Here is a 72089-nt window from a genome sequence, read left to right as displayed (position 1 = left end):
GGTCTGTGTCAAGAGTATCAGGGGGAGCTAGTTAACCAATATTTACTAGTTCCCACTCTAGACCCAGCCTTACTATAAGGACTTTCAGATACAGACTAAATGAAGGGGCCTCTCAGACCATAGCCGGTTACTTTCACCTTCCAAAGCTTACACTGAGCCAAGAGTGCTTCTAGAGAAATTCTCAGAGCAGAGACATGGATACCACTACAGTGTATAATTGTGGATTTGCCTGGGCTTTCAGTACAGCTCAAACATCATGTCCCTCTGGCTACTTTCCTCCTTGCTACAGTACAGAGATGTCAAATCTTCTTGCTCCCCAAGTCTGTTCTGTACCCTCTGCCTGCAGGTGACACTGATCTGAACTGTTTTTTGCATTTCCTAAACCAAGGCTCCAAATGTGGCCTTGCCTTCCTCTGCCCACACACTCTGCTCTTCCCTGGAAATTACAACATTCCTCTCTGCTTAGTCTGTCTACAGTCTGTATAGCCCACATTCTTTTTTTGCTTTGCTCTTGGGGGCAGGGGTGAGACAGGGTCTCAGGTAGCCCTGGTTGGCTTTAAGCTCCTGTGGTATTCTGAGTAAGAATGACCTTCATAGGCTTATATGTTTGAATACGTGACCTTCAGTTGGTGGAACTGTTGTAGAAGAATTGTAGTAGTAGGTGTATCATTGGGAAGGGGGCACCCTAATACTTTGAAACCAGCTCTTCGTGTCTGCAGAATACATAGCTAGTACCCTCTGACTTTCAGGTTTCCATTGGGAAGTCGGGTGTAATTCTGTTAGGTCTGCCTTTATATCTTTAATTGACCTGTTTCCTTTGTAGCTCTTAATATTCTTTCTTTACTCTGTATGTTTTGCATTTTGATTATTATATGGTGAGGGGACAATCCAGTCTATTTGGTGCTCTGTAAGTTTCTTGTACCTTCTTAGGGATATCCTTCTTTAGGTTGAGAAAATTTTTGTCTATGATTTTGTTGAATATATTTTCTGTGCCTTTGAGTTGGAGTTCTTCACCTTCTTTTATACCTATTATTCTTAGGTTTGGTCTTTTCATGGTGTCCCAGAAGACTCTGAGTGCTACTCTGGCTATGTTAACTTAAACTTTAAAGCATTGTTTCACATTTGTAGTTTATTAGAGAACAGGTTATAATCTTAGTTTAAATTTCTGAGCACTTAGAGAATTGTGTACAACCATTGAATCTTTATTCTCATTTTAATTTCTAATCTTACTTAATTAAGAGAATCAAGATTATATTAGTTCTGATTTCAATAATTTCTTAAATTTTGAGATATTTCCCCTTATTTTTTGTTCAACCTTCATAGTTATTCTATGGATATTGGAAATAATGTGCTTGTATCTTTTTTTAAAAAATTGGGTATAAGAGCTGGGAATGCACCAGAGCTGGCAGAGGGTTTGCCTAGCATATACCTAATACGGTGAATATAATGGTAACACTATAATGTCAGCACTCAAGAGGTGGAGGCAGGAAGATCAGAAATTGAAAGTTATCCTTGACTACATAGGGTTAGAGAACTGACTTACAAATAGATAGATAATAGATAAATGGAAGTCTATAAGAACAAATTTACCAATTGTATTGTTCAAAATTTTACATTATTCTTAAATTTAACTTTGTATTATTTGAATTCTCCATTTTCTTTTCTTCTTTAGAAATTTTACTTTTCATTTTACGTAACAATTCCAGTTGCCCCTCCCACACCCCTTCTCCCACCTCCCTACCTTCCTCCATCCAAACCTCTCCCATCCTGTCCACTCCTCAGAGGGGATAAGGACTCTGTTGGGGAGTCAACAAAGTCTGGCATACCAAGTTAAGGCAGGTCCAAGCCCCCACTTCCTGCATCAAGGCTGAGAAAGGTATCCCACCATAGGGAATGGGTTCCAAAAAGATAGTTCATGCACCTAGGATATGTCCTCATTCCATTGCCAGGACCCCCCAAACAGATCAAGCCACATAACTGTCATCCTCATTCAGAGGGCCTAGTTTGGTCCCATGAAGGTTAGCCAGCTGAAAGTCCAGAGTCCATGAGCTCCCACTAACTTGAGTCAGCTATTGCTGTGGTTTTCCCCACAATTTTGATATCCACTTTGTGCATATGATCCCTCCCCACCCCTTCAACTGAAGTCTAGGAGCTTGACTGTGGATCATTGTGTGGAGGCCCAAAAATATGAGCCTATTTCCACCTTGTCTGACAGTCAGAGAGTTTGGAGGTTGCTCAAAATACTTGACAAGTATAGCTGCACGTTCCAACTCAGGATGTGATTATCTGGTTCTTTTGACATTAAGATAGTTCATACAAGTAGATCCTTGCATCCTGACAGATGGTCAGGATATGCGAGCATACTTCTGTTCCTTATTTTGTAATTATGAGATCACCTGAGGAGTGGCTGCCTTAAGGATGTGTGGTTTAGGGTAGCGTCACTACCTAAACAACAGAATGCAAATGATTTTGATGTCTCAAAGTGTTAAAGTGATTTGCTATTTGAATTGCCTTTTGTATCATGCTAATAAAGTCTTGTGTTACGTTCTCCTCCCTTTTGTATCGGGTATAAAAGCATATGGGAAAAATAAACACAGGTGATTTCAGTATTCACTGGAATGCCCTCCCTGTACTTCCTATGGTTTCTGTTTTTATTATTTTCATGTGTCTTCATATTCTTTACTTATATTTCTAATTTCCAACACCCCCACCCTGGTAAGAAGTGTTTTTGTTGAGGTTGATCCATGACATATGGCGCCCAATGTGGGACAGTCCCTGACAAATGGCCCCCAACGTGGGGCAAAAGGTGAACCCCAAAATGCACTGAAGTGTGGCCAGGTGTATGAAGGAATAAGTGAGGAACCCCTCAAGAAAATTGCACCCACAGGTGGAGAGGTAATTAATGAGCACCTGGAAATAAATAGTAGATAATAAAAAGGAATGAGAAAGGCAGGGCAAAAAAATTGGGAGTAAAACTGTAAATATTTGTAAGTATGGGACAAGGAAATAATATTCGACTATCTGTACAGTCGCTTAGATGTATTTTGATAGTTAGAGGAGCTGAAGTAGAGCAAAATCAAATGATGGAGGAAGGTCATTGGTTAAAAAATAAAGAAACTGCTTGGCCCTCATAGGTTAGAACATAGGTGGGTGGAGTAAACAGAACAGAATGCTGGGAGGAAGAGGAAGTGAGCTCAGACACCATGCTCCCCTCTCCCGGGCAGATGCAGGGCAGCTCCTCTCAGAGGCAGATGCAATGAAGCAAGATGCCAGGTCGGACATGCTGAATCTTTCCCAGTAAGACTGATGCTACACAGATTATTAGAGATGGGTTGATCGGGATATGAGAATTAGCCAGTGAGGGCTAAAGCTAATGGGTCAAGCAGTGTTTAAAAGAATACAGTTTGTGTGTTGTTATTTTGGGGCATAAGCTAGCCAGGCGGCCCAGGAGCTGGGGCAGCAGGAACACAGCCCACAGCTCCCCACTACAGAATGGCGCCCACGTGGATAACTGCATCCACAGAAAGCCTGAGAAAGCTTGGGAAAGAACAGAGTAAAGCATGTTTTCTTGGTAGCAGTAATTTCTCGGGTCTGCTCTGCTTGCTAGAGGCAAGCAAGTGCTCTCATCTAAGAGAGGCTTCCTGACTCAGCTTTAGCTGCAAAATCCTGCAGCTCATTAAGAGGTCCTGCCACGAAACACTTAAATGGTATTGATAAAAGCTGACTGCATGCTTGTTTGTTTTCAGCCGTAGCAGGAAAAAGGTTGAGCTGTTTTAAAATGCTGGCATTCTGGTCCATCCTGCCAGGGCAAACTCTGACTCTGAGGCAGGAGATCAGCTACAGAGAGAGCATTTGAGTGTTGTAGTTTGTTTGCTGGCAAGGACCTTGAAATGCCACAGAGTTGTGGTGATAAACATGGCTACAGCTGGTACCTCAGCCATGAGGCTGAAAAGCTAAGGAATGGGCTGGATCCAGCCATCAAAGCCACAGCTTTAAACCTACCCATATTGCTCAGTAATTTCAAGGCTCGTGTGGTCAGAAAAAGAGAGATATACAGTAAAAGAAAGATTCAAAATCAAAGAAAATGTTTAAATGATTTATAGTGTACTTAAAAATATATGCAGGCTAAATGTTAAAGTTCTTAAAAGAAAAAAAACAAAAATAAGGAAGAAAGAAAGTAGTTGGGTGTGGTAGTACACACCTTTAATCCCAACACTTTGGAGGCAGAGGGAGATTGACCTCTGTAACTTCAAGGTATGGTAGCACGCGCCTTTAATCCCAATGCCTGGGAGGCAGAGACAGGCGGATCTCTGAGAGTTCAAGGACAGCCTGGTCTAAAGAGTTATTCCAGGACGAAGATATACAGAAAATATAAAATAAAAGTAAAAAATAAACGAAATAGAGGTTAAAATAAAGTGCACAAAGACGGAAAATACACAAAGAATTTTGATACTGTATGCTATTATGCTCTGTTTGAATTGTTTGAATGCTGAGGAAGGAGCAACAGCTGCTAAAAGATATTTGTTTATAAATGTTGCTGAACTAATCCAAGATAGATATTTTCAAAATACCTTGACTTCAGAATTTGGATCTAAGGATATGATACTTTGGAAAAGAGATTCTTCTTTTGTTTTCACAGAGAATGAGACTCTATAGATTGCTTCTTCGATCCCAATATGGTATGATGGACCACGTCCTCCTGAAGGGTTGCTGTGAACACCTTCAAAAAATTACTTTGCTCAACTGCCGACTGAGAGGAACCTAGCACACAGGTTATACCATGAAAGACCTGATTAACAGCACCCCCATTCAGCAGGAAGCAGTTTGGAGAGAAAAAACTGCGCCCATGTTCCCAAATAATGTTTATAAACGTTCTTTTACATTTAAAGGGGGATATGATATAGATATGGATAATTTACATTGGTATAAGTTTTGCTTTGTTGATATAAATTTAAGGTCAATTTTGTTATATGTATATGTATTTCTGATCTTGATTAAGGTATTGTGATTGTGTAGTTCATTTAAAAATGTAACGTATATAGATTGTTAATAGATAATTATCAATCATAGTTAAGCTTGTAGTCATGTTAGTTAAGATTTTCTAGATGTGCATAGATATATTTTAGATAGGCATTCTTCATATCTTTCAAAGATTATAGAATATGGCATTTTAAATGTTTTAATAATTTAGGGTTTTTCATAACAATGAGACACGTCTGCTCCTGGCAGCACCAATCTACTTCAAACAGAAGATGGGCATCGAAGAGGATCCTTATGGAGTTTGATAGCCATTTGGGCAAGAAACTGCTCTTGCCTGGACTATTGCATAAACTGTCCCATAGAGAGAGGACTACTGAACTTGCCTAAAGGTGAGATGATCTTTCGGGGTTCCTGATTCATGAAAGAGTCTGCGAGATATTCTGCAGGACACAGCAGATAGTGACTGAACTGCCTTTGAAATTTCCTGCTTCATGGAAATGTCTGCTGGAAACTATGGGCCTGTAGGCTGAAGATGGATGCCCCAATGGTACAGAGGAACTTTGGGTGACTGTCCAGGCAGTGAGATGTCTCTGTGATTTCTAGAGTTTTGTAAGTTGCTTACGTCTCATTTACTTAGGTAATATTGTATCTTTCTGGAGTCTTTGATGGAGTTGAAGAATGGTTAGTTATAGTTATAGTTTTCCTTAGTTATGATAAAGATAAAATAGATGTAAATATTGTAATTTTTACTTGATAACTGTTTTGTTATATGTAATTTTGCTATGTTAAAGTTAAAGCCTTCCTTTTTTCTTTGTTTAAACAGAAAAAGGGGAAATGATGGAGGAAGGTCATTGGTTAAAAAATAAAGAAACTGCTTGGCCCTCATAGGTTAGAACATTGGTGGGTGGAATAAACAGAACAGAATGCTGGGAGGAAGAGGAAGTGAGCTCAGATGCAGGGCAGCTCCTCTCAGAGGCAGACGCAATGAAGCAAGATGCCAGGTCGGACATGCTGAATCTTTCCCAGTAAGACTGATGCTACACAGATTATTAGAGATGGGATGGTCGGGATATGAGAATTAGCCAGTAAGGGCTAGAGCTAATGGGCCAAGCAGTGTTTAAAAGAAAACAGTTTGTGTGTTGTTATTTTGGGGCATAAGCTAGCCAGGCGGCCCAGGAGCTGGGGCGGCAGGAACACAGCCCGCAGCTCCCCACTACAGAGATTTTTAGAGTTTGTGGATATTATGCTCCCACCCCCTACACTGGCGGCAGGTGCCTTCAGGCTGCACTAGACTCAGAGAGGCCACAGTGAGGCCTCACCTTCACCCAAGCAGTGGGCAGTGCTTTGGTCACCTAGCCACAGGCTCTGCTGCTACTGAGGGTGGGAAGAATGAAGGGAATGCAGTCTTTGGCCTGGCAATGTCCTGGGTTACCACTGAGATCGTGGCGGTCCACACATACATGCTGTATCCAGCTGAGTCTGGCTCACACTGTGCATTGGAGCCAGGAAAGGCAGACAGGAAAGTTTAAAGGGCTATACCTCCCACAGCCAGTGCACAGAGTTGGTCAGTGGAAATGCCTAGAGTCTATTTGGCCCATTAGCCAAGGAACCTATAATGGATAAATCTATGACTTTTAACAGGAAAGAAGATTCAGAAATTCTCCAGTTTTGTGATTACAAGATGTAAAATAAAAAAGCAAGGATAGTAAAAATCGGCATGGCTATACCCACCTAAGTTTGTGGTCTCACACAGCAGTCTCAGAGCCTCTACAATGACAGACACTTGAGAGCCCGTAAATTTGTCAGCTTCTTCTAACACCGGCCTCTGTTGGGACTACTAAATGTAAAAAGCAAGACCTGTGACCAGGCAGAGCAGGCAATGAGAGACTGGCACCTACTAGTCTCAAGTACTGGTGGAACACTGCCAAGCAAAGAGCATGGCTTGTGCCCAGCAGTGCAGCCCAGCCTCAGCTGTCAGTCCAGATCCTAGATTCCTGAGCCTGACGGCCAAACTGCTAAAAAGTATCCTCGGGAACTGCCCTTCAGGTCAGTCAAGTGTCTGTGAAAATGTAAATAAGAAAGTTAAGCCTGTCAGCTAGGCAGACTTGCAACTTGGATTAGAAAGATAGCTTACAAATTTTTAATACAATATCCAATGGTGAAAACCTTATTTAAAATACCCTACAGGAGACCTTGAGCCACTAAGCAAAATTCTCAAAGGGAGCTATGATCTAAGTTCCAGTGGACAGCTTACAGAAGCTGCCAGACAGGTATTCGTCCAGGTAGAGTATGCTAAACAGAAGCAGCAAGTACATTATATTAATTAGAATCAGCCTTAGCGAGCAATTATATTACCTACAAAGCTTACTCCCACAGCAGTGTTATTGCAAAATGGCCCATTTATGGCTACACCTTCCCATTTCACCAGTTAAGTTATTAAACCTTTATTTTGAAGCAGTAGCTTGCTTAGCACAGAAGAGCAGGATGGAATCTTGGAGATACACTAGCAGAGAACCAGCTATAATCGATGATCCTTATACTAAGCAACAAATTGAAATAGTTATTTCAAAATAGTGATTATTGGGCAATTGTGTTTGCTCAATTTAAAGGTCAAATTAATAATCTTTTTCCAGATGATCCTTTGCTGCAATCTGTGCAACTACATCTCTTTATTTTCCCTAAAGTTGTAGCAAAAGATCCCTTAAAGGATGCTATATTAATTTTTACAGAGGTTCTTCTAGTGGGGGAGCTGCATATGTGGTTAATGGTGAATGACATGTAGTACAAACAGAACTGGCTTCAGCTCAAATAGTTGAGCTGTGAGCTGTGGCTACAGTGTTTCAACTTTTTGCAAATAAGGTGTTTATGTACTGACAGCCCTCCCATTAGAAGAACCACCTGGCCTCTATGTCTAACTAGTGTGGCTACTGGGATTAAAGGAGTGTATTACCACTGCCTGGTCTGTAAGCCTGACCAGTGTGACTGTTTTACTCTCTGATCTTCAGGCAAGCTTTATTTATTAAAATACAAATGAAATATCACTACAATTTTTATATGTTCATAAGATCAGTTTGCCAGTATTTTTGCATCTATGTTCATCTTTCTTAGCAATGTCTTTGTGTGGTTTGGGTATTAGGGTAGCTGTAGCCTTGTAAAAGGAATTTGGCAATGTTCCTTCTGTTTCTATTGTGTGGAACAATTTGAGTATTGATATTACGTCTTCTCTTAAATTCTGGTAGAATTCTGTGGTGAAACCATCTGGCCCTGGGCTTTTTTTGGTTGGGAGACTTTTGATGACCTATTTCCTTAGGGGCTATAGGTCTATTTAAAATGTTTATCTGGTCTTGATTTAACTTTGGTAAGTGGAACCTATCCAGAAAATTGTCCATTTCTTTTAAATTTTTCAGTCTTGGGAGTTCAGGTTTGGGTATGGTGTACATTCATTTTCATCGAAATCTAGGAAGTATTTAATTTGTTTTTATTTCTTCCTTGACCCAGGGGAGGTTCAGTGGAGCATGGTTCAGTTTCCATGAGTTTGTAGACTTTCTGCAATTAGTGTTGCTGTTAAATTCTAACTTTAAACCATGGTGATCTGATAAGAGACAGGGACTTAATCCATTTTTTTAATCTATTGAGGTTTGCTTTGTTACTGAGTATGTCAATTTTAGGGAAGGTTCCTTGAGGTGCTGAGAAGAAGGTATATTCTCTTGTGTTTAGGTGGAATGTTCTATATATGTCTGTTAAGTCCGTTTAAATCATAACATCTGTTAGTTTCCTTATTTCTCCATTAATTTTCTGTCTAACAAACCTGTCCATTCGTAAGAGTGGGGTGTTAAAGTCTCCCATTATTAGTGTGTGAGGTTTGATGTGTGATTTAAACTTTAGTAATGTTTTTTTTTGCAAATGAGGGTGTCCTTGTATTTGGGGCATAGATATTCAGAATTGAGACTTCATCTTGATGGATTTTTTTTCCTGTGATGAATATGAAATGTCCTCCATTTATTTAATAAATTAAATTATTTAATTAATAAATTGATTAATTTTAGTTTGAAGTCTATTTTGTTAGATATTAGGATAGCTACACAAGCTTGTTTCTTAGGTTCATTTGATTGGAAAATCTCTTCCCAACCATACACTCTGAGGAGATAACTTTCTTTGAGGCTGAGGTGTGTTTCTTGTACGTACCAGAATGATGGGTCTTGTTTTCCTACCCATTCTGTTAGCCTGGTCACTGGGGTTGTTGTGGGTCACAGAAGGGCATGAGATATGCCCACAGGGGTTAGGGCCTAGACAGCAGCTGTCCAGGAGCTCAGACACCCGCCTCTTCCTCTTGAATTCTCTGTTTTTTTTTTTTTTCTTTTCTTTTTTCTTTTTTTTTTTTTGGTTTTTTTGAGACAGGGTTTCTCTGTAGCTTTGGTGCCTGTCCCGGAACTAGCTCTTGTATATTCTTAAGTGCCATTCACTTGCTCTGTCAACCTTGGTAGCTCTCTGTAAAAGTCTCCCATACATGTTTACAGAACTGTACATTTCTTTTTGTGTTAATAACATTTTCAGCTTCATATTTTAGATGTTATACTTTAAGTGAAAGTTGTTTTAACTATTTTGTTTCATTTTTAATTTATTTCATTTTTATTTTATGTATATGTGTGTTTTACCTGTATGTATGTTCTGCACTTGTGTGTATGGTGCCCTTGATAGCCAGAAGAGGTAATTGGATCCCCTGGAACTGGTATTATAGACAGTTGTAAGCTGTCATGTGGGCACTGGGATTGGAACCTGGGTCTTCTGGAAGAGCAGCCAGTGCTTTTAACTGCTGAACCATCTTTCTGGCACCTCTTGTGTGGCTGAAAGTGCCACCCCAGCCCCTGGCACCCATCCTTGGAGCAGGAATGGAACAGAAAGCTCCATTTCAAGCTCTCTCTCTCCTAGGAGTTGCCTTGGTCCAAATTCCACCTCCTGGAAAGCCCACCAAGTGCTGAGCCCTCCACAGGGAGCGTCAGGACCACTCCTACAGACTATTTAGGCTGCCACCCAGAAAAGGAACATGTGGTCTCAGGTTTGGTGTGGTCTCCCCTCTCTCTTCCTCTCGCCATGCTCCTGGACCACCCGGGAGTGCTGCATTAAGTGTGGGCATCTTTATTCAGTTTTATTTGGTCTGATTGCAATTATTTGCATCAGTGGAGAGGCTCATCTTAAGAATTATTCCTAACTCTTCTCTTTATCCTTTTTCAAAGATTGCTTCTTTCATCAATATTATAGTCAATGATTTATCATTTTGAATCTTATCACAAGTGAAATTTATGTCATATTTGCTTTCTTTCTATTAGCATTTATCCTGGGTATCTTCCAAAACTTCACTTGAATTGATCTGAGTCATTTTGATTCAGGTATGTCTAGCATAAAAGGCATTCTTTTGTAAAACTCGCTTTCTAAGATGGACCCTTATTCATTCATATTATTGGCTCACATCCTGGCATTTTCCTTTCGTGATTTTCACTTACAATTCTTTCTTGTTGGCCTTTTGATTTCTTCTGAAGATTCAAAAAAAAATCCTAAAAGTTTCGGAGCAAAAGATTAGACTACTTTAGAGAGTCAGAATGCCAGGGAGCTTCACCTGGCTGCAGAGGACATTGGAAGACAGCAGCACAGGAAAGTCTTGTTAAATGATAATTCAGCATTCAGCCAAGCTTGTGAAGGAAAAAGAAAACATTTGAAACATTCCTTCATTTTAAGGGTGTAGGGCTTCCTGAAACCCAGTCTGAAGCTGGAGACCCAACCTGAAGATTGGGAGGAAGCATCCATCGGAAGAAAGAGAAGTTTCCTGTCCATGAAGAACTGATAGGAAAACAGCAGAGCCATGGGAAAAAGTCAGAGTTCCCTGCCCATGGGGAACTGTTTTGTGCTTTTCTGGCAGATGGTCAAGAATTTCAACACAACTGATAGAACTGAAATGGCTGGTATGGAGATGATAATCTCCTTTTGTGAGAGATTGCAAGAGTGTTAAAACAGCAAATGAACCATGCTTAAGGCCAAGATGTGTGTGATCTTGAGTTTACCTCTCTCCTCCTTTGGAACCCTCAAAAATGCACCTTCTTGAATACCTAAAGACCTTTCATTTACTTAAGGAAACTCTTTAAAAGAAGCACGTAAGCAAGCTCATATTTCCTTACGTGCTTTTGAAACTTGGCTTAACCCTTTCAATATGGTTGCAAATTACGTCCTTTGAGACATCCAATTACCACAAGAGCACATATCTAATTGAAGAACTCCACTTCATCTCATTAGAAGTCTCTGAAACTCTTCCAGTATGGCACATAGCTGAGACACAAGCTAGAGAATCAGAAGTTCAGCGTCAATCCCAGCTACAGACTTACTACACATCCCTTAATACACAGTGTTCTGCAGTACTAAGCATAAGCTGTCTTTGAAGTTGTTTGTATGATTAAGGTAGATTTTCTTGTTCACATCCCAAGTCATGGTTTTCCACTTTCTGTTCTCTGTCTGCTCAAACACGGTTTTTTTTCTGTTATGCTTCATTATTTCCATACATTTTTCTAAGTGTTTGAGTTGGGAACCTAGAAAATCTGCTTAATGAGACTGAACAATTTAATCTAAAGTATTATATTGTTTTGTACGAGTGGACCCTGTGTTTTTACTCTGTTCCCCCCATTTTTCCTGGACTCTCTCTGTTGCATGCATTTTCCTGGAATTTTGTGTTTGGGGAACTGACAGCACAGAGGATCCAGCACAGAATCAAAACACCTTTTGATCTAGTTCCTAAAATGTTCATAAATACATTGCTAGATATTTCATTCTTATTGATTTTTTTTTCTTTCTCTGAGCCCCTTTATACTTACTGACTGAGACACTGAATAAATACTGCCTTTCACTTCCGTGGGTCTCCTCGGACAGTAAAACAATCACAGGCTTATTATTTATTCAGCATTTGATGTGTGTCAAGTGCCACGGTAGGTGTGATGGGGATGCTGTGTCGCAGGGGAACATCTAGAAGGAAAGGGAATCCATCCATTGTTGAACTGCAGGCCAGAGCAAGCAGTGTGAGTGAAACACACAAGTGGTACAGTCACAGCTGAAAGTAGCTGAAGCTTGAGCTGGCAGACCCGAGACTGCTTCCCTGAAGATGCTCCTTAGTGAAGGAGCAGGAATTAACCAGAAAACATCAAGGTGAAGCAAGGGGCAAATAGGGAAAACTTACTTGTGTCAATGCCCTAAATAAGAGAAGAACCTGGCGTGTTCCAGGAATTGAAGGAAAACCAAAGTGTCCTTGCATGATCTGTATCGCTTAGTGAAGGGGAAACAGGATTTGCTTCTGATCAATAGAATAAGGGGCCATGGTGATGGCACAGCCGGTGAAGGTCCTTGCTGCCCAGCCTTTTGACCCAAGCTTAGTCCTCAGGACCCACGTGTGGAAGGAGAGAGTCAATGCTCTCAAATTACTAGAGGACCCCAAGTACATGAGCACATGTGCGCAGACACACACACACACACAAATAGTTGGGAAAAATTCTATATGGCAACGAGGACATGCATTCTCTTATATTACATTGATGGCTACCAATTTTGACAGAAATGCCTTTGCTGGCTTTGAGGAAGCAAGCAGCGTACTGGGAAGTTCAGGAAAGTAAGAGTAGTGCTGTCATAGATATCAAATATTTGTCCTTCCTAGTAGAGGCTCCATCCACATAATGGAAATGTTGAGGCCATGGACCTTGAAGAGATGTAGTCTAGTAGGAAGTTACTACTGCTTCCTCCTTTAAGTGTGGCTTCTTTTCTAATTAATTTGAATAATTTCACTGTGAAAAAGCCGAAGATTCTCCACAGATTTAATGGTTCTGGCACACAACTTGAATATTGTTGACATGGGAAATTGTTGGCCTATTCTAGATTATCTGCTTTCAGACTGAAAACAGTATGAACATGATCATTGCACAAAAACACTGAAGACACAGTTAACAAATTTGTTGGTTCAGTAGGGACTTGCCCAACACTTGTGTAGAGAAGATAGGGGTCAAATGTCACTTAAAGCAACGCCTCCCATTTAATTGCTTTACAACTTGTGTGACCCACAGAAATAGCATCTCTGGAATTCATCAGGGTTTATCTGGTGTGTGCAGAGGAGGCGTCTTTGATTCTAGAAGGCCAACGGGGCTAACCTTGACAGAAACTTATCTGGAGTACAGAAAACCGATTTCTCGGATTTGGCTTCACAAAGATATCTTTGTAGGACATCTCGTGTGGTAAGGTTTATTCTGCACCTGTGAAGCAAATTTGGGATCTATAGACTAGTTGTGGATGAAACCTGCTATGCAGATATCAGTATCTCATCGTCAAGTTTGGGCTTACTTCACACTCTTATTTTACTATGTCTTCTGTTAGAAAGACTAAATCAGCTGATTGTCTATTTAGAGATTCTCAATCCTCCATAGCCAGACCAATTTTGAGGGACCCGATAGAATCATTTCTGGATTTGATATGCTGAGGACTGGCCATAAGACCATAAAATGTTCTTGAGCTATCTTCACATAAGGAACAATAGAGCAGGTTTTTTTCTTTGGCTTCTGTCTTTGTTTCCCATATGTATTATTTTTTTCTCTCTTCTTCTTCCTCCTTTTTCTCCTCCTCCTCCATCTCTTTTCTGGGCAGGGTCTTATATATCCCAGGCTGCCCTGGAACTCTATAGGTAGCCAAACATGGCCTTGAATTCCTGATCCTCCTGCTTCTGGCTCCCAAATTCTGGGGTTACAGGCATGCAGCACTATGTACGACTTGTGTAGTGCTGGGATTATATTTCAGGGTTTTATACATGCTGGGCAAGTACCCTACCAACTAACCTACATCCTTACCCTATTTTCAGCATAGAAAAACACAGTCATATATGTCCTATTTAACTTGATATTTACTTAAGTGTTTTGTCATTTTCAAATTTTTTTTTATTTCTGTGCATAATTCTTCGATAAATGGACAATAGCAAAAGAAGAAAGTTACATGAGACAAATTTTCCCAAATAGTCATTCATCTGAAAGAAGTTCATTGGTCTGTCCCCCAAAGCTTGACTTGTATAGACTTGGAACTTGTATAGGTCCCAAGGCATCCTGTGATTTCAGAAACATGGAGTTGTGGGTTGGGATGGAAAGGAACTACCATGTTGTTGGCAACAGACAGAAAAGAGCTTGAGAAATCAAATGTTAGAAATGCTACTAAAAAAACAAATGACCATGCAATTTATGAAATGAACCTGAAGATTTATTACTAATTATCAATATAGACATCAGGCAGAGAATGACAAAATCCAGATAATAATCCAAAACTCAGTAAGCCAGGACGCAATCTCACTACTGTCTAATAGAAACTTTAAACTTACGTTGCACAAATCAAACTCCTGATTAACTCCTCAATACTTTCCCAAGGGAAGCACCCAATATTTAAAGCCATAGCCTGAAAGTCATTACCTCCCTCCAGACACCCTTCACACATTTCCCGTTCCTCCACCACACACATCTTCCCTCTCAACGTGCCCTTCCGAATATCTCTAACACCCTTCACGCATTTCCCGTTCCTCCACCACACACATCTTCTCTATCAACGTGCCGTTCCGATTATCTCTGGCACCGATTTCACTGTTTCCAAATGTGCCACCTTGCCCAGGCCACATCATTTCCCACACAGACTGCAGTGACCACTGAACTGTTTCCTGTGTTTGTTCTTTTACATCCATATTCTGTTCTGCACACACCACATTAATGCAAAGTTGAGAAGCAACTTTTAAAACTTGTATAGTGGTTTGCATGAGAAACGCCCCCAAAGGCTTAGCCAAATGTTCCCAGTTGGTGGCATTGTTTGGGAAGGCCGTGAAACCTTTAGGAGGTGGAGCCTTGCTGGAGGAATCAATGTTTATATTCTATCCTGCTTCTTATTTAGTCTCTGCTTCATGCTTGCTGCTAAAGATGTGATCTCTCAGCTTCCTGCTCTGACCACCAGGCCAGCTGCTTATGGGCCAGCTAACCTGCCGTGATGGCTTCTGAGCCCTCTTAAAGTTGTAAAACAAAATAAATTTTTTCCTCCATAAATTGCTGTTGGTCATGGGGCTTTATCACAGAAAATTAACTAATATAGCATTTGTTTTAGGGCACAGCACCAAAGTCACATGTCATAAATGACAAATCAAGAAGACAGATAGAACATGGATTACTGAACCATGTCATCATCCCAGCAAGGCTTACCCTGAGAGAATGGAGTTAATTTAAATTTTGTTTTAGCCATTGTATCAAGGGATTTGTGGCAGCCAAAATGTTGAACCCAAAGACACACTTTATGGGAGATGATATGCTCTGGTGAGAAGACTACTCCATCTTTCTTGGCCTTCTCTGAAGGATCTCGTGGGCATGACCAGAGGGGGGTGTAGCCTGTGTCCCCTAAGCTGCTAGGAACAGCAAAGTGAACAGTGTTTCCAAACCTCTGCAGGGTCACGGACCGTCTGTAGGAAGGAAATTGTTTCTAAAGTAATATGTATGTTTTCTCCATGTGAGAATCTGTTCCTTGAAACTATAGATCTACCATATCATTTTGTACAGCTCCAATGAGTTCTTAAGCATACAAGCCATACTGGTCAGCTTTGACCACTGTAACAAAATATCTGAGATAATAAACTTTTAAAGTAGAATGCTTTATCTTGGCTCATAGTTCTAAAAATTTCAACACAAAATTTCAATAAGTCTATGGCTTGTGGGTGGGTCAGTGGTGAGGCAGGAAACCATGATAGGAGTGTATGAGAGGAAGCACTCCTGGCTAGAAGAGAGGACAGGGTTCTTCAAGGTCATGTCCCAATGTCCTAAAGACCTCTACCAGCCTTATCTCTTAAAGGTTATGCCATCTCCTAACCACAGACTGGGTACTAAGTCTTTAACTCACAGTTCACTGGGGACACTTATCTAACCCATGGCAGTATGTTAAGTACTAGTATAACTGAATGCAGACCTTTCTGAGATGCAGCCTTCCCTGTGAGCCCAGCTCAAGCATGGGTCTCCCTTATCATCAGTGAAAACTATTAATATTTTAATCAGTTACTGTCTGTATATTTAGTATTAAACTTCTTGCTTTGTTTACATGTCTGCTAGTATTTTAGTAAATGAAATTAAGTGCATAATGAATTCTTCCAGGTGGTGGCAATAAAAACTTGTTAAACTTGTTGAGCAGAAGCTCTAATGATTAAAAACTTAACTATTCAGGTATACAGGCAGAGTGGCTCATGCCCATAATCATAGCACTCAAAAGACTAAGGCAGAGGCAGGCAGATCTCTATGAGTTCCAGGCCAGCCTGGCCTACAAAGTAAGTTCTAGAACAGCCAAGGCTATTACACACACACACACACAAAAAAAAAAAAAAAAAAAAAAACTTGTCAACATCTCCCCATTGAAATAAATGAATATAAAAGAAGTTCACTCTAAGAGGTTATTTGGAATACAAGAGGCAACAAGAGGTAATAAGAAGATAAAGTGAAGGAGAAGAAGATTAACCTGGGACTAAATCAATCTCTCTCTCTCTCTCTCTCTCTCTCTCTCCCTCTCTCTCTCTCTCTCCCTCTCTCTCTCTCTCTCCCTCTCTCTCTCTCTCTCTCTCTCTGCCTAGAGTAACAAGAAAATGGAAAATGTTTGGAGTGTGTTGAAATTCTCTATGGCTTCTAAGGAAGGCTTGTTTCCTTCACTGCATATTCAATGTAAGTGCTCCAATTCATCTCTTGCTGTTCCTGGGGCAGGAGTTAGGTGTTTTTGTCAACCCCTGTCTGTAACACTACAATCTCTGTGGTACAAGGAAAAGAGAGATGGAAAACCACACTCTAGTTCATAATGTTCCTCCCACACATTGTCTTGGGCCACTCACAGGATCAAAACTAAGCTCAGCAAAGTGGGAATGTAGAAGAGGGGATGTGCATATGGATGAGCACAGGAATAAAAAGGGACTTCAGATCTGAGTGAACAGCACCATGTGCCACAGGGTCACCTTGGTTGGTTTAGTAAGTATTTACTAACCCCTCAACATGTGTCTAGCACTACACTTCTTCCTGGGAACAGATATGTACATAAGGTATACCTCTGCTCCTATAGTTATTATTGGCTAGGGAGTTCCTACCTGATGGCCTAAGTTTTACCTAAACCATAGGCAACTGCATCATCTTCTTAGACAAGGGGGGCAGTTTGTACATAAGGATTTGAGCAGAAGGGCAAATGCGTTAAATAACAGTTAAGCAAAATGGAAAAAGAAGCTGAAGGGGGAATACGAGGGTTCCAGATGACATAATGTGTCTGCTATGGACAGCTAGCTCATAATTATGTCATGTTCTCTATCAGTGCATTGTAAATGGAAGTTTTTGTCCCACAAGCTGCTCCCAAATAACCACACAGAGGCTTAATATTAATTATAAATGCTCAGCCAATAGCTCAGGCTTATTACTAGCTAACTCTTGCATTTTCAATTAACCCTTATCTTTATCTACATTTTGCCACCTGGCTTGGTACCTTTTCTCAGTAGAGCATGCCCACTTTGCTTCTCTCTGCATCTGCTCTCTAGTCTGGAGTTCACCCTTCTCCTTCGCAGCATTCTCAGTTTGGCTCTCCCTCCTAACCTTATTCTGTTCAGCTATTTAGTAAACCAACCACAGTGATACATATTCACACAGTGTACAGGAATATTACATAATGCATAATAACCTGGCTACTTCAAAATACTCTACAGTAAATTTCTAAAGATTGGAGGGCTTTGAGCCAAACTAGACAGAGGCAATACCAGTAATAGAGTCCAAGCTAGGTGGTACTGTGAATTGAATGTAAATGTGCTCATAAGTTTATATGATTTGATTCCCAGCTGCTGGGACTATTTTGGGAGGTCCTGGAAACTATGAAATGTGGCCACTAGCAAGTTTTTTTTAATACCTACCCTGTACCTTGTCCCCAACCCTTTCCTATGGGGAGATAATCTTTCCTTATCATGCCCTTTAACCATGATAAAGGCCAAGAAACATGGAACAGAGCAAATGACCATGGACTGAAAACTCTCAAACAATGAGTCAAGATGATTCATTCCTCAAGTTGCTTGAGGTATTTACTATATGATATATTTGCAACAATGAATGACTAACACCAAAAAATTTTGATGATAGAGAAATAGGATCATTGCTGTTGTCATCGGAAACTTTAGGGAATCCCACGTTGGACATGTTACTGGGGAATCTGGGACTCCATTTTGTGGATTCTTAGTCTTCTTAATAAAAACAAGAATCAAAAGGGAAGTTTGAAGAGAACTTACTAGAGTTTGAGAGAAAACCCACAGTGTGGGAAAGCTGTAAATCTTGGCAGTTGGAGGAAACAGAGAAAAGAGAGAGAGCCGTGCCCTTGTAAGCAGCCACATAGTGAAAGGGCAGGGCAGCTTCACAGAAAAGTGAGAAGGCCCATGGGCATCAAGAAAAGCAAGCCCATGTGTTAGAAAAAGAGAAAAAAAAAAAAAGGTTCAGCTTTTCTGAGTAACCCAGAAAAAACAGGCAGGCTTATAGTCGGACTTCCTTTGTACTACCAGTTCCCAAATAATGGTACAAGACTTCTTATTAGTGATGAGAGCTTGGCCTTAGCTTAGACTTGTTCCCAGATAGCTTTTATAATTTAAATCAGCCCGCTTCTATTAATCTATTTTCTGCCATGTGGCTCATGACCTCTCTCCCTACTGCACATCCAACTCTGAATCTGGCTGGTAAATCTCTCCTGCCACAGATTCTTCCCAAGTTTCTCTCTCTCTCTCTCTCTCTCTCTCTCTCTCTCTCTCTCTGTCTCTCTCTGTCTCTGTCTCTCTCCTCTGTCTCTCTCTCTCTGTCTCTCTCTGTCTCTGTCTCTCTCCTCTGTCTCTCTCTCTCTCTCTCTCTCCTTAAGCCCCGCCTATCCTTTCCTGTCTTGCTATTGGCCATTCAACTCTTTATTAAACCAATCACAAGGTGCCTTAGGCAGAGACAAATCTTCACCGTATACAAAAAGATTATCCCAAAACACAGGCTTGTCAGAGCTGCTTGGTGGTGACTCTGTCAACCATTGCATAGGGGGCAGGGTATCTGGGGAGGATAATTATTCCTCCCATCTTCTTAACCTGATTTTAGGTGGATCAGTGTTGTAATAGGCCACCTGGCAGCTCAGACCAGAAATAATCACACAGAATCTGTTTTATTTAAATCACTGCTTGGCCCATCACCTCTAGTTTCTTATTGGCTATATAATTTAATCCATCTCCATTAATGTGTGTATCACCATGAGGTCGTGGCCTACCAGCAAAGTTTCAGCACGTCTGTCTCCAGTGGCAGCTCCATGTCTGTCTGCATACTGCTATGTCCCACCATTATAATAGACTAAACCTCTGAACTGTAAGCCACCCTAATTAAATGTTTTCCTTTGTAAGAGTTTCCTAACAACCACACGGTGGTTCACAATCATCTATAATGGGATCTGATGTCCTCTTCTGGCCTGCGGGCATACATGAAGGTCGAGCATGTATACATAAATAAATAAACCTTAATTTAAAAAAAAACCAGGATTTATTAATGGATCTTTATGCTAGTCAAGTATAAAACACAAAATTAAAGATGAACTTTCTTCAAAGGGCGGTGGTGGCCATGCCTTTACTCCCAGCACTTGGGAGGCAGAGGCAGGGGGATTTCTGATAGCTATTCCCCTATCCTGGCAAGTGGTATTTTTTGTCGAGGCTGGTCCCAACAAACTAGTGTACAGAGACGGGGGTAAGTGTGGTACAAACCACGGACTTAACGATCTAAAGCCAGACTACTGCAGGCTATGGTTTCACTGGTGGGAAGTGCTCCATCTGGAAGAGCAGAGAGCATGGGAACCAGCTAAATGAACATCACCCAAGCTTCAACTGTTCCTCAAGAGTTGTCTCTGGAAAGCAGGGTTGTGTCCACCTGCAATTTTATATTGATCTTGCAATCAAATGCTGCGTTAGCTAGGGACGGTGAATTGCCTCCAATTCTGTCTCCCTCTCCTGACAATCCCAATTGCTTGGTAGCTGCTAAGGTAAAGAGGTCATGATAATAGACACTCTGCTTTTGAAGCCCTCAGTGCTTCGAGTACAATGTGATGTCTGCACTGAGTGCTGATGCTTTCCTCTTGGGTCGATCATATTCGGATTAGTTCTTTGTCTTGATTGCTGCTCGCTAACAGAAATGTCCACTCCTGTGGTACCGGGATATTATAAACATTGAAGTATATCCTTTACCTAATGATGGTAAAATAGCATCCACTGCCTAATCATACAAACAAGATAAAAACAATGAGACATGAAAATGAAAACATAAAAACCCAGGACAGGAGAGGCTGAGGCTGAAGTCAGAATTGTTCCAAGGAGGAAGGTCATCTTTGTTCAGTTTCGGACATCAAAGTTATTTATAAATCACAAAATTAATGTAGAGTCCACTGAATCTGCTTCCCTTAACTTCAGTCTGTGCACCCACTAACCTTCTCTCTTTCCCATATTTTTGCCTTTTTCTAGAATTTCATATAGAATTTGTACAAGATGTAATCTTTCACATTTAAGTTTCTTCAAGAATATTCTTCATGTGTCAAATACAGGCTAGAGAAAGTCAAAGATAAGATGTCTCACATCTGAGTGCCCTTCATTGGAATTCATCCTAGTAAAAACAGCTAAACAAAATCGGAGTCTATTGGTTACAATTTTCTAATATGCCTTAAAATAATTATTAAAATTAACAATGCCTCTTTGAATACCATTAATGTTCATCTCCTACAGTATCAGTGGTAAGCACATCTCATTTATGAAAATACTTAATTAAAAAAATCCTCTAATAACCCTAACAGCTTTATTTTCAGCCATTGGTTTGGACTATTGACGCTTAAGTAGCTATCAGGAAAATTTATAAGTAACGATGATGACTGAACCCCATACAACATTGTAACATGTGTTTGTTTACCATTCCATTAAAGGTGAACCTAAAAATTTTCACTTTGCTATATATGTTCCCATTGTCTTGGTTACTTTTCTATTGTCCTGACAAAACACCATGACCAAGGCAATGTAGCTTGGTACCTGTTATCAGCAAGGCATTCTCATCTTGCTTCCTCTGTGTCTGGATGATGACCGCAGACTGACCTTTCCTCTTCCCAGAATTCTGCTGTTCTGGTTGCCCCGCCTCTATTTCCTGCCTGGCTACTGGCCAATCAGCATTATATTAAAATCCAAGTGACAGGGTGCAGCCCATTGTCCCATAGCACCATTGTGGTTAACTGATGAATCTGGAGGGGATGGAGAGAGAGGAGGGTGCCATTGTCAGGATTTGGAGATGGGAGAGTTCTACAGCTACTTCTCCACGGTTTGTTGTTTTGATTTTTGTTTGTTTGTTTAACGAGGTGAAATCACATTAGTTTGCAGTATCTGAAGCAACCTTAAAATACGAAAGTGTTTCAGAGGTTGCCTGAAGAACAGGAGGGGCTCAGAATCATTCATTTTGATCACAGCAAAACCCGATGCCGGATCTGCTGTGCTTGACTGTATGCTGAAGGAATGACCGAGACTTTGGAAAAGCAGAAGGGACCTATTTGAATCTGGGTATTTATTATCTGTGCTGTAATAATCCATGAGAAACAGTCTGTCAGATTTCTTACATTGCTACTAAATAAAGGTGCTAACTAAATACTTCTTTCAAGTTATCCTTCATATATATTATTTCAAAATGAACTTGGTTTTGTATTTGGTGATAAGTTCATATCACAGTTCCAAACCCTAATTAATTCAAAGTCGGTCTGGTCTAAACACTCAGTTGTACAAGAGTATGCTGAATTCCACCTCTGGCAAGGTGGTGTTCTATCGGTAACCTGTTTCTGTGTTAGTCAGCTTTCATCACTTCCACAAAGCACCCGAGGAAATCTTTGAAAGTAGATTCAGTTCACAGTTGCTTGGCCCTGTTGCTTTGTACTTGTGGTGGCATGGTGCATCCCACAGAAGAGAAAAAGAAGGGAATGAGACCTTCCAAACCTCCGATCTCCCCAGTTACAGAAGTGCCTCCAACCAGACCCCAACTCTTAAAGTTGTTCCGCTCCTTACTACCACTCAGATGCTGGCAAACAGGTCTTCGAGGGACATTTAAGATCAAAACCCTAACAACTTCATTGCCATCTTTTCCTCTAAAGATTGTCCTGGGATTGAGCCCACAATACTCTGCAGACATTCTTGAATTTAACCAGCAATGTCAGTAACATACAATGTTAGCGTTCTTACATTTTGGGCTTTTTATTTTATATAAGAAAATGCAAAGATTGCAAGTACAGATTTTGCTTTTAAAAAACACTACCATAAACAAAGGCTACTTTGTAATCAGAATCCTAATTATTTTTCTGCATGAAACAGCCTAGAACAGCTGGATTCCAGGAAGCTACTAACTTGATGGTGTCTATATGGGCCCGTGCCGGGTTTAGGTTTTACTGAGTTTTACTTGTTTTCTACTAAAACAAACTAAAAATCACACCCAGATCTTAGAATTCTTAAATGCTATTAAACATGCAAAGGGAATTTTAGTTTTATACAAAAAGAAAATTGCAACTACGTACATGAAAACTGAGCAAGCGGATGGTTTCATGGAAGTTGGATGACGTCAGCAAACGTCATTTCCCTTATATGGGAGGTTGCAAGCTGTTTTTCCCAGGATTTAACGATTAAAAAAAAAAATCAGCTATCAAAGATTTGGCCGGTTGCCTTTTATTTCCCAACAATATTAGATTCAATTTGGTCCTATTGTCGGAGAGGGCTGAATTTAACATTCTCCTTTAGACCTTTAGACGCAGGAAAAGTCAAACCGCCTTCAAAGGGTCAAAGAGCCCAGCTACAGCTCTACAGAGCGGGGAGAAAAGCGAGTCCAGGCAACCATGCGAATCCAGACCGCACGCAGCCTCTCGGATTGTAAAGGATCAGGACAGACGAGAGGGATGGGACCAAAGGCTCCATCCATCCTCCAAGCGGGAGACAAAGGTAATTCAGCGCGTGCGGGGACCGGGTGGCGTGACTCCAACCAGACTCCCGGGACGAGCCGGGGAACTGGGCAGGAGCAGAGCACGGTCCAGGGCGGGGCGGGGCAGAACGGAGGTTCCCGGCAGGAGGGGCGTGGCTGGGAACGCCATGGCCCCGCCCCCGCAGCAGGCCACGCCCCTGGAGTCCCAGGTCACGCGCTGGGCTGACCCACGACCTCGGGCCTGGGGGGGGCGGGCCGCGGCGGCCGAGCGCGTGCCTCACGTCCTCTGCGGCCCCGCCCCCCGCGCTGCGCACGCGCGGCCGCGCCCCGCCCCTCGTCCCCCGGGGTGGGCGGGGCCCGGGAGCCCAGCCGGGGAAGCCGCGGGAGCGCTGGGCTTGGGGGAGCGCGCGAGCCGCCGCCGCCGCCGCGTCACGGTCCCGCCCGCCCTCCGGGCCCCTCCCCGCGCTCGCTCCGTTCCCGGCTCTCCCGCCCCCCTTCCCCTCCCCCCAGGGCGAGCGAGCGGTGACTTAAGCAACGGAGCGCAGCGAAGCCCATTTTTTTTTTTTCCTCCTCGCTCTCAGCCGCGCCGGGCAGCTCGTGGCGCGCTCGGCGCCTCCGCTCCGGCCCGAGATGAATGCTGCGGCAGAAGCCGAGTTCAACATCCTGCTGGCCACCGACTCGTACAAGGTGGAGCTGCGGCGTGGGCCTCGGGGCTGGGGGGCTGACGGGTGCTCGGGCGGCGGGATGGGGCAGGTGGAGGAGCCGCCGCAGCGCGGTGGCTGGAGGATGGAGGCGCGGGCCGGAGGCGGGGCCTGCGCCGCGGCGGGGGCGCGGCCGGAGGCTCGGCGGGATGGGTGCACGCTGCGGCTGCGGCTGCCGGCGGCCTGGGCGCCCCGGCGGGGTGGACTGGATGGGACCGCCCGACGGACGATCGGGCTGGTTAGGTAACAGCCCCGGGCCGGGCAGGTACGTCCCTTCCCGGGGGAGCGCTGGGAGAGGTCCTGGCGGCGAGCCCCGCACCCAGCCAGCGTGGAGGACAAACCCGGCTCGGGGAACCGCGTCTGATTCAGCCTTCCACTCCGCTGGGCTGCATTTCAAACTCTAGGGATCGTTCACGCGCCTGGCCGCTGGTTGCAGAGGCCAGTGTACTCTGGCTCTTCGGGGTCACTACGGGATTTCTGTGAAAAGGAAAGTGAAAGACCGGGAGGTAGAGGAACTGGAGTTTTAACCCTGGAGGACTTGTGGGGGAGGGAAATGGCCCAATGCTTGACGGTGCCTTTTGAATTGACTCTTGCAATATTTCCACTTGAAATGCACCTTAGCAAAGGGAGGAGTAAGGAGGAAATGCCCCACGATTACGTGAGCTTAAGCTAAATTTTGTTAGCCAAGACGCTTAAGGGTAAAATATCAGACTAGGATCCCCACTAAAACAAAATAAATTTTAGCTTTCAAGTTTAGTATTTACTCAAGCATCGTGATGGTTTTGAGTTGTACTGATTAGACGTAGTATTCTTGTGGCTTTGTGTTGGTTCTTTGCTTTTTAATTTTTAACCCTGTAATCTGAGTGTTTCAGAGAGTTCCATTTTGCTTACATTCTAGTTTGTCTGTTTCTTTGTAATCTATTTAAATAGATACAAGATTTATCAACAGGTGGTCTTTCAGTTGGAATTTTTATTTTATTTTGGTTTTTCGTGACAGATTTCTCAGTGAAGCCCCTGACTGTCCTGGAACTCACTTAGTAGACCAGGCTGGCCTGAACTCAGAGATCTGCCTGCCTCTGCCTTCTGAGTGCTGGGATTAAAAGCATGTGCTACCATGCCCCACTTCCGATGGAAAGATCGTTCCCGTTTCTACTGTGGTTCTTAAGACTCTGAAGACTCTATTTGACTTAGTTTGGGAGAGGTACTTTGGGCATCCTTAATGATTTTAGGAAAGGCTCACTCGTGATTTTGTAAAATTTAAGGAAATAGCCCAAAATAATTTTCAGGTATTTTACCTAGTTCTGGATGAAATGACTGAATCTAATGGGAAGTATAAACAGATAGTGTGAATTTTTAAAGGGCCAGGCTTGGGAGAACATATCTTTATTTTAATCCCAACACTCAGAAGCCCCATAGGCAGGCTTCTTGAGTTCCAGGTTAGCCTGCTTACCCAGTGAACAGTTAAAGTCTAGAGCTACATAGTGTCTCAAAAAGAGCAGTGTATAAATACCAGTGATGCAACCCTGCTTAGCAGCAGCTTTGGGTGATGTTTTGGAGCTGCTTTTACTTAATGAAAAATCTAAAAGCTTTCTAACTTGCTAGCAAGTCATGCTTATCTGCATGATTACAGTTTGTGTATAATTTTTATTTCTGCCCATTCTTATTGGGCGTTCCCCCCCCCCTTTTTTTTCCTTTTTATCTTAGGTAGAGAGGTAGCAAAAAATACTTGAGATTACAGGTAATGAGAATTCTTTGATTTGGAGATCACAAGTTCTTGTCAGTTCTTAAAAATTCTCAACTGTTTAGAGGAGAGTGGCTGAATGTTGATGAAGAGATTTTTTCTAAAACTAAAAGGAACATCATTTCCTAAGCCACACAAAGTAGATAAGGTGGTGGCCAAGCTTATAGCAACATGTGGGATCCATTTTCAGGGTGTCTTTAGGAAAGCACAGAACACTCGGGGCCGGTGGAGGAGGGTTTGGAGCATACTTCCATTTCTGTGATCTCGTGTTTCATCGTGTGCAATAAGGAGCTGAGAACACAGGCGGATGCAGCCCTTTCTTACATCTTTAATCGTTTGTGTTTTCAGAGTAGCTTAAGGCACGATTAGCCACCCAGCTTCGGTGACATTTACTGACCCAGCTCGGGAAGATGGATGTGAGCCCATGCAGTCAGTGCACTGGCCAGGTTGCATCCGGGGCTCTCCTGTTAGGGAGGCATGCCTTTTCTTTTTTAGCGTACTGCCGGGATGGTCAGTTTCCAAACAGCCAGGAAGCAGTTAAAAGATGCCTTTCTTCTGTCCCACACAGAAATTCCACAAAACTGTACATATTTTGTTTGTGAGCGCCTACAGCAGAGAACAGTTTTAACATTTTTCAACATTTTATCTCCAGCAGATTAGCAGAAGACATTGTCATTTGTGCTGTGACTGGAAAAGACGGGATACACAAAAGTAGTCCTTCAGTGACGTTCAGGTCCCGGCTACCCCCTCGGGGGCCTTCTCGGCCAGCTGTCTAGAACTCAGCACTTTATCAATCACACATCAACACATAGTGGAGGCACAGCGGGCAGCAGCAGCATCTTACAGTCCTGGGTGGAGAAGGGTTATCTTTACTGGCTCTTCAGAGAACTGCTTAACTTCCTAGTAGCAATGAAGCAGTCAGTTCTTGTGTTCTTCAATGGTGAGGAACACAGGAAGTTGAGCATTGCAGGAGAGGTTTGGAGAATGAGCATCATATGACGAAGTCAGGTCTGCCTGGAACTTGCAGTATTTCCCTCTCACTGACTCCCTACCTTTGGTACTTGCCTCTCGAGTGCTTCCGAGAGAGCACTAATGGATCAGGAACTTGGACCCATGGACCCAGAGCTTGTCAAGGAGGAGGGGTTCTATATTCTTTTTCTGGTGTATCCTTAAAGACATGTATGTGTCAGTCATAAGTGACATAGCTCTGTAATCTTAGCACTGAGAAAGAAGAGGTGGGAGGCCAGCCTGGGCTACATAGTAAGTCTGGACCAGCCTGGACTACATGAGACCTTGTCTCGAAGACGGTGACATTTGTATGTATGTTTTCAAGTAAGCTTTATAAATTGTGGGGGAAATTTGAGCAATAGAAATAAAACAGTACGGCTGGCAACCACAGATAAAGAAAGATGCTTGCTACCAAGCCTGGTGGTTTACATTAGCTGGGCATCCACGTGGTGGAAAGAGAGAACCCAACGCCTGCAAGTATTTATGGAGTAGTTTAGGCTCCAGGACTAAATAGCAACAAGTTATATTCTGTGGCAGCAAATTCCTGAAAAGCAGAACTGATTAAATTTTTTGCTGTAGTGAGGCAGAGGTCAGGATGTTTGGGGCTAGTGGGTCCTTCTCTTGTGCTATAGGTATCGCACAGATAGAGTCACTTGTACACATGTGACTGAAAAAGTAGGCAGGTCCCAGTTGCCTTTGGCAATGTGATACCAGTTTGGGTGGCAAGATCTTGAGAAGCCATCAGACCAACCTAATCTAGAGAAAATTATACCTGATTTCCCGCAGGAGGATTCTGCTTACCTTAAATACACCTCCATCCCCAGCCCCACTGTCATAGTAGGTCAAGGGTGGGTCCTTGAAAGTGGAATGTATCAATGCAGTTGTTTGACTAACATCCTCATAAAACATGGGGCTAGAGTCTTCCTGTTCTAGGCACTGGAAGTTACTGTCTAGCACCTAATCATTTTAGAAGCCTGTAAGAACTTTCTCATGTATGTGGATATGTTGTCTCCATGTGTGTCTCTACCACATATGTGCCAGGTGCCTTTGGATCCCTGGGAACTGGAGTTACAGACAGTTTTGTGCACTGCCGTGTGGGTGCCAGGAACCAAACTCCAGTGCTCGTAACCCCTGAGCGTCTCTGTTTTCCAGGAAGGCGAATGAATGAAGTTCTGTTAAAACCTGTTCATGGGCTCCTGTGAACCTCACAGGGCTCTCTTAGCCAAGGAGAGCCCTGCCAGTCCAGAGATCAATTGTCTAGGAATGTGAAGAATTGTGTATCATTTTTTCTTGCAGTAGAAATCAAAGTGCAGAAATTAACAGGATTCAAGAACTTCCTTTTCATACACTTAATTCTGAGCATATGAAACTTACTAGTGTTGCTTGACGCTGCACACTGAATTCTTGCTTTTACCTACTCATTCCTCCCATAGTCTTCATTGATTCAGTAAGTGGAACCCTTTCTTTGAGGAGGAGCTGAGATAGGGTTTGCTGCGTACCTGTGGTTGGCCTGGTATTCTCTAGGTAGCCCAGGCTGGCCTTTGGTTCAAGGCAGTCTTCCTACCTTGCCTGAGTGCTGGGATCACAGGTGTGCGCCACTCACTATCCCTGGCTTAAATGGTGCCATTGATAATCCAGGGTGCTGAAGCCGGACTCCAGGAGGTATCTGTAACGTCTCATTCTTCTGCATCCAGTTCTAATTCTCCTTTACCTCCACAGTGCTAGGTAGGTGTCTGTCTGCTCATCTGGCTTAGTTGTGTTCAGAAGCTGCTTCCTTCCTGGCTCTGCTCTGAGCACCCTGTAATGCACGTTCCTATTGTGCCAGATTGTTTATTATTTTGTGTATGTGGCACACCCTTCCACCTAAGGTTGTGAGAAAGGCCTAGAAGTTGTAGCTCGGGGTTAGAACATCTACTTACTATTTGTTGATGATGTTTTGATGATGTTCCCAGCATCAAAAAAAAAAAATTGCAAATCAGGTTATATTTACCCCAACTTAAAACCTAATGGCTTCCCATTGCACTTAACACACGGTGAGCTCCTCTCAGTACCTGTGCCTACGTATGATTCTACCTGTTCCAGCCTTGCCGGGTCCAAGGACCAACTACATTGGCCATTATTCCGTTCCGTCTTCCTGTCTTTTCATTTGACTCCGTTCACATGTCGCCGCCCAGCCAAATCTCCCCAGTTCCTTTTAAAGACACTTGCCCGCTTCTTTCTGTCCATCTTAATCTGCCATTACTTTGTCTGAGTATGTTTTTCTCTTAACCTTCTCGTTAGCCCGACAAGAAGTGGGGCCACATCAGCCTATTCTACTCCTCCCCTCACCATCTGAAGCAGTACGCCTGGCACATGGCACAGACAGGTTATGTGTCTGTGAGTCAGCTGACTGGGGTTATGTCATAGCCCATGTGAAGGGCCAGTGGCCACTGGAGCAGAAAATAAACTGGTAAAGCTGGAGTTCGTGCCTGTGGACTGTTTCCTTAGAGTAACGTTTACTAAGAAACTCTGCTTTTAAAAATAGTACCCTTGCCTGGCTGGCGCATGCCTTTGATCCCAGCACTTGGGAGGCAGAGACAGGCGGATCTCTGTGAGTTCGAGGCCAGCCTGGTCTACAAGAGCTAGTTCCAGGACAAGCTCCAAAAGCTACAGAGAAACTTTGTCTCGAAAAAATTAATTAATTAAGAAATAGTGCCCTTGACCACTCTGTATATTCTAAATCTGAACACTGGTGTATTAGTCTACAAACAACATATTGGGTGTGCTGTCTTCCATGGTTAATTACCTGCAAATTTGAATTTGTATAGACAGTTTAAATTATTTACCTGTATTCTCTAAAATAATTTTAAAATTTCTCTTAAAATTGTAGAATATGGTTCATTTCTAATTCAGCAGCCTGTGAGACTTCATGTTTTAAATTGTATCTTTTTTAACATAGGAACCGTCCCTGTTAGTAGTATTTTATGTATATGTAGGCAAAAGTGGGTTTTAAAGCACCATTTTAGAAATACATCCTAAACAAAAGCTTCAATAGTTAAATGCCTGTGGTGTGTTTTTATGTATGCGGCGTGTGTATGTGTGTGTGTGTGTGTGTGTGTATGTATGTGTTTGCATGCTTCTGGGCTTTCTGTTCGTAAGGTATTGTCTGTAGGCCACATTAATGTCTGATATCTTCCTACGTTGTAAGTCTGATGCTATTGTTTTTACATATATCTTGGATGTATTTTAAGTTCGGGTTATCTTTTTTTTCCTAGCAAGCTTAACTATTACTGAAATATCATTTATAAATATACCTAACTTCAGTGCTTTTTTTTTTTCTTTTTTTTTCTTTTTTTGCATTGTGGTGGATTAATAGCTTTAATTACTGTAGGTTCTGTATTAGCTTTCTCCCTTGTTTTTTTTTGTTGTTGTTGTTTTGTTTTTTTGTGGCTTTCCTTAAACTGACAGTGATGAGTCAGTCCCTGGGCTCCGACCTTTAAAGTCCAGGGTGTCTGCGTTTCGCTCAGGATGCCCTGTGCCTTTTATTTTAGAGGGTTTGTTTTTGTTGTTGTTTTTATCTGTGCCTAAGAAGAAGCTGCAGCCCTCTGCAGGACTCAGGCCCTCAAAGCCCATGTTACTCTAGAGGTTTACACACACACACGTTTGCCTTTGTGCAGCAGAAGGGGAGCTCCAAGCCTGCTTTGCTGGGAACGACACACAGAGAATGGTCGTTCAGAAGTGGCAGTGGACATGCATTTATTTTAGAATGCTAATGCTAAGCTACAAAGATTCTGTAGATAAAGCCAAGTTCTCTGAGATCGACGTTCTCCAGCCAGCCAAAGAAACACTGGCTTCCCTAAACTTGAAATCAGGAGACATGGTGTGGACCCTGACACCCATGACACTGGGCCCACCATGGCTGTCGTTTACCCTGTACCTTACATTTGAACGTTTTTCTATTCTTAACACTGTGCAGACACACACTACTCATAGTCATTTATTTATAAATAAATTTGTAGATTTTAAAATAAATGCCTTATTTATACAGTCGCCTTAGAGTGACAAATACACTCAAACACTACAGTAAAACCGAAGCTCTAGTGGATGCTGAACGTTCCTCAGGCTGAATTTAAAAACATAAAAATTTCATGTTTTTAAACTCATATGTAAGATCTAGTAGGAACGTACTATTCAGTCAGGAGGCAGTTTGAGAAGTAACGAAACGGGAGGTTCCGTTTGTTTTTAAATGTCTCACTGCATTTTGTGCCTGTGTGTAGGGACGTGTACATGGTGCTCCTGTGGAGGTCAGAGAGTGACCTGGAGGAATCTGTCCTCGCCTACCACGTGTGTCCCAGGGTTGATCTCAGGTCAACCATCCCAGCACCTAAAACAGGCTTTCTGTTTGCTGTTTTCACTTGCTGCTGCTGTGCTTTCATCCAGGTTTCTGTAGACACCATGGCAGCCGAGCTCACCCTCATAGTTACTTAAAGAAGTGGGTTCTGAGAAGACGTTGACTGGCCACGCTTGGCACATTAGATAGCTGTGGAATAGGCTGAGCATTCCTGATCCAAAATTAGGACTTCTTGAGCGTGGGTGTCACCGGGGCAAAATTCCAAAACCCGGTCACAGTCAGAATCTGGGCCAGAATTCTAGATGGCCCAGTCAGTAAAGTGTCCGCTGCACAGGCCCGAGGACCTGAGCTTGATCTGTAGCGCCTGGCGTGAAAAGCAGCCATGTTGGCACGTGCTTACAGTGCAGTGCTGCAAAGGGGACCCCAGGCCTGCTGGCCAGCTGGTCTAGCCAAACTGGTGCCCTCTAGGTTTGATGAGAGATCCTGTCTCAAAAATAAAACGGATATGACAAAGGCAGAACTGAAATCCACCTCTGGCCTCCATATGTGTGCATGCACATACACACAGACCACACAAACACACACAAAAGGAGAAAGACCTGAAATCCACCTCTGGCTTCCATACACATGCATGCACATACACACAGACCACACAAACATACAAAAAAAAAGGTGAAAGTATTTCTCTCAGGTAGACAGGTCCTAGCCCCAAAATACAAATACAGCCACGTACTCTAGAACCCCATATCTGAAGTACCACCAGTCTCAAACCTTTCACAAAGGAAAAACAAGTACGTACACAGCCTGCCTGAATTGCTTCCTTGGTTTGTTCGATAAGGTGTGTATCTCAGACTGAAAAGGACTGCACCCCAAGATCAAGTGAGATCCTCTCAACCCTATGGCTTTGAACATACTTAGGTCTAATCTCTTGGGTCACTTTTGTTTTGATGGTAAGATAAGGAATTATTAGCAGGATCATAGTCTCTTCTTCTGTGTGGCCAGGGTGGGTAGGTTGATCAATAGCAAGTAAGAAACGGTCTGATTGGAGATAAATTGAAGACTTGTCTGTTGTACTTTAATCTACTCTTAGTGTTTCCTAATGAAGGTGTCTTTCTTTCTGTAGGTTACTCACTATAAACAATACCCTCCCAACACAAGCAAAGTTTATTCCTACTTTGAATGCCGTGAAAAGAAGATAGAAAACTCCAAAGTAAGGAAGGTGAAATACGAGGAAACAGTATTTTATGGGTTGCAGTACATTCTTAATAAGTACTTAAAAGGTATTGCTTTTCCTAGTACATTTAAAACACGGCTTTCATGTGACTTCCTATTTTTTTCTGTATTATGTTCTGTTCTTTGAAGTAACTTTTCGAGTAATCTAATTTTGATATTCCATTATATTTGATTACCACTTTAGGAGTTGTTTTCTTTTGTTTGAGACACAGCCTTACTTTGTAGCCTAGGCTGGCCTTAAACACAGGGAGTTGCTAAGGCTGTCTTCAAAATCATGGCAATTCTGCCCCAGCCTCCCAAGTGTTTATAATTGTTGAGCTACTACTATGCTGCCTTTTACAAAAATTATGACCTGTTTCTGTGAATGCACTAAGACTTAGAATTTGGTATTTGCATTAGATGTTTTAAGTTAGAGAAAGGTTTTCTGAAACTGATGATTTTCCAAAGAAAGTTTAGGACAGTAATGTTCAGAAGCCATTCTCATTTACTGATAGACTGAGCTGTTGACCCAGGGCAAGAGGTTTATTTTTAATCTGGAAAATCATTTTGAATTATGGTAGATTTAACTAGAATATTTTTATATTGCTTTAGATATATCTTACAGTTTTATTTTTCAAAACTATTTACAATAGTGGGTTTAATTTTAAAATGCATTTTAAACACGAAAGTCCTCCCGGTAATTTTCAGGGGTGGTTTGGCTGTTTGCTGAGATCATTTATAGTATATTTTGTAATGAAGTTTCTATGCAGGAAACCAGTTCCAAAGACCTTACACTTCTTAAAATTTTTAATTTTTAAAGCAAAAACAATTTCAGTTGAGTACAGGTTAAGCTTAATTTTACGCAAATGATAGCTATTTTAAGGTCAGATAGAGCAGACTTGCTGCATTACTGAAAACCCAGCTAGGTGTAAAGGTCCTGCTATATGGAAGGAGAGTGCACAGGGTATCTTAAATACAAGTTAATACTGGTTTCTAAAAATAGAGAATATTTTTTATGTCTATAAATTTGTAAGTTATAGGTGTGTGTTTGTGTGCCGAGTGGCTGTTAGAGTAGGGCTTCTTAAACCATTGCCATTGGCAATCCCTTCTTGAGGGATTTTTTTGCACAATTCTGAGTATGTAAGTATATAATAATAAATATGCAAACATTTGCTGATTTAAAAAAAAATAACTTTATAGTACTTGCAGCATTTGTTGACTTTACATGGTGATGCTGTGTACAGTTCAAAGTGCACGTGTGTGTGTTCAGACCCAGATGGATGAAGTTGCATGATCCAACACAGGTGAACACTGCCAAAAAAAAAAAAAAAAAAACCTTGAATTGATTACATGTTTGGTTTTGAATTAACTTGTGGCTCTTGTAGATTCACAAGTTTTTACTCTTGCCAAATTTTTATAAAGCCACTCCACTACCATTCAGTTATATATCCTTATCAGTAGTTTACAAAACTGCTCTAGGCCGCATTCTAAATAGCTGTGTATCATCCTGTAAGCAGGTTCCGCACCCTTATCCTCATTTTACAGAGAAGAAGAGATTTAAAGACTATCTAAAGAGCACTGCCATTAGGTTTTGTTTGTTTTGATGGTGTGCAAGTGATTTTCTATTCTCAAGCTGCTTGCTTGTTTTAGTTTTTGAAGACAGAGCCTCACCATGTAATTCAGGCTGCTTTTGCTTCCCGAGTCCTTGATTTATGAGTATGAGCCGCTGTGTTTGGCTGCTCCTGTGCTTGTAAAATAATGAACAATTATGGTTAGGGTGAGCTCTTGGAAGTACAGGTTTCCTTTCTGAATCTGCTCTTGACGGGTGAATCTCGTTCATCCTCTCTGCTTTCCAATTATAAGGGGTGAGAGAGCTGACGGCATTGCTGTGGTGACTCAGCAAGTTACAGAATGTAAACAAGACCTGTGTGTCCTTCCAGGTAAGGTAGTGACCAAAGAGAAAATCCAGGAGGCCAAAGAAGTGTACAAAGAACATTTCCAAGATGATGTCTTTAATGAAAGGGGATGGAACTACATTCTTGAGGTACAAATGGCTGTCACTTCTTACCTGTTTTGGTTTTTGTATAAATCAAAATTTCTTGCCATGGAATTTGAATAGAAAATTCAACTATAAAGCTTTTTGTTGATGATCTAAATATAATAGTTATTTATTTAAGATATTCTTACAAAAACTAGATAACATTTGCTTTTCCTCTGTAGTGTCAATCACTAACCAGCAGCAGTCAAACAGCAGGTCACCGAGTGCCATTTACACAGCTGACATCAGCATTTCAGTGTTGATGGAAATAATTTGTTGTTACACTGCATACAGTAAGATTTTAGAAAAAAACTAAGACCCAAGAATATGTTTGAAAACCTTTTACTAAGGTGACAGAATCTAAAATAAACTAACAGAGTTTATAGTGGTCCTGAGCAACATGCTATTAAGTGACTTAGAATTTAACTCACTTTTTGAGAGGTAATTTAATACATTTCTGGAAAATATACCTTAAAATGGAGAGATACCAATAATTTTTAAAGGATAGAGTTACTTGGCAGTTTCATAAGTTATTTCTAACTTCAAGTTGAAAGTAGATGCTATGAATTTATCACAACATAATTCTGGGATCATCCTCTCAGCAAGTAGAATAGTATGGTGCAGCTCCTTGAGTGAGTTCAGCCTTGCTTTTCACTCTACTATCATGTACTGAGCATACAAATTCCCTAGCAGTTCCAGCATCTGGGAACCAAGTGTTCAAACACATGAGGTTATCAGGGCAGTGACTTAGACTTAGGCATTGAATGTCGGGGTCTTCATGGCTTTAAATGTCTACTTGCCAGGAAAAAGATAAGTCTTACTTAAAATTTCTCTGTGGTGATCTCCTTTTCTCTGTGTGTTCTTTCACACTAGCATTTAATCGTTCTTTCTTTTTCATGTATGAAAATGACCTGTGTGGAACAAGTTGTAAGATAGTTTTAGAGTATGGTAGAATGAAATTTCTCTTTTTCTGAACAAGTCAGGGAAATGCTGTTTTGATCAGTGTTGATCAAAGTGGTAGGTGTTCGTAGCAGTAACAGCATGAACTTAGGAGCTGGATTGGTGCCTAAGTTACTCATTCTGACTCACTTTAGAAGCTGCGGGATACTCTGACTAACTAGATTATTGCTAATGATTTAACGACATCTATACTTTCTGCAGTGGTAAAAATTTAGCTTCCATAAAATGTAAAAAAAAAAAAAAACACAAAAACTGGCATAACAGACAACTGTTGAGTGAGTGAATATTGTTGCTGTTGCCTCCTGCCAGAAATATGATGGTCATCTCCCAATTGAAGTAAAGGCTGTTCCTGAGGGCTCTGTCATCCCCAGAGGGAACGTGCTGTTCACCGTGGAGAACACAGACCCTGAGTGCTACTGGCTCACCAACTGGATTGAGGTGAGTGGGTTTGGCTTTTATTCAGAATCTTGTTTATGTGGTGATTGAGCATAAAGACCACTGGGTGCTCTAAGCTTGCTGTCACTGGTAAGGCTGTGTGATCTGCACTGACTCCTGTCTCAGCTTCCTCATCAGTGAGTGATATTTGAACTCAGTGTCTTTACTGTCCTTCTGATGAAATGTGATCTTACGAGAGCCTATAAATCAAGTGACTGAGCTCAGTTGACATCGGTCTTATAATTCCTTTTGTTTCTTTTGTCACTGCTGGGACCAGAATCCAGGGCATAGTGCACACTGGACAACCCTTCCACGAAATTACACCTCCAGCCCTTTTTTCAAGAAAATTCTTGAGGCGAGGTCTCACCGAGTTGTCCAGACAGGTCTGGAAGTGGCTGTCCTCCTACCTTGGCCTCCCAAACAGCTGCTGCCCCAGGCCAGCTGACCCATTGGCAGTCTCCGTGTATACTGGCTTAGAGAAAACTTAGAAAAGTTGCCCAAGTCCGTTTTAATCATGCAGACTTCTGGTAGACATTCTGTTCCAGTTCATTCACTGATCTTTCAATGAATTTTTCAGCTTCTAATCTAAAAACAGACATTCTATGTTCTTACTGTTTGATTTCTAAATCTAAAAGAAGGGCACATATGTAGTAGGTATTTTGGGTTTTCTTACATGTATCTCTGAGTGGCTCCATGTTGTCACAGTGCCAGTAGTTTTGATGATGATGATGTAATCTCAAGCTTCCTGGTGGAAGCTGCACTGGTCATCGGTGGAAGAAGGGACCGAGTCTCTGGGTGCTGTTTACGTGGCTAACGTCAGCATTTCAGTAGTGACGAAAATAATTTATTATTACACTGCATAAAGTAAGATTTTGGAAAAATAAGACTCAAGAATATGTTTGAAAACCTTTTACTAAGGCGACAGAATTTAAAATGCTGTTAGACTTTTGAGTGCAATCAACTAAGAGGAGGCTTAAAACAGGCCCAGGAAAAAAGGTACAGTCGGCTAAAATGTAAATTTTAATTGGTCTGTACTGTATTGTAAAACTTGGAATTATCTGTGAACTTGAATTAAATGACAACAAATCTTAGTTTTGGATTGGCAGATTTTGATTTTGGAAGGATAATATAAAAGCACAACAGTAAAGGGTGTGGAGGGTTTTGTTTTGGTGGTGCTAGAGATGGAACCCAGGGCACAGGGCCTTGTACGAGCTAAACATGCACTTGTTGACTGAGCTATATCCTCCTCCTTGTAGCAGATGGTTCTTAACCACACTGTCTGTCAGTTAGTACATTCAGACAGTGTTTTCTCTTCAAAGCCTCAAGCAGGAAGCACACTGGTCACTTTTAGTTTACGACTGAGTGGTCCATCAGTGAGTCTAGGTTCATCATGTGACTAGGTGGGTGTCCCCAAGGTGAGTAAAGAGTCGTGAAATAGGAAGTCCATAATCTGACTGCTACTGTGTTTTGGTAAAAGAGAGAGAGCCATAGAGACACTATTGATCACAGGATAGTCCAGAATCAAGGGATGAGGACTATAGAGCTTCCAATGAGGAGAGGCGCTTTGAGCACCATATTGATTCAGCCACAGGAACCTAAAGCCACAGAAGTTTGCCTTTTAGATGAGTTGTCTGAGATCCAGTCATCTCTTTCCATTGGTTTCATTTACTGATCACTTAGCTTCTGTTTGGTAAGTTTATAAAATTTTACTTTATAAAATTTATATCAGAAATGAACTCCCTTTTTGGTCCAGCTCAGATACCACTACCAGTTTTGTAATGCTGTCTTAGCTTTTTCTACAGTAGATTTGAAGCTGTTTCTGGTAATATACTATCAGGCTTAGAAAATAAATGGAAATTTATCACCCTAGAATAAAATAGTAAGTTCAAGACAAATAACTTGTGTGATTCCAGGGGTATGCAGCAGCCTGAATTTGAAGTTTTCCAGCAGCCCAGAAAAAAGTGAAACTGAAGAGTAGCTCTTATAGAATAAGAACCTAGCTAGCAGTTCTAACACGTCCCACATGAACACTTGCCATGGCTTCCTTCTGACAGGCTTTGTAAAGACTAAGGGTGTCAAGCATGGTTCTCTAACATCACAGCACTGCTAGGACCGAGTCGTTTTAAAGGACTGAGACCTGACTGCTTTATTAAAGGGGTGCTTCTTAGACTCTGTACGTCAGTCACGGGCCCGTCGGGTGCTGGCCCACACAAGTCAAGGAATCACGAATACGTTGAGGAACTTAGGACGGTGTGACCTTGCTCGGCGTTGAGTGTTAATCTGCCCGTCCATGGCAGATTGCAATTTGAATCAAAACTTTTCTTTGGAGTTACTTGAGGCTTAGAGTGCTCACTTCTCTCTGCTGCTCCAGCAGTCGAGCAGTGGCTGCGTCTGCAGCGATGGTGCTTTTCCTGGGAGCTGATGGCTTCCTAAGGCCAGAAGTAAGCCGTGATTTCCCCAGAAGGAACCCAGTATTTTATATTAATAATGTGGTTAATTTTGTTGTTACAGACTATTCTCGTTCAGTCCTGGTATCCAATTACAGTGGCCACAAATTCAAGAGAGCAGAAGAAAATACTGGCCAAATACTTGTTAGAAACTTCTGGTAACTTAGATGGTCTGGAATACAAGTTACATGATTTTGGTTACAGAGGAGTCTCTTCACAAGAGGTAAGAAACCAAAACGGGTCTCAGGGAATTCAGTGTGAGTTGTCAGTACTGTATTAGCTACTCCTGTTGCTGCGAGAAAACATGATTTCCGGAAGCAGTAGATGTCAGAAAGTTTATGAGAGCTCATGGTGGGGGGGCAGAGGTGCAACAGGAGGAACCCGAACCCAAGAGCTCACAGTTTCGAATACAAGCGTGAAGCAGAGTGAGAAAACTGGAAGTGTCATGGGGCTTTCAGCTCTTGAAGCCTCGCAAAACAGCACCACCCACTGGCGACCAGGTGTTCAGATATCTGAGCCTATGTGTAGGGAGCATTCTCATCCAAACCAAAATGAGAGGCCACTGCCAGCTTCTCAGAATGTCACTGGGAATGAACTTGCTTTAAGTAGGCCATTTCTTGCAACTCCGGAGGCTTAGTCAACAGGTAACTAACTACTGTGTGTCGTCTCAGTACATGGAACATACCTCTGAATACATGGTCCAGTTCTTCCCACATTAGGTGGAGGGGAGACAGACAGGCGCAGTGAACACTGTGCATAGCACAAGCATGGAGTAGAGAAATTGCGGTGGGAAGTGGGATGAGGCCATTGGGTGTTAGCTCCTGTTTTGAATTTTCGTTTGTGGTTCATCTTCAGACTGCTGGCATAGGGGCTTCTGCTCATTTGGTCAACTTCAAAGGAACAGATACAGTGGCGGGAATCGCTCTGATTAAAAAATACTACGGAACAAAAGATCCTGTGCCAGGCTATTCTGTTCCAGCAGCAGAGCACAGGTAAAATTGAGTCTGTTCTTGTGTTGAATATTTGAACACTTGCCTTGCATGCACAAGGCCCCTGGTTCTATCTCTGGTCCTGTAAACTAATTGCTTTCTAATGCTTGGTTTGAATTTGTTATGTGTGACTCAGCAACACCTAACTTGACAACAGAACCAGACACTAAATAAACTTCCATGGAATAAACAGAACAAAATGAGTACTCACTTTTATAAAGAGAGGATCCGGCAGGGCTGGGATTTTGAACCACTCTAGTAAACAGATTGAAGCGCATTTAAGGAATGATTTTTATATTTGCTACATTGTATATGCAGATAGATTGTTCTTTATTAGCTGAAATCTGGAAACACTGTAAGTACTAATTTCCCCACTTTTCTGTGTGATCTCCCTTACCTTTGCCCAGGAAATTGTCATCTGGACCAGTGTTTTCAATTCTAGATTAGTAAGCCATTTTAATGGGGAGGAAGGTGTCACGATTCTCTTGTGTTTATTTACTTACTCTTAGTGTTATCTCAAAGAACACTAGGAAATTATAACCCAGGTTGCAGCCCCTCTGGTTCTAGAGTTCCCCGTACTGAAGGTAAACAGTGTAACCTGGCAGTGGTGGTGCACGCCTTTAATCCCAGCACTTGGGAGGCTGAGGCAGGTGGATCTCTGAGTTCAAGGCCAGCCTTGTCTACAGAGGGAGGGAATTCCAGGACAGCTGGGGCTGTTACAAAGAGAAACTGTGTCTCAAAAAACAAAAAGAAAAGAAAGTGAACAATGTGTAGTAAGTATATGTCAAACTTTGCTTCTGGTTCTTAACCTCATTTAATACAGTCATTGGAGAATGCCTAAAGTTCTGTGTGTCTCAGTGTAGAGTAAGCTGAGCTTTGTCATCTGGTGCGCATTAACTCGCCACCGTTGGATCAGCCAGGCAGTCAGAACAGTGCACAGCCGACCCCTCAAGATAAAATAGTCACGAGGAACTGTCTGCTCTGCTAAGAACTTTTATTTAAAGAGGCACAATTAAGGTGTTCACAGTAGTCTCAAACGAGGAAGGTTCATATCCATTGACAGGATCAGAAAAGCTTTTATAGAGACAATATGTGAGACCTTGACTTCTTAAGGAAATAATCAAATTTGATTGAGCATTTTTGACTAGTACTTTTTCATATTTTACTATCTGCCAAACATTATGATAACATGTGTACGTGCTTTAGGGGAGTAAAAACTAAAATAGATGTGTGAAGAGTAGATTGAAACCATGGATGAAGGTTGCACACCATGCTGGCTTGTTTGATTTTTAACAGCACCTCATGCAGTCCAAGCTGGCTTTGAACTTACATAATTTGAGATTCTGATTCTCCTGCCTCCATTTCCCAAGTGCTGTGATTATTTATTCAGCTGTAACTTACTGTTAATTAGGCATTTTCAAAAAGAACCAAGTGCTTACACTGCTGGGAAAATGGGAGTATGTATTCACCCTTTCCAGTATCCTGCCATGAAGGTAGGAGGCGGTGTGTGCTCGCTGACTTTGATTAGGTTGAAGGAGGCTGAAACAAACCAGTTTATAATTGGTTAACTGTTGATCCGAGAGCTAAGTGACAGTAACTACTAAGATGAGTATTGTTAACTTGTAGTGCTGGAAGCAAACAGGGCAGGGGTGGTTTAGCGCAGATCCTGCATTTGCCTTCCGACAATCACTTATTAACTGGACCCCTTCTCTGTGACACAGATGGGCTGTGGTACAGTGAAGACGGTGGTTAATGACGCCTCAGAAACTGGTCTCATGTCTGCTTGAGTTAACCTGCATTTTTCACTTGTTTTCTAGTACCATAACAGCATGGGGGAAAGACCATGAGAAAGATGCTTTTGAACACATAGTAACACAGTTCTCATCAGTGCCTGTGTCTGTGGTCAGCGACAGCTATGACATTTATAACGCTTGTGAGAAAATATGGGGTGAAGACCTCAGACATTTGATAGTATCGAGAAGTACAGAGGCGCCACTCATCATTAGACCTGATTCCGGAAACCCGCTGGACACTGTACTGAAGGTAAGTCGTGATGTGCGTTGTTGAGATGCCTGTGCACCAGCTGCTTCACTGAGTTGTAATTCAGACAGACAGCAGTAGATTTGCCCGAGGTCACATTATTGCAGTGAAAGGACATAGAGATTAGTGGTGTGGGAGGCCCTTCTGTATATGTGTTGCTTTTATTGGTTGATGAATAAAGCTGTTTCAGCCAATGTCTTAGCACAGTAAAGCCAGGGGGGAAATTCGAACAGAGATGTGGAAAGGGTAAGTGGAGTTGAGGAGATGCTGTGTAGCTGCTGAAGGAGACAGATGCCAGAACTTTACCTGGTAAGCCACAACCTTGTGGTGATACACAGAATAAAGAAATGGGTTGATTTAAGATGTAAGCACTAGCTAGGGATACGCATAAGCCATTGACCAAGCAGTGTTGTGATTAATATAGTTTCTGTGTGATTATTCGGCTCTGGGCGTCCAGGAAACAGACAGAGTCTCCACCTACAAGTTAGTTTATTTACATATCGTCAAGTAGACAATTGAGGGCCGGTAATACTTCCTTATGTGCCCTCAGAATTAATCTTAATCTGGCTTGTGTATTAATCAACGTCTCTGTGGTTTATTTGTGGTTTATTATATTAGAAATCGTTGTTACAACCTGTTGTTAGTACAGAGGTATCTGTTTGTGGTAATGAAGAACACAAGTAATTCAGAGCTGCTCTTCAGGTCGTGCTCGACTAGAACGAGGACTGTCTCTGAGCAGAGCTGCCTGTTAGTGTTGGGGGCTTGATTCGCCTGTCTTAAAAGTGTCCATCCCAGCAGGAGTTGATTGGTGCCTTCTACAGAGAACTCCTGTTGGTGCTTGACTCCAAAAAGTTTCCTTTAATCTCATCAAAAAAAAAAAACATAAACCCACTGGTGGTGGCTCTGACCATCTCTGTTGTAAGGAGAAAATGACCCTCCAAGGTTGAGAAACATGGAAACAGTACAGGCCTTCTGTCTGGAGCCTTCCTGTACAACTGTTCTCGACTAGTGAGCAGATGGCTTCTCTCTCTCTCGTAGGAAGTGGGAGCATAGATTAATGAAGCCTTTTTTAATTCTGTAAACAGCTAGTCTCAATGTCTTAGCCTGAAGTGTTTCACTTTGGACAACTAAACAGCTTTTTTATTTCCATCGTGGTGGTTATAATAAGAAAGCCATTACGTGGAACTTTCATTAGGATCTCTAATTAGCAGTTTATGTCAGGAAAGGCAGGGATTGTGTGGAAGGGGTGTAGCCGATAGGTCTTCTCCGGCCCTGACCAAGCTTTCCTGATCAACTTCAAATCTGTGTTTAAGGGTTTGCGCTGCGATAAAATGCTGAATGACAGCCATGGCTTGGAGTAGCTCACATATCACGCAGGCCAGCTTTCCTAGAGCGAAGAACTGTGGACAAACTGCACATTTTATGCGCTTTGTGTCCGTCTTATTCTAAGCTCTGTGGCTCAGCATCAGACAAATGTAAAGCAAACAGCCGTTGGCCACAAGCAGAGTGAGTCCAAATCAGAGGCATAACTAGGGGTTTGTTGTGCTATACCTTACATGCTTCCTTTATATTTTCCTTTATATGTTTCAGTATTACAGATTTTCTTGCTTGAATCTGTATAATTTGAAAGATGTAAAGAAAAACCTGTGTTGCGCTAATTTAATGATACAAATTGACGAAATAGGAAAGCTCACACCTTTTTCTAATGTGGTTAAAAGTCATTGCAACCAAATTTTATAAAGGTTTATATGTGGTTTAAGATTGTTTAAGTCATTGAATTTTTATATTCTCAAAATTGTGTAATAAAGAAAAATAATTCCTAGCTTGGGAAGCCTCCCTCCCTCTCTTAGTTACTTGTGTTCTGTTTTCTCATGCAGGTCTTAGATATTTTAGGTAAGAAGTTTCCTGTCACTGAGAACTCAAAGGGCTACAAGCTGCTGCCACCGTACCTGAGAGTCATTCAGGGAGATGGCGTGGATATCAACACCTTGCAAGAGGTAGTGTGCTCCACTTGAATGATCTTGACATAGCTTTTTTGATTCATAAGTAGCCCATTCAAATTTAAATGCAATTGTGAACTTATTTTGAATATTTAAGATGGTAAACACCTTTGGTGTTTAGAAATAATAGTAGCTTAAAATACAGAAATGGCAACCAACACATACTTCTCCAGGCCTCAGTAGCCACCTTCTGCTTTGATCTGAAGAGAAACAGAATACAGGCTTTTATTTGATGAGCCCAGAATATGTATAAGAGTTGTCAACATGACACAATCTGGGGTCACTTGGGAACAGAGTCTCAGTGAAGGGTTATCTAGATCAGGGTGGGGGGGCTAATGGTTCTAGACCCCCACACTCTGCTGCCTTTCTCGGTGCCCCCCACCTCTCTGGAAATGGCACTGTCCACAGTGGCTGAGTCTTCCTGCATCCATTCACAATTAAGAAAATGCCCCTCATCCATGACCACTGCCAGTCTGATCTGAGCAGTTCTTCTGCAGCAGTCCCCTCTCCCTGTGTCTCTAGACCTATGTCAGGCTGGCAGCTGAAGCTGACCATATGTGACAAGTCGTTCTTTGGACACTCGGTACAGGGAGAATATCTTACACTGGTTCTAAAAGCAAAGCAGTTTGGGGACATATGTGAAACCCATCTTACCCAGAGGACAGCACTTGATTTTTCATGTTAGAAGTTAGTCACCTGTGGTTTTAGAAATAGGAAAAGGAATTATTAATAGCTTCCTCTATATATGTTAACTAGTGTTCCTAACTTTGGCAGTGGGGACTTCATCTAACAGAAAGAGGACTTCTTTGCAGTCTAACAGATTTCCAAAGTTTTTATTCTCAAGTTGTCCTTTCTTAAAATCTTATGTCCGGGCCAGGGTAGCTTTTCCTTCCTGTCAGCTGCCCCACACCCTTGTCTTGAAGCCCTCTGTCTGCATCTCTCATGTTTCTTCTGTGAATCACAGCTTTGATCAGAAGCTTGCTAGAAGACACTGGTTGATGTAAATGTTAAGAACAAATTACTCTTTGACCCACATAAACACATAATACGTGAAAAGCACTTGTTCACTGTAGCACAATTCGTGTCGGTGATAGTAACAGATAATTAAAGCCTAAGGGCTCCTCGGTTAACTTAAATACCTCTGCACGAAATACGAAAACAGATTATGCGGTAAGAGTGATAGTTTGTCCGTTTACTTCCACCTTGATTTTTCCCTTCTGGTTGTTTGTGAGCGACTTTGGCATGTTGCGGAGTGGAGAGCACTGAGCTGACAGGCCATGATGTGAAACTGTCCTGGGAAGTGACCACCACGGGAGGCAAGAAGGTAGCTTGGTTCAACACAACTAAGTAGCCAGTGTTGACTTAGACTTCAAGACTCTGGCCCCAAGCACTTTATTTTAGGTGTATTTAAACACAGCACAATTTGGAGAAATTTTTTTTCTGATAAGAATCTCCTGTATGTACAGTAAAGCTTAAGATACTTTATTTATAAAGAACCTGTGACATCTTCCCGAAAGATGGGGTCTGTAGATTAACTACATGTGACATCTTCCATAAAGACGGGTTCTGTATCTCCGTTTGAAGAGACAATCCTATATGTCTAATTCCTGGTTCCCTGGTCCTCATGTGTGAGCACAAGAATCTCCATGCCTTTCTCAGGCACAATAATAGGCACAACCAAGATTTATATAAAACCTAAAGGAATCACTTTGAAGTAAACTGTGGTCTTTACCTCAATTCTTCCCATTGCAAAACATATTTTGGTTTAAAAAGAATAAATACACACAGAGACAAAGAGATGGGTAGAATTTTAAGTTTTAAAATGATTGCATTACTCAGGGTTGGATTATTATCACATGGTGGTGTTTGGGGTTTGTTTCTTTTTACAGTGTTGAAAATCAAAAGATCCATTTGAGACTTGGTATGCAGGGAGAACATGTAAATGATTCGTTTTAAAGCCATAACTGGCCTCTGCCTTAATCACTATGAAAATTCTTTTTAAATTGGACTTTTAAACAGAACATGGCTTTTCATGAAATTTAGAAAATGGTTAATAAATTTCACTTCCTGTTTCATTATGAAAGTGATTGGATTTGTTTGTAAATTAGAGGTACATAGTTGGTAAATAAGCCCCACGCAGAGAAACACAGATGCACTGATACCACGGCTTCACTGTAGTTTTAAATCTTGCATCCCTTGGAAGAAGTGTGTGCCATGCAGGTCTCTCCAGCTGGCTTGTAGATAATCATTCCTTCGCAGGACCCAGTCATAAATCATAACATCTACAGTGTCGTGCATAATTTTGTGCGTGCACTGGCACACGAGGCAGTTGAAGTGAGTCAGCAGTGTTGTTAGGTACAAGCGGATATTATGGGCTCCTATCCATAACCACTGACCTGTGCCTTACATACAGTAACTGTTACATGTCCTGACGCCGTGCACTCTGATGTCTAGTCGTCTGGGGCAAGCGTTGCAGCTTTTGTTGCCGGCATTGGGCAGTAGCTTTGAGGTGACTGGGAGGGCTCAGGAAGCCTTAGGTGTATATAGCCAGTTCTCTTGCTCCTTCACTCTCGGCCTGACTGCACTGACTACTGTACACTGAAACTCTGCAAGTGAACCCTCCTTCCACACGTGGGTCTGTAGAAGCTAGTGTGTAGTGTTACCTGCCGAGGCTTCTCTAAGTACTGACTGGTACAGACAACTGTGGGGGTCTCACAGTGTCGCCCTTGGAAGGTAACTTCCATTGTCTTCCAGATCATTTGTTTGCTTGTTTTATCTTCTAGATCGTAGAGGGAATGAAACAAAAAAAGTGGAGCATTGAAAATGTCTCCTTTGGTTCTGGCGGAGCTCTGCTGCAGAAGTTAACAAGAGACCTCTTGAACTGCTCCTTCAAGTGCAGCTATGTTGTGACCAACGGCCTTGGGGTGCGTCCTTCTGCTTTCCTCCTGTTGATCAAGTCCATAGTAATCACTGTCAAGATCCTATTATAAGGGTGGGGTTTGAGCTTCTGATTTTAATACCGGAATCGTTCAGTAACCATAGTATAGCTGGGATACCCATAGAGACAGCCTACCCGAGCTAGTGGGAGCTCATGAACTCTGGACTGACAGCTGGGGAGCCTGCATGGGACAGAACTAGGCCCTCGGTTTTGGGTGACAGCTCTGTAGGTTGGTGTGGTGGGAGACCTTGCTCAACCTGATATGGGGGTGGGGGCTTCGCCCTGCCTCAACTTGATATGCCAGGCTTTGTTGACTCCCCATGAGCGGCCTCACCTTCTCTGAGGAGTGGGTGGAGTGGGTAGATAGTGGAGGGGGGGAGCTGTTGTTGGTATGTAAAATGAATTAAAATTTAAAATAAATTTTTAAAAGAAAATATAAACAGGTGAAAACCCTGAAGAAAGCCCGTGTACCGTCTTCCACCTTTCTTTGGAGAATCCTCTCCCATGCCACTGCCATCCATCCGTTAGTCTTTGCCTCCCACCTTTCTGGATCTGTATTTGTGTGTCTGTTACATCGCGCTGTCCTCAGTCTATAAGTCTTTCGTTGTTACTGTTCTGAGTCAGGGTCTTGCAGTGTGGCCCTGACGAGACTCGAATCTGTAGCAGTTGTCTGTGCTCCTAAGGGCTGGGCCTACAGGCATGTGCCACCATGCCCAGCAGGTTCTCCAGCTGCTGCCTCTTTGTGTGAGGGTCAGGCCAGCATCCCCTCCCCGCCCTGATTGTATCTCCTGCCTCTTAACTGCAGTAAAGGAAGTAACAAAAGGGAAAGGTTGTGGCACAGCATGTCTTTATCTTAAATACTCTAGTTCTCTATACAGTGTATAAAGATGTGTTTATCGTCTGTAATATAAGGGCCACATGGTAAATTTCTCCAAATCGTTCTGTAAAAGATAGTCAGGATTTGGGTTTCTTATACCATGACTATTTTGAAGGAAAACAGGCTAGTTAATGGGTCAGTTGTGGAATGATGTTAGTTATACTTGTAATTCTATAGATAAGTAAATAAAATAAAAACTAGTTCTAGCCAGGGATCCCGCCAACCTGCAGGTGAGAGCTCTGGCAGCGAAGGGGATACGTGTTTTTAGAGCCGTTTGGTGGGTGATGGTTCATCGTTTCTATTTCAATTTCAGATTAATGTCTTTAAGGACCCAGTTGCTGACCCCAACAAAAGGTCAAAAAAGGGCCGATTATCTTTACACAGGACACCAGCAGGGAACTTCGTCACGCTTGAAGAAGGGAAAGGAGACCTTGAGGAATATGGCCATGTGAGTACCTATTGACTAGAGTTTTTAATGGTAGTGAACTGGCTTTTCAAAGGGAAAGAGGAGTCTTTGTGTTATACTTTCACAGTTTTGTGACGTTGAAATAATTTTTTTCACATAGTGGCCAACGTGATAGACGTTGATAGCTTTTTCAGACGTTTTTATATTTGGTCTTAATCCTACTGTTAGCTATCAGTGAATGGTTTTTAAAGCAGCATAGCAAATAGGACTTTTTAAATGTTGTTCTTTGACTTCACGTGACTGTGTTAAAGTAAAATATAACTTTATAATGGACTAGTTCCAAACCTGTTTGAAGGGAATTGTTTCCTTAGAACTTAGTAACCATTTCAGGTGGTTTTCTCTGGTCTTATTCAGTTCTCATGGAATTATGAGCTTAAAACAAACAAAAAAGAAAAGCAAATTGTCTTAGTAACATAGAGAGTGGGCTGATTCATATTATCTAACTAGCAAGGAAGAGCCATCACTGAGTTTTCTGATTCTAGTAACCAAACTGGAAAGAACGTATAGCACGTTATCTGTGGTCTTCGGCATAAGTACACGGTAGTGTACTCAATGTGGAAAGATTGCCGATCTGTGAGCCACTAGATGGAGGGGGCTGCAGTTTGCGTGTTTATGTTCTTCAGACGTGAGCTCCCAGCTGGTGCTGTGAGGACAATGCAAATATGACCGCCTACAACAGTATTTCCTAGTCTGTTAAGGTTTGGGGCTGGAATAAAATAATCCATCTTTATATGAAAATGATGTGAACTTGTAGATCAGGTTTAAATCTTTTTATGGAGCCCACCAGCAATTCTTTGAGTAGATTTCACATAACAACTGGAGCTACCAGGGTTCTGCTGAATTGGGTCATCTCAAGTGAAGCAAAGTCATTGAGACTAAGTAAGAAGAAGCACGGATTTGAGAAGTACCCGAGCATCTGTCCAGTCAGTATTATAGTGGTGACCTCTGTGGTCGTGGAGGCTTTTCAACACCAGCACTCCCTGGTGGTTTATATGGAAACTCACAAAAGAAAGTGCTGCGTAGAGGTGCAGTTTAGAGCACATAAAATGCCAGTGAATGTCATGTGTACTGTAAGGAAGAAAGTTGAGTTTCAATGGATTTTTATATAGAAACTAATTCAGTCCTCATCTTCTGTTGATGTTTATCCATGACTTTGCAGTTACAATCTTTGTGTCTCGGTCACCATAAATAAGAACAAAAAGTTTCTATTTTTCTATGTTTCTGTCTTGGCTTTGGTTTTTAGATTTTATCCTTTTTTTAAGGCCAAAATTTAATGGCTAACAAATTTATTAAACGTCTAGATTGACTGGTCTAAGCAGAATTGAGGAAGAATTTAGCAGGGACAGTGGTAGTTTTTCCAAGCAAACGTGTCTTCTGTGGTACAAAGGTATGCGGGGCATCTGGTGTTTTGTTGCTCCCTTTGAGGAAACTGGCCTGAGAATGTTTATAATCTCACTGTGTAAGTGGCCGCTCTCAACAGCTTTGTGGTTGACCTCTTAGGTAAATTGGTCAAAGCACAATTCAGATATTTAATGGTCTTTTTAATGATAATTTACATTCTGCAGGATCTTCTCCATACGGTTTTCAAGAATGGAAAGGTGACAAAAAGCTATTCATTTGATGAAGTCAGAAAAAACGCGCAGCTGAATATTGAGCAGGACGTGGCGCCTCACTAGGCCTGGGTGCTTGTGCGGTGTGTGTACACATACGTGCACTATGTGTGTGCTTGTGTGTATGTGAGAACATGTTCAGTGTACAGATTGTGGGTTTGTGTTTATGATATACTACAGCCAGATTATTTGTTGGTTTATGGACATACTGCCCTTTTATTTTTCCCACAATGTTTAGATGATCTCAAATTAGGAAACACGTCTAACCATGTACAAGATAAATGCTAAAGCAAGCTTTTTAGGGCCCTTTGCTTAGAGATAGTAACTCGGTCTGTGTTGACCTTTTCACAAGTCACAGAACCAAGAAACTTTTATATATAACTGCAGATCACATCAAACAGATTTGCATAAATTACCATGACTGCTTTATGTTTATATTTAACTTGTATTTTTGTACAAACGAGATTGTGTAAGATATATTTAAAGTTTCAGTGATTTAACAGTCTGTTTCCAACTTTTCATGATTTTTATGAGCACAGACTTTCAAGAAAATACTTGAAAATAAATTACATTGCCTTTTGTCCATTAATCAGCAAATAAAACATGGCCTTAACAAAGTTGTTTGTGTTGTACATTTGGAAATTATGTCAGGACATATACTCAACAGAATTACTAACTCACTGCCCTTGTAGAATATGCATCAGTCATTCTACATCGAAGAGAATTATGGTTCTTACTCGAATGTCTAGGCATTGTACAGTCCTATACCTTGGTCATTGTATTGTACCAGTGAAATGCCAAATTCGAAAGGCCTGTTCTGCAATTTTATATGTCAGATATTGCCTGTGGCTCTAATATGCACCTCAAGATTTTAAGAAGATAATGTTTTTAGAGAGAATTTCTGCTTCCACTATAGAATATATACATAAATGTAAAATATTGAAAGTGGAAGTAGTGTATTTTAAAGTAATTACACTTCTGAATTTATTTTTCATATTCTATAGTTGGTATGACTTAAATAAATTGCTGGAGTGGGTAGTAGTGAGTGTACTTATTTTAAATGTTTTGATTCTGTTATATTTTCATTAAGTTTTTAAAAAATTAAATTGGATATTAAACTGTATGGACATCATTTATTAATTTTAAATTAAATCCTCAGTAACTAATACTTAAGCAAGTTCTTGATGTTATCCCCAATAGAAATCTTCCTTAACCAGAGATGTAGCTAAATTTAAAACATCCAGGTCAAAACATTGATAGTGATTTACTGCTAGACCCCGATTCGGCCCTGCAAACAGGACACTGACTTCTTCGGGGTGACCCCTGGCACTGGTCAGCGCTCGGGCCCTGCAGGCCACCTTGGCTCCTCTTTGATTACGCTCTAAGGCTGCCTCCCACTTCCGTGGCAGAAATGGAGGAGCCACAATAGAGACCACACAGTCCACGAGTCTGGAATTTATGCTTTGTTCACTAAACACAAACCAGAAAGCTTGCTAGCCTGTGTTCTGAGAAAAGGAGCATGCCTTTGCATTTTAAGAGAGATGTTGGTTTTTCTGGGAAGGAAGAAGCTGGATTTTATGGAGTTTCTCTTGTTCTTTCTCATTTAACTATCTGATACTAGAAGCCCGATTTAGAAAAGATTTAACAGCTTGCCCTTAATATGAAGTTTTAAAAGCCATAAGTCATGAACGTTACCTGAGAGCATACCTCTGATCTAATGAAGTGAGTTTGGGTTTTTGCAGGTGAACCTAAAACTTAACAGAATAGAAAGCATTACTTTTAGTAATCCCTATCCTATAATACATGGTTAAAAAAAAATCTTAAACTGACTTTAAAAGAAATAAAATGTAATTTAATCAGCCTGGGCATGGTGTGGTGCATGCCTCAAATCCCTGAACCGAAGTGGAGACAGAAGGATCAGAAATCAACATCATCCTTGGCTACATAGCAGATTCCAGGCTAGCCTGGGCTGCCTGCCTCCACTACATAGATTCCAGGCTAGCCTCGGCTGCCTGCTTCCACTACATAGCAAACTTCAGGCTAGCCTTGGCTACCTGCCTCCACTACATAGCAGATTCCAGGCTAGCCTCGGCTGCCTGCTTCCACTACATAGCAGATTCCAGGCTAGCCTGGGCTGCCTGTGTCTACTACATAGCAAACTTCAGGCTAGCCTGGGCTGCCTGCCTCCACTACATAGCAGATTCCAGGCTAGCCTCGGCTGCCTGTGTCCACTACATAGCAAACTTCAGGCTAGCCTCGGCTGCCTGCGTCCACTACATAGCAGATTCCAAGCTAGCCTCTTCATCCCTAAGAAAATTAAAGTGTACTTAAGGTTAGTAGTACTAAAAAGGCTTGTCCTAGGTAGGTATCGTGTAGGCACACACAGCCAGCCTGAGCCGTGTAGACCCTTGTCTCTACACAAGGAGACACAGCTCCACAGAATGCTGCAAGGCTTTCAGAGAACTGCACAAACCTGTCGTTGGTGTGGTACTGAGCGGTGCGCCTAGTGTTCTATGAAACCAAGCAGTTCCACACGCCAGTTTTATCTTGAAATGTTTAGTAAAAACTAGAAGTCTGCATTTGTGCTCATGGGCCCAGGAGTGGAATGAGCAATTTCTCTTGGCTCCGGTCCCCTTGAAACTGATGAAATTTGAATTTCTGCCACTAAGCAGCATTTGGCCATCGCCCTTCTGAGTACCAAATGGCTGACAGAAATGTCAAATGGGGTTGTGCTGTGTGCCACCCTTGGATTGGCCTAACCCTGACAAAGCAGATAACATGGGCAGATTTAAGACGCTAGATTTGCAGTTGGTATTAGTTAGCCCCGCCCCAATTCCTAACTTGGATTTTGTGTTAAGTGTTATTTGTACCCTATATTTAAAGTAAAACGTTTTTATGGGTAGCCCTTCCTTTCTTTGAATAAACTGTTATGAAGAGAGCTTTTATAGTTAAATCCATCTTAGAAAATTAGAATAGCAAGGCATTCTTGTTGTGTTTACCATAACTTAGAAGTCACATAAACTAGTATTTTGTAGCTTTACATTTCTTTTTAACCCATTTGGTGGAGAATATCAGACTTCCTCCCAAGTTGTATGTTAAGTCAATTCTAATATGTACTCAGCATCAAAGATAACATGTAATAAACATGGAAATAAAGTTTAGTTCTGTTAGTGAAATGTTAAATTTGGCTGTGTGTGTCAGATAAATGCCATTTCCAGACCTGCCTCTTCTAGGTATTGCTCCGGAGAGAGGATGAGAGGAGGGTGTGGAGGATGCTCCTGTTTTCTACCTTCAGCAGCTCTGGATGGCAGGATCAATTATTAAGAGTGAGGGGCGGGGTATCAGGTTCATGGGACTTGGTGATGTTTACATGAGAGTGGATAGTTACCTGGAAAATACCAAGTTGTCTACAGAAGGGCACACTCAAGTGTATTGCATTGTTTACAATAGCCCAGTTATGGAACCATCATGGGTGTCCCTCAACAGCAAATGGGGTATATTTCCACAGTAACTTTGATTCAACCATAAAGAACAACAAGCATCCTCCGAGGAAAATGGAAGTGACTGAAGACCATCATGTAAAGTAAGGTACTTACTCAGGCTAGGACAGGTAGTGAAAGCTATTGCTTACAGAATCTTTCTTAAGGTATGAGTGCAGAGGAGGAGCTGTTTAGGACGAGGAATGGGGCCAACAGGAGGTGGATAATAACAGTTACACAGGATCGGAGTACTTGCATACATCTGTGGAAATGTCTTAATGAAGGCCAAGGTAGAAGGACACAGATTGCACCACCGTGGGATACGAAGTGAGGCCCTGTCTTGAAAGTCCTTATTTTGTACAACTAATAAATGCTTGTTTTCCATACGGCCTTGGGATTCACCCGGACTGGGGAAAGCAACTTCTAACAATCAAATCTCAATGAATCCTTAACAAAATAAATTCACATCCAGACAGGCGGGTGAAGCCGTGAGCCTGGAATAGCAGAGGACACAGGCTGGGCGAGTGAGTACAGATCTGAGCAAAGCAATTATTAGCATACGTAAAAAAGTATAAGCCTACTGTTTCATACACATGCTAATAGAAATATGGAGGAAAGCCAGAACAAAACGTGATGTCCCAAGGAAAGATGAGTACTGCCTCAACAGCACCAGGGGACTCCAGTGTCCAAAAGGAAAGTCAGCGCCGAGACAACCTTGTTCCCGCTAAAACAAGTTTGAGAGAAAAGATAAACAGTTCTGTATGATACCAAAAACTGAAACTTGCATGCCACCATATCAGAAAGTTTATCTAAGGGATAAGGGAGGGGCAGACTCCATGAAACAGTAGTGGAGAGTTATGTGTCCAGGATTTAAAGCAAGCAGGATTCACACCACAAAACGCATACAGGAGCAGAATTGGAAAGATTCTGAATCGGGAGAGTGGCTAGCGCTACTGGCCAATTTAAGACCATGATAGACATGAACAAATCAACGTGGAAATGAGCATATGCTTTCAGACTAACAGGAAAAGGTCCAATATGTATATGGTTTTTGAAATAAATGAAAAAAGCAGGTGGAACATTTAGCAAAATAAGCAAAAATAATCGTGAGCTGTATGTACATACAGTGAGCCATACATATCCTAACACAAATTCAGGAGATAGAAACTTGATCTACCTGCCACTTTTACAAAAAGTCACCTCTAAAGCAAGGTTGGAGGTGTCTAAAGGAACAATTGATGGGACGTCATAGCTGCAGTTTTCCTTGTGACCAGTCGAGTCGTGTGTTCAGGGCTTCTGACGTCACCGGTCCCCAGAACAGTGTGTGAGCAAAGTGTGGCACCAAGAAGGAACGGAGCATTCCAGCGCTTACTTACCGAGCCCTGGGGAAAGCTCTGATGAAACTCTTCTCAGATGAGCCGTGTTTGGAAACATTGGGTAGTCAGTGCAGGGGAAGATGCGTTCTGAGAAACTGCTGCTCCTGGTCGTTTTCTCCGAGTCTAAGGCTTCCGATGTCTCTCTGACACATCCCTTTCTCCACTTGTTCTGGTGAGTTATCCTTTCATTGATAGGTGTGGGGGCGGGGGAAGGGGAAGATGATCAGACTACCTGTGGGTTTTTCTAAACCACACACATGTACTCCCCTAAAATCTGATAAATGCCAGACTCTGACAGTGGGAGAGGCTTGTGTAGATACCCACCCATTATCTCTGCTTGAGAACCACTGTTCTGCATAAACCACTCCCAAGCACTGGTGCGAGACCTTACCCCTGGGACCAATGCGTTACCGCTGTCTACCCTGCATTAGTTAGAGCTCCTGCTTAGGGATCAAGGCTCAGCACCCTAACCTGCCTGGGGATGGGAAGGTCCGTGTTTTTCCTACAGGGAGCAAAGAGCAGATAACCTAGCTGACAAAGACAGCTCGTACCTCATCCAGACTGCAAATCTGACCTGTCCAAAACACATCCATTCCTGCCTTTTGCACACAATAGCCCTAAGGAGGTCATATAAAATTTACATGTATAAGAAATTGTAAGTTTCTGAGTTCCTTTTATTCTATATCATATATAAAAGCTGCTTTTTTCCAGGCAAGGAAAACAATATTGCACCATTGCAAGTGCTGGTTGTGCCAGACTGGGGCATCTTGGGATGAGGGGGTGTCTCTGATTGCTGCTGCTGCTGCTGCTGCTGCTGCTGCTGCTGCTGCTGCTGCTGCTGCTGCTGCTGCTGCTGAGCTTTCTATTCCCCAGGGCTGAGAGGGGCAGCGAGCTAAACAGCCACTGAACGTTAGTATTTGTATGTATGAGAATGCAGGAGCGGGGAGGGAAAGAGTGTAGGCTAATCCCTCTCCCTCTTCAGTAGTTTTGAAATTAAGGACAGGAAAAAAAACACACAAAATTGTGGAAACTGTATATACACTGACAGACACCGTGAATATTTGAAGATTATTTCAGGGCCATTAAGCCAAGTGACAATAACTTGCTGAGTGAGACTTTTAACCCAGTGGCTAAAACGGTTTCTTTAGTAAGCCCTTGCTGGTTCTGCCCATTAGATTAGAGCATTGCCCTAGGGTCCCAGTGAGGCTGGGCTCCAGAGCACATCCAGCCGCTGTACCCCGAACCCAGGAAGGCTCACATCTAGGTCTCTGACTCAACACTTCTCCCCACTAACACTGTCAAGCCATGATTCTGTCTACCCACTTCTGCTCGGTACACCCCAAGCCCTCATTTCATCAAGCCAAAACTGGTGCTTTTTAAAATGAAAAGAATCAGTAGCAACTGGTCAGCCCTTCAGAGTCCTCTGCATCTTGTGGGAAACTTTAGACCAACCATTTCTCCTTTTGTTTCTAGAAGAGCCTGTGCAGGGAGGGTTGTTTGGCCCCTAGCCTGCTTCTCGTGGTCCTGACTGTATTCACCAACCATGTCCAAACCGCTTCCTCCTGTGTCTGTCCACTTAGAGCATCTCGCTCCAGATCTGGTTTTCTTGTCGTATCTTTGTGAACCTGTCGGCACACATCACTTCGGCTCTGCCCTAGTGTACAACGCCTGGCCACTGTGCACAGTGTGCATATTTTCACACAGACGTGCAGATGGGCACATGCCTATTGCTCTTCTGCTGACGTCACACACAGCTTGCAGGAAACAGGCAATTACATTTCTTGTTTGTCAGGCTCCGAGTTTCCTTTTTCTGGAGCCTCAGCTGACCCACTCCCTGGAGACAGACCAGCCAAAGCATTTCCAACTATTTTTAGTTTCCTGGATTGCTGACTTGGACTGTTCTGGGAGGAGGCATAGGATGGCTTGATTGGTCTCGCTAAAACCTCATCTCAGACACTTGATGGCCACAGCTTTGGAGCAAGGGCAGAAAATTCATCTATAGGATGAACTAACCAAGTGGACAAAGAATACACCATGGACCAGACTGTCCCTTGGCCCTTTGAGCTTATAGGAAGAATGTAGCAAAGGACCTCGCACGGGAGGAAAGGGCTTCTCAGCCAGTCTGCCCCCGACTCTGAAGCAAAGCCATATACTGAGAAGAGCCAGTCGCGCTTCCCTCCCTCGGGAGCTTTCTGGTGGTGTTTGAGCATTGCCGGAAACAGGACCCACTCAGACCATGAGCCTGGGGAAGCTACCATGCTCACTCCCTGGTAACGCTGATGGCCTCACAGGCTCACTCCTCATTGGACTGTGCCCTCTGAGGCTTCATCAGGTCAGCCCCGCATCTGATTCGGTTTCCCTTCGAGGAGTGTTTTATACGGACTGATCTAAAGATCTGTAGAAGAATAGAGATAGGTGAGCATGTCTGGGGAGAGATGGAGAGGTTATGCTTGAGAGCTTCATCTCAGGGCTGAAGAGCTGCCTTTTAGTCCCTCGTGTATGAGTTCACACATTTGCTCAAAGACATGCTAGCCAGGAGGAACAAATGACTTATCTCGGCATTTTAACAAGTATTTTTGTCTCTATGTAAGAAAACTAAAAGAATTAGAACAAGGGGCTACAGAGATGGCTCAGAGGTTAAGAACATTGCCTACTTTTCCAAAGGTTCTGAGTTCAATTCCCAGCAACCACATGGTGGCTCACAACCATCTGTAATGGGGTCTGGTGCCCTCTTCTGGCCTGCAGGCATACACACAGACAGAATATTGTATACATAATAAAATAACTTAAAAAAAAGAATTAGAATATGAAGAAGGTTGATATCGAAGTGTCTCCTGAGTAGTATTTTTTGTTGTTGTGTTCTTGTGTTGTATTTTACTTCCCTGGCTTTTCACAGATCTGGAGATCTTTTCAAAAGTCTTTGACATTTCAGTCACCCACTGTCTGTTAGCACATTTCTTCAGGAATATTGGTGAGAACGATCTCAAGGTTTTTGTTATTATTTTGTTTTGCTTTCTGAGACAGGGTTTCTTCACGTAGCCCTGGCTGACCTGGAACTCATTCTATAGACCAGGCTGGCCTCTAACTCACAGATCCACCTGCCTCTGCCTCCCAAGTGCTGGGATTAAAGGTGAGTGCCACTGTGCCAGACAAGGTTTCTGTTTTGCAGCACTGATTCCTGCAATAAAATAATCCTATTCTACATGAAACCTCAGTATCATTGTCATATCAGAGACCGTAATTTAATATCAAATATCTAATTTGTGCACAGATTTCCCTTATTTTCTGTGGAGGTTGGAATGAGACGTCTCCCAGGAGTGTCTGGCATTTGCATATTTGGTACCTAGTTGATGGCTCTTTGGAGAGGATTTAGGGGGTGTGGCCTTGTTGGAGGAAGTATGTCACAGAGGTAGGTTTTGAAGTTTCCAAAGATTTGTGCCATTAAAAGTTAGGTCTCCCTGCCTCCTTGTTATGGATCAGGATGTGAGCTCTCAGCTGTTCCTGCCTCCATCGTGGACACTAACCTCTGGGACCATAAGCTCAAGTAAATGTTTTCCTTTATAAGTTGCCTTGGTCATCGTGTTTCGTTACAGCGATAGACAAATAACTAAACATTTTCTTTTGTTTTTTGCTTTTCTTGGGGGGAGGAGAGAAACTCCTCAAATCAGCATTCAAATGAGATCATAAATTGCAATGGGCTTACATGTCTCTTGAGTCTGTTTTAACCCATGGGTTCCCCGTACCCATCTCTTTTGTTCCTCTGCTGCTGCATTCGCTCTGGCAAATGAACTGTCTCTCTTATCTTGGGAACATTCTCACAATCTTGAGCATGTTGGTTGTCTCACCATGGTTGTTTAAATGACCCATGGCCTTGTATGCTCTCTGTAAAAAGCGGTAACTCAAGAGCTTGATTAAAAATTAATGTTTAGGCACTCCATTGAACATGTCTGTGGATCACACATCTCTCACCTGCCTTCTGGAACCCCTTCAACTGCTGGACTCTAGGCAGGGACACTGGGTTCACACCACCACCTCAACCCCTCAAGACCTGTCTGAGGTTCCACCCCTTCCATCAGCCTCTCTCTCCAGTTCCACTTCTTCAAACAGACTCAAACATCACCAACTTCACCTGTCCCTGCGGCCCACCCTCTGGCCACCCCTCTACAGGTTGGCATCCTAGACTCCCACTGCCAACTCTACAAGCAGTTGCTGCCTGCAAAATCCTGAGTACCACTCCTGACTCCTGAGACTGTGAGAATCTTCTAACTTTACAGCAAGTCTGTTACTGTCTTGGAACATTCCCAAATTTCTTTATAAAGCCAATATTTCCCTGATACCAAAACCAGACAAAGACCCAACAAACAAGATAGAAAAATATAGGCAGCTATCTCTGATAAAATACAGATATTCTCAAAAGATTCTTGCAAATTGAATCCCCAAATTCATCAGAAAAGCTCATTCATATGATCAAATCAGCTTCACGCCAGTGATGCAATGATTACTCATTTTCATGAACCAATAAATGTCATCCACCACGTAAACAAACGCCTGGAAAATCTAGGGATACAGGGGACACATCTCGACATAGTAAAGGCGAAGCTCAGTCTTAGCATCCTGCTGAACTAGGAAGACAAAGCATCCCCACTAGGACCGGGGACCAGTTGTGGATACCACTCCTTCCTTGCCTCTGCGACATAGCCTGAAGCCTTAGCTGGAGCAGTAAGACAAGTGAGGGGGGTCAGGATGATACAAACAAGAAAAGAGATCAAGTGATCATTATATGAAAGTAAGATTCTATACATATCTTCACACAATAATTTTGACTTGAGACTAGTGTCACTGTTCTTTGCCATTCCAGAAGTTGAGACCCTGGAAGTTTTAATTCTTAAAATGTACCATGACTTTATACTAATATTTTAAAATATTTGATTTTTACTTACCTTGCAGATATCAACGTCAGTGAGTTTATTTAACATCCTTTATCTTGTATCATTTCGAACAAGATATTTGACACCATCTAATTTACCTTGTTGGATAAGGTAATATGTCTGCAAAGAGGTACTCGGCCCTCTTCTGCTCCTCTACAAAAAGAACCAGAGAAATTAGAATATGGCTATAGTCTGGTCAGTGAGCACAGGAGAACCCTAGACTTCTACAGGACAAAAACAGAAACTGTGAAAATGTAGAGACCTGAGACATCAATCAGCACAGCAAGAGAAACAAAATTCTTGTTCCATATTGAGGGTGAAGGGATGTAGGTAAAAGTACCAGAGAGCTGTCAGCACCGATACAGGCAACCCTAGTTATGAGAGAGGTTCATGGCCTCACATGATACAGCCTTAAGCTCCTTAGACACTTGAATCTGTCCAGACATCTAGCTTTAGAGAAGGAATCCATGCATCTCCCAGCCTCCCTCTGAGTGCTGTAGCCAGGTGTCATCCTAAAGGGTCATCTTGAGAATTCAGACAACACTTTGCCCTTTCTGGGTCCCCACAGAATAAACTGGCCAGGTTGGCTGGACGAAGTGACTACACAGGCCAGGGCAGGTGTTACGGTGCAGAAGGCAGTAGAGTGCCATCCGTAAGAACCAGGAATCAGGCAGCTGTCTCTGCTCTGGTGGAATGGCTAAGCCATGCACAGTTTTCCCTGGGTAGTGTGTATGTCTCCTTCCACAGCTCTCCTGGTGCCACACAGGCAATGGCCACTAATGAAGCAGAGAGTAAACTGAGCGGTGCCACTGTGGTCCCTATTATTGACCTCTGAGGGTGCACAACTTCCAGGTACAGAGTAATTTTTGTCCAGAGACTGCTGTTTGCTACTCTCCCTTGCTCTCGGAGATACCGCAGCTAAGAAGAGTTTTCCCAGCTTAGCTGTGACCTATGCATAGTGGACTACAAATTACAGATGGAGAGAAAAAGCCCTCCAGGCACACATTCTGAGAACACTGTAGAGATTCAGATGAGAGGATCCCTCCTCCTATAGGCTAAGATGAACATTTGGTCCCTAACTGGGGACCTGTCTAGGGGAGCTTTAGAAGGTGTGGCCTTTCAGAGGATGTCTCTGGAGACCGGCGTTGAGAGTTTTAAGACTGTGTGCCATCTTCAGCTCACTCTTTCCTCTTGGCTCTCGCAGTTCAGGATGTGAGCCAATGGCATCCTACTCCGGCTGCCATGCCTGTAGTTGCAGGCGTGCTGGGGTCTTACTCCTCTAGAATCTTCTCTTAGTCTCCTTAGCCGTGGGTCTTCTCACAGCCACAGAAAAGTCACTGACGCAGACGGCTGTAGAGCAGCTACTAGCACCAGCTGTGCATGCTCCCTGCTCTCTCCTGAGAGGATGTTCACCTGGCTTAACCTACACCCCCTCCATCCGTGACCTCTTAGGCACTGATCCATCTCTCCAGCCCAATGCAGGTCTTTAGAAACACTACATTACAGCATAAAGAAAGAAAAAAATTGAAGAAAGCATACAGGACCCTGAGACACCGTTAAAAGTGTCAAGGCTAGGCATGGTGGCACATGCCTTTAATACCAGCACCCCAGAGACAGAAGTAAGTGGGTGCCTATAAGTTCCAGGCTAGTCAATGCTACTCAGTGAGACCCTGTCTCCAAAGCAAGCAAGCAAACAGACACACATTCAAATCTAGGTCATCACCAGCTTACCTCTCTTGGTTTGCTTCTTGTTGCTGTGATAAACTCCAGGACCAAAGACAACTCGGGGAGGAAGGGGTCATTGCATCTCACAGCTTGTTCTCCATCACCCGAGGAAGTCAGGGAAGGACCACCAGGCTACAGCCAGGAGGCAGAAACTGAAGCTGAGGTTGTGAGGAATGCTCCTTACAGGCTTGCTCAGCCAAGGATCACCCACCCAAGGCGGCAACACCCACAATGGGCTGGGCCCTCCCACACCACCATTAATCAAGAAAATGCCCTACGGAATTGCCTACAGGTTCATCTCATGGAGGCAAGCTTTCAGTTAAGGTGACTTCTTGCCAGAAGACTCCAGTTTCTATCAAGTTGAGACAAAAACAGAACAAAAGACTCTACCCAGCACAATACCCTACAGAGCAGCGTAGGGGTAAAGGACAGGAGAAGGGAAATCCACTCAGAGGAACAGCAGAAAGCTTTCCTAGGCTTGGAGAAGACAATGGGCATCCAGGATCCCTATAAAACCCCAGACGTGACCTAGAAAGACCCCAGGCACAGCATAGTGTAGTTAAATTGTCCAACACACAGTTTTTAAATCTGTAAAAGTGCCAATTCATACTTCATGAGTAAACTCACTGGAGCGGCAGGAGATTTCCCAGAGTGAACCCTCAGGCCAGAGGGCATGGAAGGCTGTGTTCCAGTCCTAAACGATGAGACCCATCAAAATGATTCCAGCATTAAAGGAGAACCAAAGGCTTCTGGGAATAGCAAAAATGATCAGTGGCCACTGGATCAGCCTTATAAAAGGGGATAACAGAGTCCTTCAGAACAAAAGAATGACCATCCTGACAGCATGCAAGAGTTAGAGCCCACTTGAAGTTAGACAAATGAACAGGGAAATCAGCCAGGTGGTGGCGCACGCCTTTAATTCCAGCACCGAGGAGGCAGAGACAAGCGATCTCTGTGAGTTTGAGGCCAGCCTGGTCTACAGAATGAGTTCCAGGACAGCCAGAGATAGAGAGAAACCCAGTCTCTAAAAACAAACAAAAAAACAGAAAATCATCAAACCTCAATATAATAAACCAAGATGAATGACAGGGCTAACCAAAGCAACTAAAGGAAATCAACAAGATGACTGTATGATTGATACAAGTCCATATCTTTCATTAATAACTTGGAACGTAACTGGTCTTTATTCTTGCTAAAAGACAGAGGCTCGCTGAATTGGTTAAAAAGTTAGACTAAAGCCAGGCATGGTTGCACCCGACCATGATCCCAGCACTCAAGAGACTGACAGAGGAGGGTGTCAGATGCCAGTAAAGCTTGGACTACATAGTAAGAACCTCCTACTATAATAAAAAAAATTTAATATAAAAAAATGCTGCCTACAAAATTCACTTAAAGTGAAAGAGTGGAAATGATTTCCTAAGCAAATGCAAAGCTGAAAGTAAGTAGTGGTGAGCAGGGGTGAGTGGGCCGCCGGGCCTGAAGCTGGCGGTGAGCAGGGGAGAGTGAAGCCCAGCCTGAAGCTGGCGGTGAGCAGGGGAGAGTGGGGCCAGGCCTGAAGCTGGCGGTGAGCAGAGGAGAGTGGGGCCAGACCTGAAGCTGGCGGTGAGCAGGGGAGAGTGGGGCCCCACCTGAAGCTGGCAGTGAGCAGGGGAGAGTACGGCCCGGCCTGAAGCTGGCGCTCAGGCTCAGGGTGAGGCCCTTCTGTGGGAGTTACATAGCTGTGGGTTTGTGAATCCGGACCCATTGGGTGCCCATTTCTCTCAGCCATATGGGTAAATCTCTTTACACCAGGAGAAAGGAAGCCTCAGATGATGAAGGAAATTGATGATCAATGACATCTGAGTTCAGCTGGTTCGTCTGTGTCCTTGGAGTTTGTCACTACATGAGGCAATAAATCCATTTTTTTGCTTGGACTTGTTTCTGATATTCCGGCCCCTCCCCAGTCCCCTACTAACTAAAACAGCTGTAAATATTAGTACAGATCTGTGGTTAACAAAAGGATTTCTAGAGGATTAAAGACTGGGAAACAAAAACCGAGCAAGGTGTGTAAGAGAAATGTCTATAAGGAAGAGATTATTTTAGTTACAAATGTTTCAATTAGTCTAAATTTGTATTTAAAGTTACACTAAGTAGCCGGGCTGTGGTGGCACATACCTTTAATCCCAGCACTTGGAAGGCAGAGGCAGGCGGATCTCTGTGAGTTCGAGGCCAGCCTGGTCAGTAAGAAAACATTACACTAAGTAAATTCAACATTCGGTGTATAGGTGAAACCTACAGATGTTGGGGTTAACGCTAAGAAAGCTCACCACATGTTGACGGGCTGGAACTGGTAATGGCCGAGTCACAAGGGCTGTGGTCACTACTGTAGTAGGAACCTGTCACAATCACTTGTGGATCTGTTGCAAAACTGGAGTTTGAGCAGCTGCAGGACAATCCTCAGAAAGGGCTTCTGAGCTGGAACCTTGGCCTTTTGACCATAACATGTGTCTGTGATGCTCTCCTGTACTCCCAGCCCTCAGGAGAGAAGCAAACAGACCAAGAGTGAGATCAGTCCGGGCTACAGAATAAGAGGCATACATAATGTTTGCTTATTCTGAGCAAAACTTCATAATCCCTTTGCTCTTATCTCTAAACACATTCCAGCCATGGCCGGATGGCCTGACCAAATCTACACATCATTTTTTCATGCTTACACCTAGTGGTAGCAAAGACCTGGGAAATCTCGTTGACCTTTTCTACCCAAGTCAGAGAAAAATCAAAAAGTAGCAAGGACTGCCATGGCTTTCATGTAGGTGTCTCAGATACAATCAGAGACACTGCACCTTTATCTTAATAGGAGTGTGAAGCAAGGCAAAATCTGAGATAAAACACAGGGCTAACCATTATGGAACGACGCCAACTCTGCTCACACACGTGTGTCCCACGTGCCTGCACAGGCTCCTCGAAACAGCCTTCTGTCCTTGCTCTAAGGCTGCTGAAGAGGCCACCAAACTCATCTTAGATCAGAGCAGAGAGGTCCAGGAAGACCAGAAACTCACCTTACACACGCTGGGGACAGAAGGGACACACAGCGGGGTGCTGCTGAGGAGCCTCTGGCCTCACAGCCGTCCCAGTTCCGACCCCTGACTCCACCTGTGGTTTCTCTGTGGACACTGGAGACAGGAGGGAGCAGACCTGCACATTTTCTTTGCTCATACTGATTTACAAATGGAATCTTTCCTATTTTTCCCTTAAACTCTAAGTCAAAACGAAGCGAGCTCTTCATTTGGCCGAGGGACACGATCACAAGATAGCTATGTGCTCTGTACCATTTATTCCGGGACAGTCTGTATTCTGCCTCTCTCTGATCGCCCAAGGGCTGAGCTTGGCTGAGTTCCAGGCAGCCCTAAACACTAGCGAAAACTCAGGACACCGACCACAGATTAGGACAATAACTGTTTGCGTGGACCTTCCGGGTTCCCCACATAGTCTGATCCCCACCTCTTGCTGGACACTCCTGGTGACTTGTAAAAGTTCTGTTTTGGCTTGTTTATTTCCTGACTTAACTGGGTCTAGAAAGAGGACCTCCTTCCAGGACCCTCACTATGAGCAGCAGTGACAGGGGACGAGCTACTTTGCAAACACCATCCCATTTGTGCTAGCTGTCCTGTGAGGGACAGAGGACAAGTGATGCAGTCCTTGTTCTGTGGATCATTAGCAGACCAAAATTCAAGACAACTAAGCTAGTAAGCTAGAGATGGGCGCTTGAAGCACAATTTAACTCAATCCAAGGATGTGGGCCCTGATATTAAAAGCCTACCTTGTACTCCTGTCTTGGTTTCGTCTTCTGTTGCTGGGATGAAACACCATGACCAAAAGCAAGTTGGTGAGGAAAGGGTTTCTTTCACGTTGTAGTCTATCACTGACAGACGTCGGGACTCAAGCAGGACAGGAACCTGGAGGCAGGAGCTGATGTAGAGGCCACGGAGGGGTACTGCTTACTGGCTTGCTTCCTCTTGCTTACTTAGCTTTCTTTGTTATACACCCCAAGACCACCAGGCAAGGGTGGGATCACCCCAATAGACTCGGCCCTAACCCCCGCCCCCTCCCCCCGCCACGTGCATCAATCACTAAGAAAAGGACCTGCAGGCTTGTCTACAGTCCAGTCTTAACGAAGCATTTTCTTACTTGAGGTTCCTTCCTCTCAGATGATTTTAGTTTGTGTCAAGTTGACACAAAACTATCCAACACACACACACACACACACACACACACACACATTGCCTTAACCAGTTACTTACAGACCTGGAAGCTAATGGGCTAGTTAGCTAGTGGAAGCAGAGAAATCCATTTCCAGTGTTACCACACGTCTGGGCTTCAAAGAGCAGACAGTGGCAAAACAGGAAAATGGAACAAAAATGTGAATGGAATGAAGAGATAGATGATCATCCTGAAAGGCAGTGGAGGCAGAGCCTCTGGGAGTTAGAAAACACCCTGGTCCTCTTCCAAAGCCAAGGTCTCTAAATCCTTGGAAAGTGGAAATGGAAATAAATAAATAAATAAATAAATAAAATGAATGAAGCCTTGGAAACTTCAGTGTGACACCATGAAGATGAGGCAGAGAGTACCAGCCCAAAATGTCTGGTTTCCAAGACCAAGCAGGGAGGCTGACAGGAGTGTAATAATGGTTCATACAAACCCGTGCAGACACGAAAGACGACACAGAAAAAGCCAGCAGGGAAGCAAAAGACCTGTCACGTTTCCTTAGGAAAGGTCATTGGCACGGACACCATGTCTCAATCCTGTAGACACCTGATAGAGCCAACAAAGAACTGCAATAAATAAGAGAATGTCGGGGCTGGGGAGATGGCTCAGTGGTTAAGAGCACTGGTTGCTTTTCCAGAGATCCTGAGTTCAATTTCCAGCAACCACATGGTGGCTCACAACCATCTGTAGTGAGATCGGATGCCCTCTTCTGGCATAAAGACATACATGCAATAGAGCACTCATACACATAAAATAAGCAAATAAATCTTAAAAACAGAAAAACAACGCCTGTCTGCGCTCTATGTGCTACCATACAGTTTGCCAGCTTCGGGCAAGGGGCTGGAGGTTGAAACACAAAGACACACAGACAGAGAGACATAGACCTCTAGTCACTGGTAAGAAACCCTTTATTCATAGCACCACGGAGGCTTATATACCCAACAGTCAAGTGGGCCAACAGGTGAAAACCTTATCCTCTGATCCTCAAGGCAAGGCAACACGTGCTCGTGAAGCAGAGCTGGTAAACAACTTTGACACAGCTTTCAGTAACTCAAATCAGAAGGGAAGTAAAGATCTCTAGCAGGGAAGAGCAGCTGAAGGCCAGGACTCCAAATGGTCCCAACAGAGTTTTTTAAAAAAGAAATAGAGAATGTCACCAAGTATTTGAAAAAAGTCACAGACCTACTTACTCCCTTCCTTCCACATTTCCCATGCATAAATAGACTCTGTCAGGCAGTGTCCTGGCAGTGCAGGTCGAAGTGATATTCCCTGGAAAACAGGAGTTTATCTCCCAAGAAGCTTCGGAGTGCGACCTTATTTAGAGAAAGAGCCTCAGAGAGGTAATAAAGGGGAGCCTCATTAGGTCCGTCCTGCGCCAATATGACTAGTGTCCTGGCTTGTTAGTTTTTACATGAATGGCGTATTGTATTTATAAACCTGGGGAGTGCTAATGACTACCAGCAAGCACGGAAGGCAGAGAGGATGTGCAGGGACCAGACTCCCCCGAGACTCCAGGAGAGGCTTTCCTCTGGAATTCCCAGCCTCCAGAACTGGGAGATAAGAGCACCCATTAAACTTAAAAAAGGTTCTAAATGCACAAAAATGGACATGCACTGGGTTTCCTAGTCTTACAGCCTCATGCCGGTAGCAGCGCAGAGATGCATACCCCAACAGCTGCCTACAAGACGGAGCTGGCCACCAGCTGCCCTGAGCTAAGTAGAATGGCAGGTTTCCACAGTCTCACATAGGCCTCAGTACAGAGAGGTTAATCAGCCACGCACTGTGTGGCAGGTTTCTCTTTTGTTTGTACAGACATGAAAAGTTTGTGGGCTGGCTGCAGGGCAAGTAAGTGTGATGTTTGTAGCTACCTCTGCCTTGTTGAAAAGCCAAGCAGGGCTTAAGAAAAAAAAAAGAAAATGAGTATAGGCTGTTATAGAAAGAATAGTTTTTAAAATATAAAACAAAATCTTTAAAGAGACAGTAAAAATAGTATAAAAGGAAAAAGCCATGTAAAGATGGAAACTACACAGAGAATCTGGATCCTGTATAGTATTATGTTGATTTTGAATTGTTCCATGGCTGATGACCAAGAGACAGCTGGGACTGAGAGACTAATACAATGTAACAACCTAAATGTTTACAAAGATATATTTGTAAAATGGAACTAAAAAGATGCATTGCTTTGGAGAAGTGGTTTTGCTTTTGTTTCCACAGGAAGCAAGAGGCTATGGATTTGTTCCAGGTTAAGATGGACCAGCTTTGATCAAGGGAGACCTCCTGAAACTTGACAGGTAATATCTATCAGCAAAGGTTACCACTGGTCTTCCCAAGACTTGGTCATCATCTCAAAATTTTGTCAGGGACCCTAAAGATACTTCATCCACAGACAGCAGGAAGAAGTTTGGAGAAAACAATGTCTGCATTCCCATGAGTTAGAGGGAAGGTATGCATGGTCTGTGGTTATTTGGTGGGTTCTGGATGTTTGTTATGTTTTGGAGAATACAGGAATATAGGAGAAAAGACAACTACTAATCTCAGATACTTTGCATTGGTATGGATTTTGGTATAATGATACAAATGTAAAGTTAATTTTGCTACACTATAAATATGCTTCCATTTTTGTTGAAAGGATTTTGTATATTGATACAAATTTAAGGTTATTGTCCTTATAGTGCACATCTTTTTCTAATTTTGCTTAAAGTATTACCTATACAGCTTGTTTAATTAGACAATATGAAGTTTTAGCCTTAAAAAGTACAGTTTCACAGTGTGGGGGGACCTCATCTGCTTTGTAGCCTGTTGGATTTACAATGATTGCAGTGGTTCATAATGCAGAGCAAGTAAGTATGAGTATTTCTTGACTAAATCAATGAGAAAATGAGCTTCCATGGTGGGGGAGGGTGTTGCATTAATTCCACTCTTTTTATCAGCCTCAAGTTGTAGACTACAGAAAATCAAATGTGATTCGTGTGTGAATGGCTGGTCCTCCAAAAGTGTCCATCCCCCGTCTTTAATATGCCAGCCCTTGTGGTACCTTCCCAGCTGGGGTTTACTTCTCCAAGTCTTCTTCACTGCATGGATATAGCCAATGGACTATGGTAGAAATGGGGTGTGTCCCTTCTGGCTATGCCTTGGAGAGAAATGAGCACACCTTCCTAATCTTCATTGTCTTTCTGCCCCTACGTGACATCAAATTTACCCATATAACCCACTTTTCAAGGCACTCTGCAGGACACTAAATATAATCATTACTGTGCAATTGGTATCTGTATCCATCTCTGGAACTTCTCATAGCCTTGAGAAAACTGTGGCTGATGTCTGGAGTTTGTCTACCCACCTTGTACAGAGCCATGCCAGTCCCAACGCCACATTGTGCACTGTGCTACAAAGGGAGCTCTGGACCCTCGTGTTTGTCTAGTTCTTGGTTCCCCTGGCTCTTTTCTTTCTTCCTTCTCTGCTCCAGTGCATGCAGGACAGTGGTGAAATGGAGCGTGCTGGTCCCCACCTGGCCATCTGGGTGCTGGGAAAAGAGAAGCAGGCACAGACACACGTGTATAGACAATGCCCAGTGTGGCTCTGCTCCTGGACTCCACTCCAGTAACACCCAGGAGACAACGATGTGCACAACTCTCAGACGCCAAACGGAAATCTAAACGGTCTTGAAGTCTTTTAGTCCTCCCAGCGGTGAGCTGGCGACTTAAATTTGTTCCATTTTGGAAACAACATCAATCTGAGCCTTGGAAGGCCACTGAGGGAGCACTCGGGCTGGAAGGAAGAACGACAGTGCCAGGTCCGACCCCGTTCTTATGTTCATAGGTTAAGGTCAGGAACTTGGTTCCCAGGTCGGAAGCAAAGACCAGATCAGCTCCCTGCTCCTGTGCAGCGCTGTTTTGGTTCCTACCGGCGAGCCTCATCCAACACCCTCCAGTTCCCGCTTGATGCTGTTTGAAATCCAGTGTAGCTGCTGCAGTTACTCCCCGTCATCGCTAGAGGAAGTGCTGGGAAAAGGACCCGTGAAGACGGGGCACCTGTGATGGATGCTGTCTCCCCAGCAGACCTCGTTTCGCACGCTCCAACGGCTTCCAATCCTAACCCTGTCCGCTGCATCCTCTCCGACACTGCCGTCGCCTGCACGCGACTGTGATCCTTTAAGATGACGGCCTCCCCTAAGCTGCCCTCCTCTTCCAGGGCAGCCTGCAATCGATGACCATAGGAAGGGTCATCTCAGCTCTGCGCGCCTATGGAGACGCAGCAGTTGGGGCGCACGGAAGTTAGGGCTCTCGGTCCGGTTGGGCTCCCTCCTCCCTCGCGGGTGTCACCCAGTCGGACCTCCTAGATGAGTCACCTGGTGGAGACAGTCACGATGGTAACGGAATACTGGGTGCAGACCTAATTCTCTCTGCAGGATTCCCGTGAAATTCAAATTACGTCCTGCTTCGTGGGTTTCATCCTACTGCAAACGACTCAATCCCCCTCCATTCCTTCCTTTCCCCTATTAGTTTTCTTTTGAGACGCCCCAAAGGTCCCACTCTTCCTCAACAGCGCCACCATGAGGACCAAGTGTGTAACGCGCGGACTCGCTCTCTCCCTTGGCAGGGCAGGCAGAAAGCAGGGTACCAGCTTCACGGGAAGGAAACTAATTAGAGCAAGTCTCCCCGCCGTGGAAGGTTTTACCCAAACTACCTTCGTCTGAGTGGTTCCCGCGCTCCTGCGCCTTTCATTTCAGTTCCCGCATGAGAATGCCCAAGCTCTACAAATGATTTGATCTATTTCTCAAAAGGACGCTGTGCCCACAAATGCTACTCAGGAAAGGACGGTCTGTGGTGAGCCTTTTCCTGCCCCGTGGTCCTTCTGTCGAGGTACTAATTCAACAGTAAGTACTTAGGCCTTTCAGTGTTAATCGGAAAAATTTGAAACATCTGCTGGCGTAGAAGCTGCCCATCGCTTTGCTTTCCAGAGCCTGGACCTGCTACTTTCTCTGTCCTTCGCCCACGCTGTGTGCCTGTGACAAGCGGGCAGAGTGCTGCTCCAGCCCGGGACACCCTCCTGCTTCTTGTAGGAGTGACTGGAGGTTGGGCCGAACCTGCCAGAAGAAAAATGGTGAAGATGCCCAGGCCACTCGTCAGCACTAGAGAGCACAGCCACGCGGACGTCAGAAACCAAGTGTTTTGAAATGAGTTTCCAGCAGGGTGTGGCAGCTCACACCTGTAGTCCCAGCGCTGGGAGACACAGGCAGGAGGAATGAGAGTTTGAGACCACCTAGGCCACAAGAAAGACCCTTTCTCAAACAAATAGAAATAACATCATGTTCAGATTTCTCACCATTATCCTCCCAGGTGAGTTCTCGCTGGCATCCCTTTGGCTCTGTCTCTAAGCACAAAAGCAATACCTAAGATAAGCTATATAGAAGATGCTCTTATCATTCTGTATCTGAAACATTTTCATTCTAACTGGCATATGTTCAAATCATTTCCCTCCAAATCCAAAACCCACGAGGACTGACAGTTTGCACCAACAATCCAGCACACATGAGGTCAAAGCAAGAGGGTCGGGGTCAGCGTTCTCCTTCGGCCAGGACAGGACAGACTAGCCCTCCACATGCTGAGCTGTCTTGCCAGCACTCTTTCTGAAATTTTTAATGAAGCACCTTTTATCCTCCCAATGTAAAAATCTCACCAGTTACAGATCTAGATAGACCCTTCCAAACCCAAGTTAGTCAGTTCTCTGCTTTTTTAATGTCCTCTGCCACATTCTGTCTGTCTCCTGGAGAACCGACCAGGTCTATTCTCAGCCTTTGGGAAGATTCTATTGTCAACCTCATCTTCTGCATGTTTAATTCAGTCTTCGGATGTCACCATTTGCATTTTGTTGACTTCCTTGGAATTCTAAAGTTAATCTAACTGTTTTGATTGCGCATCTAGGAATTCTAATTTCGGATTATTCCCTTTGGTGGATTTGGTTTTGATTTATGGCTGTACTGCCCTCTGGAGCTTCACCTAGGGCTCCAAGGAGAGCTTTTTCCAAGTGCCCCTCTTCCGACCATTACCTGACTTTCCCCCATAAGTGGGCAACAGTGTTGTGCAAGGCTCAACTCATTGTGAACAGATGGTTTTGGCTAATCACCCAGTTAGCTCTGTGCTTTCATGTTGACAAATGGGAGGTCCAAATGTGGGTATGCTGACAACAACCACCTCTACACCATCTGCTGACAACAACCACCTCTACACCATCTGCTGACAACAACCACCTCTACACCATCTGCTGACAACAACCACCTCTACACCATCTGCTGACAACAACCACCTCTACACCGTCTGCTGACAACAACCACACCATCTGCTGACAACAACCACCTCTACACCGTCTGCTGACAACAACCACCTCTACACCATCTGCTGACAACAACCACCTCTACACCGTCTGCTGACAACAACCACCTCTACACCGTCTGCTGACAACAACCACCTCTACACCGTCTGCTGACAACAACCCCACCTCTACACCATCTGCTGACAACAACCACCTCTACACCATCTGCCGACAACAACCACCTCTACACCATCTGCTGACAACAACCACCTCTACACCATCTGCTGACAACAACCACCTCTACACCGTCTGCTGACAACAACCACCTCTACACCGTCTGCTGACAACAACCACCTCTACACCATCTGCTGACAACAACCACCTCTACACCATCTGCTGACAACAACCACCTCTACACCATCTGCTGACAACAACCACCTCTACACCGTCTGCTGACAACAACCACCTCTACACCATCTGCCGACAACTCACCACTCCATTGTATCCTACAGAATGGAGAGGCAGACTAGAGCCACAAACACTGGAACAATAAACCGCCCTTTGTGTTTGGGGCCCAGGGACTGGAACAGTCCTGTCTGGTTGCTCGGGATCCTGCCAGACCCCTAACCATCTTATTGTTCAGTACCTTCTCATGTCAGTTTACCACGCAATGCCTCTGCGTCTTCATCAGTGCTGCTGAGGACTGCAATTTTAATTTGCCTTTATGACATCAGAACTTTATAAAAAGCTACTTGTGGCGATGCTCAAACACACTGAGAAAGAGCAAACACAGGATACACGGGACAGAACTTTCATTGCTACCACCCATGACATGTTGTCAAATGAAGTCCTGTGATTATTATTATTATCATCATTATTACATGTGCATGTGTGCATGTACATACACTCTGTGAGGGGCACATGTGTGGCAGTCAGAGAACAGCTTTTGGGAGTCGGTTTTCAAGCATGTATTTATCTGGGGGGGGGAGGCTCCCGTGCCACAGCACACATGAGAAAGAGGACAGCCTGCAGGGCTGCATGCCTGCCAGTGCGTGTCCTTCCACCGCATGGGCTCCGGGAACTGAACATGGGTCTTCAGGCTCAGCGGTACAGTAAGAGCCGCGTTCGCGGCATCTGTATTGAACATCCGATGTGAATGTGCACACGACGGGCCAGGTGCTGGGCTGAAGGATTTACAGAGGACATCTGAATAAATCCTCATAATCGTA

The 72089-nt window shown here is 43.2% G+C and overlaps 1 protein-coding gene and 1 long non-coding RNA gene across 2 annotated transcripts; one reads left to right on the top strand and one right to left on the bottom strand.

Annotated features, from left to right (window-relative positions):
* Positions 1–23362: 23362 nt before the first annotated feature.
* Positions 23363–49921, top strand: Nampt (nicotinamide phosphoribosyltransferase). The gene is made up of 11 exons (XM_057782287.1): positions 23363–23693; positions 31910–32066; positions 33939–34042; positions 35306–35434; positions 37943–38101; positions 38734–38870; positions 40685–40910; positions 42785–42904; positions 45691–45831; positions 47036–47170; positions 48754–49921. Exons 1-11 carry the CDS (start codon positions 23637–23639, stop codon positions 48862–48864), a joined length of 1476 nt encoding a protein of 491 aa, XP_057638270.1. The 5' UTR covers positions 23363–23636; the 3' UTR covers positions 48865–49921.
* A 12545-nt stretch (positions 49922–62466) lies between these two features.
* Positions 62467–69055, bottom strand: LOC130882340 (uncharacterized). Its single transcript, XR_009057824.1, has 3 exons — positions 67889–69055; positions 64106–64254; positions 62467–62820 (listed from the first exon to the last, which is right to left on the bottom strand). It is a non-coding gene; the product is annotated as an uncharacterized LOC130882340 (long non-coding RNA).
* Between the last annotated feature and the right edge of the window lie 3034 nt (positions 69056–72089).

The sequence above is a fragment of the Chionomys nivalis genome, chromosome 10, assembly GCF_950005125.1.
Source record: "Chionomys nivalis chromosome 10, mChiNiv1.1, whole genome shotgun sequence".
NCBI lineage: Eukaryota > Metazoa > Chordata > Mammalia > Rodentia > Cricetidae > Chionomys > Chionomys nivalis.
Note: the sequence above shows the minus strand (reverse complement) of the source record. Positions and strands in the feature narration are given on the sequence as shown.

Coding starts and splice junctions, on each gene's coding strand:
- Nampt (XM_057782287.1), top strand. CDS start 23,637: ATGAATGCTGCGGCAGAAGCCGAGTTCAACATCCTGCTGGCCACCGAC. Junction 23,694..31,909: donor TGGCCACCGACTCGTACAAG/GTGGAGCTGCGG, acceptor TTCTTTCTGTAG/GTTACTCACTATAAACAATA. Junction 38,871..40,684: donor GTTCCAGCAGCAGAGCACAG/GTAAAATTGAGT, acceptor CTTGTTTTCTAG/TACCATAACAGCATGGGGGA.